Source organism: Geotrypetes seraphini, chromosome 3 (genome assembly GCF_902459505.1).
Source record: "Geotrypetes seraphini chromosome 3, aGeoSer1.1, whole genome shotgun sequence".
Classification (NCBI taxonomy): domain Eukaryota; kingdom Metazoa; phylum Chordata; class Amphibia; order Gymnophiona; family Dermophiidae; genus Geotrypetes; species Geotrypetes seraphini.
In genome coordinates, this window is record NC_047086.1 from 183,512,435 (window position 1) to 183,584,523 (window position 72,089).

At 41.2% G+C, this 72,089-nt stretch overlaps 3 protein-coding genes across 3 annotated transcripts; all 3 read right to left on the reverse strand.

Moving 5' to 3' along the window:
• Positions 1-8,639: 8,639 nt before the first annotated feature.
• On the reverse strand, positions 8,640-9,590 carry LOC117357215 (olfactory receptor 5V1-like). Its single transcript, XM_033937587.1, has one exon. It carries the CDS (start codon positions 9,576-9,578, stop codon positions 8,640-8,642), a length of 939 nt encoding a protein of 312 aa, XP_033793478.1. The 5' UTR covers positions 9,579-9,590.
• Positions 9,591-21,749: 12,159 nt separating this feature from the next.
• Positions 21,750-32,140, reverse strand: LOC117357217 (olfactory receptor 1G1-like). Its single transcript, XM_033937588.1, has 2 exons — positions 31,504-32,140; positions 21,750-21,817 (listed from the first exon to the last, which is right to left on the reverse strand). Exons 1-2 carry the CDS (start codon positions 32,066-32,068, stop codon positions 21,750-21,752), a joined length of 633 nt encoding a protein of 210 aa, XP_033793479.1. The 5' UTR covers positions 32,069-32,140.
• A 15,294-nt stretch (positions 32,141-47,434) lies between these two features.
• LOC117357218 (olfactory receptor 1019-like) lies at positions 47,435-48,379 on the reverse strand. Its single transcript, XM_033937589.1, has one exon. It carries the CDS (start codon positions 48,377-48,379, stop codon positions 47,435-47,437), a length of 945 nt encoding a protein of 314 aa, XP_033793480.1.
• Between the last annotated feature and the right edge of the window lie 23,710 nt (positions 48,380-72,089).

The following is a 72,089-nucleotide window of genomic DNA, read 5'->3' on the forward strand; positions in this document are numbered from 1 at the left end:
CCACTGATCATTTATAGTATACTTTAAGGGGAGAGATGTCAGAAATTAATTTTTTTTTTAAAGGAAATATCTAACATTGTAGTCTGCTGTCATGTACTATCAATGTCAAATCTCTAAAAGCAAATAGTATTGGTATAATCAATACATGAAAAGATTAGAGAAACTCGGCCTCTTCTCACTCGAACAGATGAGATTGAGAGGGGACATGATCGAAACATTCAAGGTACTGAAGGGAATAGACTTAGTAGATAAAGACAGGTTATTCACCCTCTCCAAGGTAGGGAGAACAAGAGGGAACTCTAAAATTGAAAGGGGATAGATTCCGTACGAACGTAAGGAAGTTCTTCTTCACCCAGAGAGTGGTAGAAAACTGGAACGCTCTTCCGGAGTCTGTCATAGGAGAAAACACCCTCCAGGGATTCAAGACAAAGTTAGACAAGTTCCTGCTGAACCGGAACGCAGTCAGGTAGGGCTAGTCATAGGTCGCTGGTCTTTGACCAGAGGGCCGCCGCATGAGTGGACTGCTGGGCATGATGGACAACTGGTCTGACCCAGCAGCGGCAATTCTTATGTTCAAGAAAATCCCTTATCTGTCAGTAAAGACTGCAAAAGTAACAGATCCTTAAAGGTAAACTTGTTCTTTGAAAGTGGCTCTTGTTGGGATATTGCCCCTGATGACCCCAATAAAGCTGAAATTCCCCAATTATCAGCTACTATAATATTCGTAGATCCTTCTTCCTAGGACTACCAGAGGTCCTGATTTACCCAGACGTGTACGGGTTTTGAAAAGTTTCCATCTTGGGATCTGTGTATGCGCAGATGCAACATGGTGATGTCATGTGTATACATGTGACATCATTGTGTCACACCTACGCATACGCAGATGCCCTCTCGACATGACTCAGAGAATGAAAACAGGTTGAAGGGCTGGGGCTGGAATGGAACGGGGCGTGACTTGGGTGGAATAAGATGGGGCTGGGTAGAACTGGGCGGGCCTCGGGGCAGGGCCATAGGTCTGGATTTTACAATCCGAACAGTTGAGTGGCAGGGGAAGCTCCAAATCAGCCTCTCAGATGTTGATGCTATTTTTTTTTTTTTAATGGCACAGATGAAACCATATTTAAAATAGAATTAATTACCTGGGAGCCGGGGTTGAGAGGCTCTAGGTCCTCTGTGGGACCCAGCTGCTGTGGTACTGCTGTGAGCCTGTGAGAGCGCTGGGGTCTGGTTTGGAGGGCTGGCTGCTGGGAGCAGGACGCGGTGGTTCGCGTCAGGCCAAAGCAGAGCTCGTTGGATTCCTAGACCACGGAGAGGCACTCCAAGGACTACAAGGACCTGACAGACTCCACCTGACTAGGAGAGGTAAAAGCGTATTCGGACATCGACTAGCCTGCCTACTTCGTAGGGCTTTAAACTAAGTAAGTTGGGGGAGGGTACATATTCACATTCCATAGCAGTAAGGAACCACCCTGAGGAGGCGAGTCGCACCCACACTTCTGAGTCTAAGATAAGTACCCATACTACACACAATAATTTAGGAGCCACACTAACTCGAAAGGAAATCTCTTCACAGGTATGGAGGGCTATGTATGTCAATGCACACAGCTTGGGAAACAAAATTCTGGAATTGGAGACTGAGATAATGAACGCCAACCTAGACGTGGAAGCGATATCCGAGACATGATTCACGGACTCGCATGGGTGGGATATGGTTATACCAGGCTACAACCTACTTCGGCCTGACAGAGAGGGCAAGTTAGGAGGAGGGGTAGCACTATATATTAAGGAAAACATCAAAACTACCAGAATCACAGATGTTAGATACACCGGGGAATCCCTCTGGGTGAACCTGGCCAGAGGGAATGAAAAATGCCTATACCTTGGTGTGGTATATAGACCTCCAAGACAACAGGAAGACAAAGATATAGAACTGATCGAAGATATAGAGAACATCACTTTGCATGGGGACACAGTACTGCTAGGGGACTTCAACATACCCGATGCAGATTGGAACACACTCTCCGCAACTACATGTGGCAGCAGAAGAATATTAACCTCCATAAAGGGTGCACGACTCAAACAAATGGTATTAGAGCCCACCAGGGACCAGGCAATACTGGACCTGGTACTCACCAACGGAGACAGCGTCTTGGAGGTTTCAGTAGGAGATACGCTGGCCTCCAACGACCATAACATGCTATGGCTCAACCTCAAGAAAGGTTTCTTTAGATCAAACACAGCGACGAGGGTCCTCAACTTTAGAGGCACAGACTTCAACCGCATGTGAGATTTTGTCCATCGGGAGCTGCACAACCAAGCAGAAACTGACAATGTGGAGACTATGTGGTCAACTCTGAAATCCACCCTGCATGAAGCTACAAACCGCTACATAAAAACAGCTAGCAAGCGCCAGAGAAATAAAAGACCCCTAGTGGTTCAACACTGAAATTTCGAACCTCATTAAAGAGAAAAAAGAAGCATTTATTGCCTACAAACATTTCGGAAAGCGGGAGGCGAAAGAAGACTATCTGGTCAGATCTAGAGCAGTCAAAAAGGCAGTCAGAGAGGCCAAACTCCGAATGGAAGAAGATCTAGCACGGAACATTAAGAAAGGGGATAAATCTTTCTTCAGGTATATTAGTGACAGGAAAAGAAACAAAGATGGGATAGAACGCCTTAGGCAATCGGACGGAAACTATGCAGAATCAGATTCTACCAAGGCAGAACTACTAAACGAATACTTCTGCTCAGTCTTCACCTGTGAAGCGCCGAGAGCCGGTCCACAGTTAAGGTCAAGAGACAACCAGAATGACCCGTTTCAAGATTTCGAGTTTATGCCCAGCAGCGTCTACTGCGAACTTTCAAGACTCCAAGTAAACAAAGCCATGGTGCTCAGAGAGTGAGCGAAGTCCTGGAGGAACCTTTAGCCGTACTTTTCAATCTTTCCCTATGCACCGGAAGAGTCCCCTTGGACTGGAAAACAGCTAACGTTATTAGACTTCGCAAAAAAGGCTGCAGGACAGAGATGGCAAATTACAGACCAGTGAGTCTCACATCCATAGTGAGCAAGCTCATGGAAACACTGATCATACAGAAACTTGACACATTCCTGGATGAAGAAAACCTACGTGATCCCCACCAACACGGATTTACTAAGGGCAGGTCCTGCCAATCTAATCTGATTGGCTTCTTTGACTGGGTAACTAGACAACTGGATGCCGGGGAGTCTCTGGACGTAATATATTTGGACTTCAGCAAAGCTTTTGATAGCGTCCCACACCGCAGGTTATTGAACAAGCTGAAATTGCTGGGATTAGGGGACACACTAACTGCATGGGTTAGGGATTGGCTAAGCGGTAGACTTCAAAAGGTAGTGGTAAACGGTACCCCCTCCAAAACGTCAGACGTGACCAGTGGAGTGCCACAGGGCTCGGTCTTGGGCCCGATTCTATTTAACTTATTCATAGGAGATATGACCCAAGGGCTTAAGAAGAAAAGTATCTTTGTTTGCCGACGATGCCAAACTATGCAACATAGTAGGCAAAAGCATTTTGCCTGATAGTATGACGCAGGACCTACTACTACTGGAACAGTGGTCATCGACTTGGCAGCTCAGCTTCAATGCTAAAAAGTGTAAAGTAATGCATCTGGGTAAGAGAAATCCATGCAGAACTTACACACTAAATGGTGAGACCTTGGCTAGGACCACGGCGGAACGTGATTTAGGGGTGATCATTAGCGATGACATGAAGGCTGCCAATCAAGTGGAGAAGGCTTCCTCCAAGGCAAGGCAAATGATGGGTTGTATCCTTAGGGGTTTTGTCAGCAGGAGACCTGAGGTGATAATGCCGCTGTACAGATCCATGGTGAGACCTCATTTGGAGTATTGTATTCAATTCTGGAGACCATACTACCAGAAAGATGTGTTGCGAATTGAGTCGGTTCAGTGAATGGCCACCAAGATGGTCTCGGGGCTAAGGGATCTCACGTATGAAGAAAGGCTAAATAAATTGCAGCTGTACTCACTTGAAGAACGAAGAGAGAGGGGAGACATGATTGAGACGTTTAAGTATGTTACGGGCCATATCGAGGTGGAAGATGATATCTTCTGTCCTATAGGACCCTCGACCACCAGAGGGCATCCACTGAAAATCAGGGGAGGGAAATTTCATGTTGATTCCAGGAAGAACTTCTTCACAGAAAGGGTGGTCGATCATTGGAACACTCTACCTCTGCAGGTGATTGAGGCCAATAGCGTGTCAGATTTTAAGAGAAAATGGGATATTCACGTGGGATCTCTAGGGGAGTAAAGTCAGGGGGGTAAGTCATTGGAATGGGCAGACTTGATGGGCTATGGCCCTTTTCTGGCGTCATATTCTATGTTTCTATATTTCTATGTTGTCTAGGGAGTGTCAGGAGTGGGCTCGGGTGTAGATGTGGCTGATGGAGGAGCTACGTGTGCTGGTCACATCTATGCTTATCGTCGTGTCTGGCGGCTGCGGCACATGCTGATGATTTCATTGCATATGCACGGCAATATCACTTGGATGCATCCGTGCATGCATGGTGGACCTGTTGCTGGCTGGGCCGAATGGCCTAAAGATTAAGTTATTTTATAATGCAGGCAAGCGTTGGAAGGACGGCGAGAGACTGGAAGAAGTGGAGAAAGGCTCCGGTGAGCCTTTCTTGAAGATTGGCATCACGTTTTGTTGTTGGGTTTTATTTTTTTTAGTGGTACGAGTTTGTGCTGGCTTATGCCATAGCCAGCAGCATCGGTGGGAGTCATAGCAATGGCTGAACCGATGCTGCTGGCTATGGCACAAGCCAGCACAAACTCGTACCACTAAAAACAAACAAAACTAAACTAAACATCTCATCCTCTAAGACCAAATCCGTGGCCATTGAGTAGCAGAAATGGGCTGCTTTATTTCAATGCTCCAAATGTCTTTTAGACTAGTTTTAGATTTTTTATTCAAATATTCAGATATTAATTTATACCACTTGGCAGTCTGATGCCCTAGCAAATCTGTCTATGTGGAAAAGGCTAGTGTTGTGAAAATGAATTGTTATCTGTTGACTGCTGTCAAATTATTTGTGACAAGCAGTGTCATTTAGATTCTTAAAAAAAACAAACCAAAAACCAACTGTAATGTGTCAACTGTTTTTTTCAAAGCTGTGCGGTGGTGACAGCTGGTTCAAGGCTTCAGTCTATTTGACTAAATTGGTTTGGTGGCACTTTTCAGTGGCTCACCTGAAATTGTTGAGAACTGTTGAAAATTAGAGAGTAATTTTCAGTTTTAACCAAAACTCTTGAGTAAAAAAATTTCTTAGAAGCGCTGTTCATCTTTATCCTTGGATTTGATAACTGATCTGTTAATTGAAATAAGATTTTACCTAAAGCTAATTAAGCTTTTATTATTATTATCATTTGAGTTGTGGCTGGGTAAGCTTAGGGAAACTTCAATTATTCATTTTTTTCTCTGGGGTAGCTAGAAAAGTAAATCCTGTATCTGTAGCAATTGTTAATTTAACGTTTCAAACTGGTATTCAGCCATTCCAATCATACTTTCATGGTTTCTCAGCATAACTACTGTTTGTTTGGTAAACTCAGAGGTTGAAATAAGAAATTAATGGAGAATTGCTTCAGTTGTTGTAATTCTCCCCCCCAGATGTCTTCCAAGATGCCCAGACACCACCATAGAGTAGGGAGGAAAACCAAAAACTTTAAGAAGATATTTAGCACCATTCTGCCCCACTGCTATCCTGGGTTTAGTCTTAGAGATTCCCACTTTGAGCTGCAGTCTTCTCAGTTCTATGTTGCTCCACACTAGTGCCCCGTCTACCTGATAAATCCCTCAGCAATTAACTAATTCTGCCTTAGATAACTTGTCCTCCAGGAACATCTAATCTCACAAGGACAAAAGTACAAAACACACAATAACCTAAAGTCTCTAGATTAGAGACAATACCCTCTATACACAGACTCTATAATAACCTTCTTCATGTAAGCAATTGAATAGCTGTTCTAAATTTAGGATCCTAGGACCTGATCGTCAAAATGATTTAAGCAGCCAGGAGAGATTCCTGCCCACTTAAATCATGCTCAGTGGGTTAGCAAGTGATATTCAGTGATACTCAATTGGGCAGTCCCACTGAATATCGGCACTAACCAGCCAAACTAAAACTGGCAAGTGAGGATCATTATGGGGGCAAAGTCAGGGAGAAGCCAGCAGTTATGTACTAGACTGTTAGTGATATTCAATGCCAGTCCCCACATGGCTAATCAGACAGATATGTCATATCTATGCATGGTTAACTATGCTTGAACCAGGACTGAATGTTGGCCTCAATAATTTCTGTATGGTGGCCAGAAATGTTCTTCTTTATCCCAATGAGCAAAGTCCCTCTGGTGTGATCCCCATTCCTCCTTCTTTGCCACTCCTAAGAGCAAAGTTATATATCCCTTCGTGAACCAATTTCAAGATCATATACTGCATAAAAAATTGTACAGGGAGCCAGTAGAGCTTCTTTAAAATAGGCAAAATATGATCAATCCGTGATGCTCTCATCAACATTGTACCCGGGCAGCTGCAATACCCAAACACAGGGCATTGCAATAATACTTCCCAAAAATCCCATCTTGTAAATCTATGCGGGCCCTGGCACTGAATATTGGCTATACCCAAATAACTAATTTTGCATTTCTAAGTTCCCTCGACTCCTACCCAACCTGCCCCAGGAATGTACACTTCAACTGCAACACCCCCTACTTCAGTCTAGATAGATCCCCAGGCCTATCTTGCTCTCTAGTGATCCAGTGGGGGTGTTGGGGTAGGGGCAAAGATCCCTTGCTCCTGCCCCTTGAGGCTGCCTGTGGAAAATGCTTGCTACAATCTCTCATTGCAGCCTCATGGTACTACACAAGTAACATGAGTCATAATTATTTTAATAGAGAATTGGTACAGGTTCACAAAGATCTCTTTTTATTGAATAACAAGAAATATAGGTTATTTACAATGACATAATAAAGTATTCCTTTTACTAAGACTATGTTAAGTCTTTTTGATATTAGGGGGCATGGCTTGGGTTGAAAGTGGTGTGAAAGACTTCTAGTAGTTAATAAGCTTCACTACCATGTACTGATTGTTTAACAGACTTAATGAGAGACCATTTACAGCCTCCTAAATAGGAGACACTATGGGGCTTATAATAGAAATGTAAACGCGTCTAAAAACCCACCCAAGTTGGCACTTGGATGACCTAAAAGACAGGTCATCCAAGTGCCGAAAATCAAACCTATTTTTTGGACGTATCCAGGGACTTTTTAGGCCTCTGAATTCTGCTGTGCGTCCAGAGCTAAAAGGGGCATATCAGGAGGAGTGGTTATGATGGAATGTGGGCGGGATGTTGGCCGACCTAAACTTAGTTGTCCTGCAGGGATAATCAAAGGTTTTACGAGACTTCCTGGATGGAACTTATACGTTGTGACTTAGACAATGTAAAAACAGGTATAAGTGCCAAAAAGGTATCCAAAGTGACCAGATAACCACTGCAGAGACAAAGTAAAGACCCTCACTGACCCCCCTCACACCCCCACCATGATCAGAATAAAAATGTACATATCTGCCTCCTGAACATCAGCACCTAGTATAGGAAACGACTGAAAAATATACTTTGGTTCATCACTAGAGGGCGCAACTCTCTTCTTGAAGAACTCTATACCTCTGAGTGACTTTCAAACGTGACGGTTGCAATCCTGAAGTTTGGTTACCAATTTGAATGAGAAGACAGTTCTTTTATTTGAACCCTAGTATAGGAAAGCCTAGTAGAGCTGCACACTGGTCTCATAAATAGTCTGGGGGGTGGGTTAGTGAACCATAAAAATGAGGACCCAGGCCCAAAAGCCATTATAACCACTACATTTATGGTGGAACATGTGCGTCCCCCAAACCCTACTCTACTGCCCTATAGGGGCCATCTGCAGGCATAAGGACTATTGGGGTTATAAACAGGTGGGTTTTGGGGATGTTCTAGGGGGCTCACCATAACCTATAAGGGAGTTCTGGTGAGATGTTTATCTGGCACCCTTTTTGTGAAGTTCACAGCAGTGCCCTGTAAGATGCCCCATTGTTCTGTTGCCATATCTGAGTGGCCAGTCCATCACAATGCTGGGCCCTCCCACGTACTAAAGGTCTTCTGGGTGTTTGGGACTTGGATGAATTTTTGGTCGAAAATGTGGTATAAAAATAGACTTAGTGGTGGTCTGAATGATCAAACGCTTGGATGTCCAAATAGACAATTTAAAAAATATATATATATATTTTAGATGTACTTTTCGAGAATGGACATTTTCCTGCTGCAGATTTTGGGCAACTAGCGCCCTACATTCCAGATCAGACATAGACATATTTTTTTTTATTATGTCCCTCCATACTTTTAGCATTAATCAGAAGAAAATACCATAAATTAATCTGAATTATAATGGATAACCTAAAATAAAAAATATATAATGGGAACACCCTAATAGGTGCCGTACTAAATATGCAGCTACTGTGAGGTAAAATTCTATGTTAGACCGTAATGACTGCAAACGATACTGTGGTTTAGTAAAAGGGCCACATAGTTTTAATAACTAATACTCATACTTTAGTTTCTGTAGTACCTATTAGTTTACTCAAGGATTGTTTAACTTCTTTGTTTTTTAAGCTATAAATAATAGGGTTTAACATTGGAATCAGAGATGTGTATAAGAGAGAAAACAGTTTGTCTTGCTTTGGTGAATACATTGAAGGTGGTCTCATATACATACATGTGATAGACCCATAGAATAGAATTACAATGATGAGGTGGGAGGAACAAGTGGAGAAGGCTTTGTGCCTCCCTGTGGCAGAATTCATTTTCAGGATACTGGAAATGATGAAGATGTAGGATGTCAGAATTAATCCAAAGGGAGTAATTCCCACAAACACCCCTTCAATTAATATCCAAATAACCAAATTCAATAAATCACTGCAGGAGCGTTTCATTAGCACTGTGAGATCACAGAAAAAATGATTAATCTCATTACTCCTACAGAATGAGAACTGAGATGTCATAATGGCTTGGGGCATTACTTCAATTAAGCCAAGTATCCAAGAAACAGATGCCAGAAGGACACAGACTCTCCTGTTCATGATGAGCACATAATGTAAAGGGTTACAGATTGCAACGTAACGATCGTAGGCCATGGCAGCAAGGAGTAAGACTTCTGTAGCTGTGAGAGATAGGAAAACGTACATCTGTACTATACACACAGAAAAAGAAATGAGCATGTTCCCTGTCAATAGACTTTTCAGCAGTGTAGGGAGAGTGACAGAGATGTTACAGATATCCAAGAAGGATAAGTTACTCAGGAAGAAGTACATGGGTTTTTGCAGGTGAGGGTCAGCACACACTGTAATTAAAAACATCAAGTTTCCCAGCAAAGAGATCAGGAAGATCAGGAAAACTGTGAGAAAAATGGGGAGTTGGAGGTGAGGATAGTCAGAGAATCCCAGGAGAATGAATTCTGTAACTGAGGTTCTGTTTTCTTTCCCCATTCATTCAATGTTCTTAATCTGCATTTGAAAGAAAATAAATATTGACTCTGTAACAAAAATAATAATTGTTATATAATATATACTGGTACTTCTGGAGACATGGTATAACAGGGCACCATCTGGGTACCACATTCAGTGGGTAGTAAGCCAGTTCACTTACATGTTTATGTGTCCTTAGAGAATACTAGCATAAATCAGCATCAAAGTGCCAAAATTTAAGCACACATATTAAATACCCAGTCTACGATTGGCATAAGTATTAGCACCTATATGCAGCATGATAGTTGCTTGTACTATGAGGTTTCCACTAGAAGTCACGTCAGCCATTTTGAATCAGCTGCTGAAACAGGTAAGAAACTCCTGCCCTTAAGACCCCACTAGACCACTAGATATTTAGCATTTTATGTAATCCTAACTATAGAAACATAGAAACCTGATGGCAGATAAAGGCCAAATTACCCATCTAGTCTGCCCATCCATAGCATCCACTATCTCCCTAAGAAATCCCACGTGCCTGTTCTTGAATTCAGACACAGTCTTTGTCTCTACCACCTCTGCTAGGAGACTATTCCACACATCTATCACTCTTTCAATAATAAAGTACCGTATTTTTCGGACCATAAGACACACCCACCTGTAGAGGAGGAAAACCCAAGAAAAAAAAAATTTGTTTCAGAATTTTTTTCTTCTTGGTTTTTCCTCCTCTACACGTAGGTGCATCTGGTGGTCTGGTGTTGGGAAGCCCGAAGCCAACCACAGCCACCCAAAGCCAGTAGCTGTCTGGAGCCGCCCAAAGCTCTAAGCTGCTAGAAGCCGCCTGCAGCCACCCAAAGCCGTACAGTGAGAGAGATTAGAAAACTGGACCTCTTCTCCCTTGAAAAGAGGAGACTGAGAGGGGACATGATTGAAACATTCAAGATAATGAAGGGAATAGATAAAGACAGGTTGTTCACCAAGGTAGAGAGAATGAGAGGGCACTCTCTAAAGTTAAAATGGATAGATTCCGTACAAACGTAAGGAAGTTCTTTTTCACCCAGAGAGTGGTAGAAAACTGGAACGCTCTTCCGGAGGCTGTTATAGGGGAAAGCACCTTCCAGAGATTCAAGACAAAGTTAGACAAGTTCCTGCTGAACCAGAACATACACAGATAAGGCTAGACTCAGGGCACCTACCGGGTGAGCAGATTGCTGGGCACGATGGACCACTGGTCTGATCCAGCATCGGCAATTCTTATGTTCTTAAGCCACCCACAGCCCCCTGGTACCTTTTTTAGTGGTGGTGGACCAGCACGGTCTCCTGGATGGCTGCCTTGTCTTAGAAGAGTGATGCACAATGCAGGAGCGCAAAGGTCACGCTCCTGCATTGTGCGTTGCTCTTCTAAGACAAGGCAGCCATCCAGGAGACCATGCTGGACCACCACCACTAAAAAAGGTACCGGGCGGGGGGCGCACAGTTTATTCGGTCCATATGATGCACCCCCTTTTTGTGGGTGGAAAAAGTGCATCTTATGGTCCAAAAAATACGGTATTTACTTAGGTTATTCCTGAGCCTATAACCTCTTAACTTCATCCTAGGCCCCCTCATTCTGGAGTTTTCCTTCATTTGCAAAAGGCTTATGTTTTGTATATTAATGCCACAGAGATATTTAAATGTCTCTATCATATCCCCTCTCTACCACCTTTCTTCCAGAGTATTCATATTGAGGTCTATACGTGTTCCCCCTCTTTTACTTCCCAACAGCCCACTTTATTCCTCAATAAATCCGTTTGTCTATAAAGTGACCCCCCCCAGAGCGTCCCCATAATAGTTGGCTTCAGCATGACCACTAACTGGGAATTTACAATGCTTGTTCTTTTACCTGAAGAAAGAGTAGATAAGGTTAGAGAAGAAGGCAGGGCACATATTTTTAAACTACACTTGTTATGTCAAAGGAGAAAAGAAGAGCAGTATCACTCTGTGAAAAAAAAACAGAGGCAAAACCAAACAGCAGAGTTGAAAGAAACAAAGTAGGCACAGATGTGGAAAATCAATCAAGCTTTATTGGACACTATTTCATAACATAAGAATTTTCCCATTGACTCAACCGACCTGCATCAGGAGTCAAACTAATAAAAAACTATAAATACACGAGGTTTAAAATATGAATACTAGAACCATAATATGAAATGTATTAAGAATGTATACAAAAGTTAAAAAATTATTGAGGATCAAATTAAAGACAATAAATAGAAAATACATATGTAGATGCTACTGGTGCCTAATTTCAGTGGAAAACACCATTTAAAAATGAATAATAGTGTTAAAAATATTGCAGGCAACTATTGGTGCCTGTGATGGGGTGTATGTCCCATCACATGTGAGAGTACTTTCCTGAGGGAGGGCTACACCAGAGCCTACTCCTCCTCAGCGTTCCCATGGGAAATAGGTAACCAGGGTTATACAGGGAATAGCTAGGTTCAACTAGTTCCTAATTGGGCTGGTTCTAGTCATAGAGAAAACTAGGTGGGTGGTGTTAGGAACCAGCTACCCCTATTTCTCCGGAGTATTGTGTTGCCCAATAGCAAAGATTGAATGACCTTGCCAATGGACTTGAATAACTAATTTACATCCTAATTTGCATAAGACAGTAAATTGGAGAGAAAAGAGGTGATTTATAAAGAAAAGAGACTTCTAAAGCCTTAAACTGGACTCCTGATAGGGAGAGGAGCTTTGGCTTGGACCCCCCTCAATCCTCAGGGGATATTTTGAGGGGAGTCAAGAGGGACCTCACCATGAACTGAAAGGGGGGGGGGTGAGTTGTTTAATGTACTCCTAGCAGAAAGGAGCTTAGTTTGAGTTCTTGGAAACAAGAACTCCAGGGTAACTCTCGAGAGGAGGAATGCTGGCTTCAGCCTAATTCTCACTAAGCCCGAAACCTGATCAGAGCATCTGAGCTCCAGCTAGCTAGAACACTTGGCCTACATCCCTGGTAGGCGGTGTATGGATCCTTGGCCTATACCCCAGTAGGCGGTGCACAGACACTCGGCCTATACCATCGGGTAGGCAGGGCCAGGGGCATGACAGCGCCTAAAAACAAGGTGCCAACATCACAGCTACCTGGGTTGGCCACTGTTGAAAACAGGATACTGGGCTTGATTGACCTTCAGTCTGTCTCAGTATGGCAATTCTTATGTTCCTATGTTACAGAGTCTAACACCATGTAGGTGTGGCTAATGCTGGAAGTAGTGTTAGGCTTCATAAAGTACCTCCATAGTCATGATTCACTTGAAAGGTAGGCGCTGGAAATGTCAGCCTTGAAAACCTTGGTCTACATTTTTGGCGCCTATCTTTCACAAAGCTGCAATTCTATAAATAGCGCCGTTGTGTGACTGACATGCGATGAGCAGCCATTTTTTAGGTTGCCAATCACAACAGCACCATTTATAGAATCCATACTTATATTTATTTATTTCAAAAATTTATTACCTGACTATTAACCAGGCTGTTCATAATAAAAACATTCACAATTACTTAAAATAAATAAATACAATTACAATCTCCAAAAAACTACATAGTTCAATGGAAGCATCCAATAACTCTTCCCTCAGTATGTTATAAATCTTGTCTAGACCACAGTTTAACTCCTTTAGCAGAATGCTTGCACAAAAAATAGATTTTTAACATTTCCTTAAACATCATGATAAACATAGTAACATAGTAGATGATACTATGTTACTGTGTTTATCATACTCCATATGACTGCACCAGTCACTGAAAGGTAGATCGCCTATCTTCCAACTTTAGCAAATGATTACACAAAAAAGTAAGTTTTTAACAATTTCTTAAACTTCATATCATTGCTGCATACTTGCATATTGTCTGGTAAGTTATTCCATATGACCAGACCAGTCACTGAAAAGGTAAATTGTGCTGTACTAGCAAACTACAGCCAAACAAACAGTGGAGATGTCCAATCAAGACAGGTGAGCTTTGTATATTTCACAATTCTCTTTTATTCACTTCAATGAATAAAACAAAACAAACATTGAAATGGCAGATAATCACTAGGGTTTTTTTTTTAAATTAGAAAAGTCTTTGCTCTTGTATTGTCCTTTTTAGTCACATCTGGCTCAGTTCGTTTGTCAAGATAAACAAGATCAGCAATTTTTTCAGAATGATTATGGATATATTCTGCTATTAATAATTACGCCTTGTGTCATTCTCTATAATTCCTTTCCTCATTCTTATTTCTATTTTATTTTATTTTTTGCTTATAGCACAGCATTGGCAATTCAAAGAGGTCTAGCACATGTGGGTATCTTAAGTCACCATTGTCTTTACAATATTTAAGGTATGGGAATTTATCATTATCTCTTTATATGTACAAACAGGAAAAAGACAAGGTGGATGTCTCAATCAACCAATGTGGGTCTTTATCAAATTGTACAAATGTTAATAGAGTCCCAACAAGGATCCCTGTTTCGGCGCTGCTAAATAGCACTTTCTTCAGGGGACACAAGCGCCAAAACAGGGATCCTTGTTGGGACTCTTTTAACGTTTGTACAATTTGATAAAGACCCACATTGGTTGATTGAGACATCCACCTTGTCTTTTTCCTGTTTGTGCATCTTTATCCTGAGACAAGAGGTTCTTCTTTTGTGTGTTCTTTATATATACAATATATATCCTGCTGATTATCTGCCATTTCATTGTTTGCTCTTCCCCATTGTGTTCATTGTAAAACATTGTATTCATCATCAAATATTTGTTTTCATGGCATTCTTAACGTGATAATGTTGCCTTTTTGTATATCTTCTCGTCTTGGTGGTTTACTTGTTTGTTTTATTTATTGCTATATTTGGTTTTTGCATTTAATATTGCAGTTAGTATGATTAACTAATGTGGCAACGTTGCCTTTTTGTATGATTCATGAATGAAGCAACATTGCCATTTTGTATATCTTCTCTTCTTTGTGTTTTATTTATTTGCTACATTCGTTAGTTGCATTTAATTTTGCTGCTAGCATGATTTAACTGTTTTATCTATGTATCATAATCATGCATTGTTTTAGATATCGCATATACTTTGTTGATTACAAAATTTTAAAGATTTTAATATGCAGATGGCATTACAATTATCATCCCCATAACCTCACTGACACAAGAGACTGAACAACTCACCTCATCTGTTCTCACAATGGTAGAACAATGGACTACAAACTATAATTAAATCCAGAAAAAACTAAGCTTTTTCTCGCAAGTCCCAATCACAAACTAACGAATACCTCTCTGAAATTAAACAGGCTAACTTAACCTATCAATTCCACATTAAAATCCTTGGAGTCATCCTGGACTGATGCCTGACTTTTGAAGACCATACCAATGCTCAGGTTAAAAAATGTTTTTGCACCCTCGGGAAACTCCGTACCATCAAACACTACTTTGACTTCCTCTCCTTTTGATTGCTGGTTCAGTCTCTAATCTTAAGCACCTTAGATTACTGCAATATTATATATTTGGGATCTTTCAAGAAAACCATCAAACGTCTGAGAATCATTCAGAACACTGCCGTCCGTCTCATTTATGGTCTCAAAAAGTCAGATCATGTAAGCCCGTTCTACAGAAAACTTCACTGGCTGCCAATGGAGGCAAGGGTCATCTTCAAGTTCGCCTGCCTTTGCTTCAAAACCTTAATGGGTTCATCCCCAATTTACCTGCCGCACCATTTTGTGTTTCCAGGCACCACTTGCACACATAGTACCTATCTGTTTGCCTTCCCCTCCCTGAAGGGCTGTGTCTACAAGAGATTCCTTGATAGAACACTGTCATTCCAAGCTGGCAAATGGAATAAATGCCTAACCACCCTCATTTCAATTGCACCCTCCTACCAATCCTTCAGGAAATCAATTAAAACCTATCTCTTTGATAAATTTCTCTGACTCCTTCCTACCTTGATATATCACTAAAATACCTGCTGTATCTCTGACATATTTCCGGCTAACCTCTCTCGGCTTACTAATGTATTTGAAATTTGTTACCAATGGACTTGACAATATTTTCTGTAACATCACTGTATATGTACAGTCTCTTCCTCTGTAAACCGCTCTGAACTGCTTATGGTACTGCAGTATATAAAATAAAAGTTATTATTATTATTAATGTTTTAATGGTTATAATCTATTTATGATTTCTTTTAATTTTAATATATAATTTTATTTATTTCTGTTTGTCTATGACTATAAATTCTTGATGCAGGCCAGTGTGGCCAAAACATGTACATGTCGAGTAAAGGAGCTATTGAAGTGAATAAAAGAGATTTGTGAACTATACAAAGCTCACCTGTCTTGATTGGACATCTCCACTGTTTGGCTGTGTATGATTTGTGGAAGTGACTCTCCTGTTCTGTACTAGGAAAAGGCACCATATTTCACCTTTTCACATCCAACATTTCATTTTCAGTCCGCAATGAATATCCTGGCCAATGGAAATACAAAACGTTATTATAGTACCAAGGAAATTGTCCATATATCCAATGGTGCAACTACATAATTATTTTGTATTTTATAAGAAATTGGATTGGGAGCCAATGAAGTTTTTTTAAGGCCGGTGAAATTTGCTAAAAGGTGGATATTCCCATCCGTACTCATGCAGCAGAATTCTGTTCTACCTGCAATGTCCACATTCAAGTACTGGTACGTGACACCTTCCTATCGACTCTTACACTGGCTGCCGATGGAGGCACGTGTGAAATTCAAGTTTGGTTGTTTTTGCTTCAAGGTACTCTATGGCTTAGCCCCTAAATATATAACAGACCTTTACTCTTTCACAACCAACAGCTCACACCCGAACTTTGTTTCTCCACCGGTTAGAGGCTGCAAATTTAAAAGTCATCACCAACATCTTCTCGCACATCAAGCAGTATTATGGGGTAAAGACCTTGAACAATTACTCGTGCCTACTACCTATGGAGAATTCAGGAAACGCCTAAAAACACATCTGTTCCTGAAATACTTAGGAAACCAACCTAATCAATCTTAATCCTCAACAAACGATCGCAAGAATTATCAATCACTAAGTCTGTACTTGTTGTAGTCACTCAATCTGTAACATTTCTAATCATTGTAAACCGCATAGAACTTCACGGTCCTGCGGTATATAAACTGTTATTATTATTATTACACTGCACAACAAAGTTTTTGCTTCCTGAACACTGCTGGGTGTTTCTTATAGAATTTTGGGTGCTGATCATGAATATTACATCAAAAATTACCCATCACGTACCATTTCAGAGAAATCTTCAATTTTGTCGTGATTTTTTCTTATATTTGGATGCAAACAATTTTTTCTCCCATAAGTGTCTTATCAACAACGGTTTGTGCCGCCTGGGTATGTCCATGCATAAAATCTAGCCAGGTTGGAAGCTGTTTTATGGAAGATGACATCCTGGGCATGTCTGGGCAGGTCTGAACGAGCTTGCGCTGTCTCACCATGCTATAATGGTGGCTTCCATACACCGATCCTGCTCATTTGGTTAATATAGATAGTCCGTGTGTGTATATAGTATCAGTATAGTAAAGTATAGTAGTATAGTAGCTGTAGCAATATAACAGTAAGTAAGCTTGATGCTATAGACGTTTTGGTGTCGGGCAATATGTCTCGTCGGTGTCGTAACAGCCGCGACACATTCTGCTATATCTGTGGGGAATATACACTTACGCCTCAGAGACGTTCGATGACTGCCCTTGTAAAGAAAGCCTATCATCTGTATTTTGGCTGCAAAATAGGTGATCAAGACAAGCAATGGGCGCCTCACATTTGCTGTGCGACATGTGCTGTTAGTCTGAGAGCCTGGCTCAGAGGTACTCGAAAGACGATGCCATTTGCTGTTCCGATGATATGGCGAGAACAGAAAGACCATGTGACGGACTGTTATTTCTGTTTGACTAATGTGTCTGGTTTCTCTGCCAAAAACAAGAAGTCAATTGAATATCCTAATCTGCCTTCAGCAATGAGACCCATGCCACATGATGACAGTCTTCCAGTTCCGAAACCACCAGAGGATTGGACCTTAGACGAACCAGATGAAGAAACTGCAGTGCAGGGTTCTAACAGTGACATTGACCCGGATTTTGAACCATCCTCATCAGGCGATCCACATCTGATAACACAGTCCGAATTGAACGATTTGGTCAGAGATTTGGGTCTGTCAAAAGCAAAAGCTGAGCTGCTAGGTTCGAGACTGCAGGAATGGTGTTTGCTATCACCAGGTACGAAAATTTCTGTGTTTCGAGACCGGCATCATGATATAACCAAATTTTTTGCACAAGTCGACAGTCTCTGTTTCTGTTGTGACATTGAAGGATTGTTCTCGGTCTTTGGTTGTGATCACAACCCGGAAGAGTGGCGTCTTTTCATTGATTCGTCAATGTTAAGCCTGAAAGCTGTTCTGTTGCACAATGGCAACGTTTATCCTTCAGTACCTGTTGGCTATGCAGCACATATGAAAGAAACATATGAGAATATGGAAATGTTACTAAAGTATGTCCAGTATACCAGGTATAACTGGAATATCTGTGGAGACCTCAAAGTCGTTGCTCTGTTACTAGGACTGCAGCTTGGCTATACAAAGTACTGCTGTTTCATCTGCGAATGGGACAGCCGAGACAGAGAGTCGCACTATTCTAGAAAGAACTGGCCACTCCGTAAAAAGTTAGTTCCAGGACAGAAAAATGTAGCACATGAATCGCTTGTTGACCCGACAAAGATATTTTTGCCTCCTCTTCACATTAAACTGGGACTCATGAAGAATTTTGTGAAAGCAATGAACAAGGAAGGGGAAGGTTTTCGTTATTTAAGACAGATGTTCCCAAGAATAACTGATGCCAAGATCAAAGAGGGTATTTTTGTTGGCCCCCAGATCAGACATGTTATGAGTGACAAGCGATTTGAAGATCTGTTAGTTGGGCCGGAAAAAATTGGCTGGAAAGCCTTGAAAGACGTTGTTGACAATTTTCTGGGCAATTACAGAGCCCCAAACTACATTCAGCTGGTAGACAAACTTCTCAAAGCATACAAGAGAATGAAGTGCAATATGTCACTCAAGATTCATTTCCTCCATTCACACTTGGACTTCTTCCCCGCAAATCTCGGTGCTGTGAGTGACGAGCACGGTGAAAGGTTTCATCAAGACATAGCTACGATGGAGAAACGATACCAGGGCAATTGGAATCCGTCAATGCTTGCCGACTATTGTTGGATGCTACAACGTGATGCACCAGACACTGAATATAAAAGAAACTCGGGAGCAAAACACTTTTAATTCTGTTTCATTTAGTCGCTTGTGCGAAACGTAAACTTGACTATATATTTTATTGTCAGTAAACATAAAAATGTCTATTTCTCATAGTTCTTACGTGATGCAGTAAAACCAAAACCATATTTGAGCATACCAAGTTGGTACCTGTCATAATCACCAAAAACTTTTCAGGAATCAAGACTTAACCAAAAAATTGTTGTGCAGTGTTATTAATACCCAAGTACACGGAATTGCAGTAGTCCAACCTTGACAAAACCAAACTTTGTAATATCTATTGAAAATCCCACCCAGACAGCACAGACATATCAGACACACAGTACCAAATATACATAAAGAATGAAAACATATATATATATATATATATATATAAAATGTAAGGCTTGCTCCACTGATGATAATTAAGTGGAATCGAAGGCTTGTGAAAACTATGCAAAGGAAATATTTTCAATTGGAGAATAATCCTATTCAAAAATTAAAAATATTACCAATATTAAAAAGTATGAAACAAGATGACCCAGGTGTGAAAACAAACATATATGGAAGGTTATGGGATTTGAAATGGTCTTCTCTGGTTTTCAACCTGGTACTCTAACTTCTAGACTATTTCTTCACTTTGAATAGCGTAACACCATTCTATGAATTTCAGCTGCAGCTCTTTTCCATCTTCAGAGCAAGATACTGTGCTAGGTTTTAACATTTAACTTTGCAGAACATGGTAGCGAGATTAATTTACTCTACCAGAACATTTGAGAGGGGAACACTTTGCTAATAAAGGCACATTAGCACCTATACAAGCCTGAATCATTTGAAATGTTTGAAATTTCATATGGAGATGCTCTACGATATATGTCCTAGCTTGTATCTCTTCCAACTTTTAAAAAATGCACTTCGGTTGAGAGATCAAATAACACTACATTTTCTGATTGGAAAAGGGATCAAATATATGAGGATTTTAAAGTCTTCTTTCCCCTTTTCTGCTGCAAAGATATGGAATGATCTTCCTGTAGATCTTAGACAATCTTCTGGTTATGTACAGTTTTGAAAATATCTTAAAACTTGGCTGTTTCAAAAACATATTGTATAATAAGAATTTTGAATAGCACATGATTACACTCTGCACATTCTCTAATTACGCCTAAATTATTTTATAGTTATTATCTGCATCGAACTTGTTAAGACATATGCAATCTATAAGTACTGTATTGGTATTGATAATACCAATACATTGAGGGCACCTAAGTTAATTGAGAAATACCGTTTGAAACAGTGAATGTAAAGTACCTAAATAAAAGGCACTGGAATCACACCTCCAGATGCACCTACCAGTGTCTAACATCACTATGGGTCTGGCAAATGCTGGAAGTGACGTTACGCATTATAAAGTGCCTACATAGATATGAGTCATGGCAAAGATAGGCACCAGAAACGTAGGCCTACATTTCTGGTGCCTATCTTTCAAAGAAGTGTGATTCTCTATATGGTGCCATTGCTTGAATGATTTATGATCGGCAGTCACTTTTTAGGTGGCTACCGATATCTGTACCGCTAAGAACCCTTAAGGACTTAGTAGCCAATAAAGTCCAAACTAAATCTCAAAAAAGAAAAAAAAGAGTTGGCTCGCAGTCAAAATTTTCCCAAAAGAAAAAGATTGAAAGGAAAAGTTTCAATAATAATGAAACTCAGCTTTAGTTGGTTTGTTAAGCAAACCTCTAATCTAAACACCGTTACTCCAGTGGACATCAGTATGAGCCATTTAAAAGGCGCCCAGTATGTGTTAAAGGCTCAGGCAGTGACTTTACGATGACTTGCATCACCTAGACAAAGTCTAGATAAAGGCTGCCTCATACATCATGTTGTCCTTAGTAAAAAAAGGGAAAACCTCAAATATGTGAAAATGAGTAAATAAGCAAATCCCTTTCAACCGATATCTGTGCCATATAGAGAATCCGAGCCTGATTGCATATCCCTTCCTTGAAACTATTTGTGAGGTGCTTATGTGAAATATCCAAAGTAACACCCACTTTCTGTACTAATGGTTTGAAAGACAATTCTACAACTTGGCACCTACAAATATTAGCCACCTATGTGTATAAGGGACACCAAATTTGTCAATTACACATGTAAGGTGAACTAAAATATATTCTATAAGTTAGCACCTAAATGCAAAGGGCTAGACCAGACATAGGCAATTCCGGTCCTTGAGGGCCGGAATCCAATCAGGTTTTCAGGATTTCCCCAATGAATATGCATGAGAACTATTTGCATGCACTGCTTTCAATGCATATTCATGGGGAAAATCCTGAAAACCCAATTGGATTCTGGCCCTCGAGGACCGGAGTTGCCCATGTCTGGGCTAGACACATGTTGACTGCAGATGGCAACATCCTTCCCCTCCCTGTAGTTTTTTCTTTAATTGATCTCTGTTTTTCAAATTATTGTAGTTCCTCCTCTTTTTCCATTTGTTCCTGTCCATCTTTGTCTGAGTTTATCATGTACAGTAGATCCTAATTGTCAAATGTTCACCCTTATTTTATATGATGAAAGCTGTATTTTTTATTGTACACCGCTCAGAAGTCTGAAATTTTAAATAAACTTGAAACTTGACATATGTGAGCAGAACATGGTTGGACTAATATTCAACTGAAAAAATATGATTCCTTCTCACCTTGCTACAATAGATGGTACAGGTTACCTATTAACACTCACATAACCTTCAAGCTATCATGTGTAATGTTCCACATCCAATTTGCAAACTCCACTGAGCCACTTATGAACCATTTCATCAACTCCTGGTCACTGCCAGTCAGAAACCTAAAACATTTCAATTAATCCTTCCCTCTTCCAAAGGTGTAACAGTACAAGCACATATTTAACTCACTACTCATCTACCTTGGCACCAAGATCTGCAATAATCTTCCAACAATTATCAAGAATAGCTTTTAATTCTGCAAAACACAATTATAGTTATAAATACACATATACACAGATTACATCTTGGACTGACTTACTGCTTGTATGTACAGGGCAGACAGTTGCTTTTCCTCAAGACTCAGACTATGAGTTTGCCTTATTATAAAAGACAGCAAATGCCTCTGAGACCTGATTGCTAAACCAAGGGAGGAAACCCTTACAAGATGACAGATAATTATGTTTGTTTAGTTTTAATACTGTTTTTAATAAATTAGAATTGACAATGCTATATTTGATAGACTAGTATTACATATCTTTATTAGTAGTTCTGTTGCCCTAAGGTAATTGATTCTGTTAATACAAGGGCTACATGTAAACATGATGGCAGATAAAAGCCAAATGGCCCATCCAGTCTGGCAATCTGCAGCATCCGCTATCTTCTCCTCTCCTTAAGAGATCCCACGTGCCTGACTCACGTTTTCTTACATTCAGACATAGGCCAGATGCACTAAAGTCAGCGATCGTCTAACCATCATCGCTAAACCGGTTTAACGACGATTGGATGTGCTGACCCAAAGCACAAAATGACTCACTCATTCTCCAATCCAGTCATGCAAATAAGGTCATTAATATTGAAATACCAAGTATACTAGCAGAGCGATTGATATTCTAACATGGCTCCGTGGGGGTGGGGGGTTGTTAATGGGGCAGATATCTGTGCCCATTTTTTAAAAAGGTCTGGTATGTTATAAATATATTAATGTCTATCGGTGGGACAGGTAAGCGACTGGTCTTAACCAGTCCCTTTTTTTCAATCACTAAAAGTGATCACCTTTCTTAAGAACATAAGAACATAAGCAGTGCCTCCGCCGGGTCAGACCATAGGTCCATCCTGCCCGGCAGTCCGCTCCCGCGGCGGCCCGAACAGGTCACGGCCTGTCTGAGTCACCAGAAGGGGCCCCCTTGCCACCTTGGTTTCCCATTGAGTTCTATCTTCCCATCGAAGTCCTATGGGAAACCAAGGTGGCAAGGGGGCCCCTTCTGGTGACTCAGACAGGCCGTGACCTGTTCGGGCCGCCGCGGGAGCGGACTGCCGGGCAGGATGGACCTATGGTCTGACCCGGCGGAGGCACTGCTTATGTTCTTATGTTCTTAAGAAAGGTGATCACTTTTAGTGATCGAAAAAAAGGGACTGGTTAAGACCAGTCGCTTACCTGTCCCACCGATAGACATTAATATATTTATAACATACCAGACCTTTTTAAAAAATGGGCACAGCTATCTGCCCCATTAACAACCCCCCACCCCCAACAACAACCGCAGTCCCCGAACCCCACACTCCCTCCTGCCACTGCAAAAAAAATCCCAACTGGATGCCTAGTCTTACAATTTCTTAAGATTTTCCTGTAATTTTCCACAGTCCTCATGTAAATATGTTAAAAAGCATTAGTCCCAATACAGATCCCTGTGGCACTCCACTGTTCACTCTCCTCCATTGAGAAAATTGGCCATTTAATCCTATTCTCTGTTTTCTGTCCAATAACCAATTCCTATTCCACAACAGAACGGTGCCTCCTTTCTCATGACTCATTAATTGTATCAGAAGTCGCTCATGAGAAACTTTGACAAAAGTTTTCTAAAAACCTGGATATACTATATCAACTGGCTGAACTTTATTCACATATTTATTCACACCTTCAAAGAAATGCAGCAAATTGGTGATGCAAGATCTCCCTTGGCTGAACCAATGCTGACTGTCCCATTAAACCATGTTTGTCTGCGTATTCGGTAATTTTATTTTTTATAATTGTTTTCACTAGGTTGCCCAGCTCAGATGTCAGGCTTCCTGGTTTGTAATATCCTTGATGATCCCTGGAACCCTTTTAAAAATTGAAGCAAAACTGGCCACCTTCCAATCTTCAGGTACTATATACAATTTTAGTGACAGGTTACAGAACACTATCAGTAGATCAGCAAAAAAACGTCTAAGTCCCCTTTTGGCCTAAGTCCTTAAACGTTCAAAGCAGAAGCATGGAAAGTGTCCATAACCAAAACAAACGTCCTTGTTTTGATTATGGCCTGCCTCTACTAAATGCCCAGATCACCACTATGTCTACAAGTGCACCCCCACGACGTCTACACTTTTTGGCCATAATGAACCAAAAAAACGCCTAAGCCCCAAATGTCCAACAGAAGGGCTTTTAGGCGAAAGAGGAGCCAGTCCTTCACCTAAAAGCTGGATTCTGTAACCGGTGTCTGTCAAAAACAACACCGGTTACAGAATCCCCCCCCCAAGCCCTCCTGCTATGTCAAACTGTAAACCCCCCCCCCCCCCGACAACATCGGAGCAAGAGGGAGCCCAAGCTCTCTTGCCACGGCGATCGTGCCCCCCCACCGAGTATGAGCAGGCCAGGAGGGAGCCCAAGCCCTCCTGGCCCCGGCGACCCCCCCTCCGACACAATGGGCCAGGAGAGAACCCAAGCTCTCCTGGCCCCAGCGACCCCCCCCCTCCAATACAACAGGCCAGGAGTGAGCCCAAGCTCTTCTGACCCCGGCGAGCCCCCCCTTCGATACAACGGGCCAGGAGGGAGCCCAAGCCCCCCTGGCCCCAACGACCCCCCTCTGATACAACGGGCCAGGAGAGAGACCAAGCTCTCCTGGCCCCGGCAACCCCCCCGCCTAACACAACGGGCCATGAGAGAGCCCAAGCTCTCCTGGCCCCGGCGATCCCTCCTCCGATACAACGGGCCAGGAGAGAGCCCAAGCTCTCCTGGCCCCAGCAACCCCCGTCTCCAATACAATGGGCCAGGAGGGATCCCAAGCCCCCTGGACCCAGCGACCCCCTATCCCCATCCCCCACTGCAATACGGGCAGGAGGGATCCCAGGCCCTCCTGACCTCAAGACAACTCCCCTCCCCCCAACACCCGCCCCCCCGAACCTCTGATCAGACCTCCCCGCCGACCTGTGACCCCCCCGGCCGACCCCACCCCACCACCCCACCCCTTCCACATAGCTGCAAGTTGGCCAGACGGACGAATGCCAAGCTTGCCCTTCTGGCAGGCCAGTCGGGTCCAGAATGCTGAATGTAAGTGTGGGGGAGAGGGGGGACAGACGCTGAATGGAAGTATGGGGAGGAGGCAGACATTGAATGGAAGGGGGCTGAGAGAGGGGAGTAGACGCTGGAAGGAAGTTGCGAGGAGAAAGAAAAAAGGGCACATGCTGGATTGGGAGAAGAGAATAGAGTTAGATACTGGAAGGGATGAGGGAAAGAGGTGGCAAACTATAGGTAGACACATTGAAAGAGGGAAAATGAGGACTGAATAGTAAGAGAGGATTTAGACAGAGGCAGAAAATAAATTGAGAAGGAAGAACAGGAGATAAGGAGCGAAGAGAGAGAAGCCAGAGCAGGGGAGAAGGGGAGGAGACAGATACCACACCTGGGAGGAGGAAGGAGACAGATACCAGATCTGAGTGGAGGAAAGGAGGAGAGAGAAAAGATGCTAAAATCTGCTAGGAGGGAGGGAGAAATAGAAGGGAAGAAGACAGATGCCACACCATGGGGGGAGCGGAGAGAAGTAGATGGATACCACCCCAATGAAGGGGGGGGGAGATGGAAGGGAGAGGCAGATAGTTTCTGGAAGAGGCATAGAAAGAGAGCAGATGCGATATGGAAGAGGCAGAGAGAGGGCAGACAGTGGATGGAAGGAAGAGAATGAGGAGAAGATGAGGAAAGCAGAAACCAGACAACAAAGGTGGAAAAAAAAATCTCAGTTTTATTTATTTTTGCTTTAGGATAAAGTATTATTGTAGCTGTGTTGATAATTGTTTATTAATAGAAAATGGAAATAAGGCGATCCTGTTTATTGAACTAATTTTAATACATTTTTTTTACTAATTCAGAGACCATAACTCCTTTCCTCAGGTCAGGACAGGGATACTGTAACAGCAGTATAATTTACTGACCTGAAGAAAGAGGTTTTAACCTCTGAAAGCTAATTGAGAAATGTATTAGTCCAATAAAATCATGGGTACTAAATTTTCTTCCTGCCATCCGCCATGCCTCCTACCCAAATGCAAAATATAAATTGGTGTCTAGGAAGGAAGGGGGGATTTGTTCAGAGATGTTTAGAGGTTGCATAGAAGAAAAACTGTACACTAGCACTGTTTTGAATTTTAAGATAAAAGAAATAAAGTGGAAATAAAGAATCAAATAAGAAAATGGGTATATAAATGGGGCGGGGCGGGGTAGAGCAGGGGGCCCAGTGAACTTGTGTGTCTAGGGGCCCTTGATGAATTAAACCTGCCCTGCTTGGCTCTCCTTCTAACATACTTCCTTGTCCCACAACCCAAAAGTCCCTGGTCCCACGACCCTGGCCCCACAACCCAGGACAAGCAGGCAGGTTGGACAAACTGCTCATGCTGGCATAGAGCTAGAGGTGCTGGGGGAAGGGAAGACACGTGTGTGTGGTGGGGGAGGGGCAGAAAGGAGTAGGGATACGGAGAGGCTCTCTCAAAAGCTCATCATAAAATGCATTATTATTACAATAAAAAAGGTATTACCTTATTTCCTTTGTTTTATTTCTTTATATTACCTTGAATAATCACCAGTAACAGAGAAATGCCCTCATACAAAGTTATGCCTTGTGTGTGTATATTCTGTGTGAGTGCACACATGTTTTATATGGTGTGTACATACTGCACAACTCTATCTACGCTTTATCTAAACTACTCTCTTAGAAACTGGAGGAGAGGCCCTGGTGCCCCCCTGCAAAAACAGTGCCCGGGGGTGGGCTGCCTCTCCCCCCCCCCACCCGCGTTACTATGTCACTGCTCAGGATAGTACACATTTTAGTGTGTGAAAATTTGCGTGCAATTTGTAGAATCCGGTGGTATATGTAGGCACTTTCTCTGGCACCAGTGACAGCTTGGTGACTGAGCACTAATTTAAATACACAGTACAAGCCCATTCTCCACACCTAACCTGCCCAATTTGTGCCATATTTGCTGAAAGGATATTAAGGGGCCAGTAGATGAATTAGCATGCAAAACTGTCATACCATCTTAGTAATGGTTATCACAGCTATGACAGTTACTAACATTTACTACATTCTAATTCACATGCTAACTTTTCAGTGAACATTAGTAAAAGGGCCCCTTGAATTGTTTACATCAAATTAATTTGAGGAAGATGTTACTTTTCCAAAGAAAAAGGAAGTACGTAAAGTATAACTTAGAATAACCATTATAACTGTGACACCCTCCCCCTGAAAATACCTCTGCTACAGAGTGGAGGGTATAGGATTTTCCGGGAGTCACTGAGTTGTGTGAGAGTATGGATGGTAAAGAGCAGTAGGTTGAGCTTGAGGCCCCTATGCCTGAATTGGAGAGGGGGAGGTATAAAAGGGAAGCAATGAGTGAATTCAAGGCTTTTGGCCGTAGGATTGAGGATTCTCCCACCAATGTCTAGTGTACCTGAAATGCTAATTGCTTGTGGGGAGAAAGTCTATAAATATGTTTGCAGCAGAACAGACACCAGAGAGGAGAAAGAGGGAGCCTAGTAGGTTCATCAAAGAGAGGAGAAAAAGACTTTATTTTTCAAAAGTGATTACCAGGAGAGGACAGAGAGTGTGAATGTCTGAAAGGACTGTAACATCTGTCTACTTTGGACCAAACTAGATTGTATACTCGAAGAAGTAAATAGTTCTGCATTGGCTCTTCAATCAAGTTCAATTAAAAGTTCCAGTTATCAACTGCATCCTGGTCTCAACTTGATTTCTTGGCAAGTAATTAAGTGAAAGACTGAATGAATGTGATTGAAGCCTGGGACTGTGATCCATTGGCCTACCGGAGTAAATTCATCCCTGGCCTACGCCCAGCTTGGTGAATTTTAAGAGCTGTGCCCCACTAAAGAAAATATATATTTTTTTGTGAGTCCTGGTTGTGAGTGCCTGACACAGTGAACTGGCTGGAGTCCACTGACTGGCCGCGAGGTAGAACCAGGATTACATAAATATGAGGGGTCTTCAAAAAGTCTCAGCACTTTCATATTTTCATGGGAAATGGTTGGGGTGGGAGAAATGGTAAGAGAGAGTGTCATAGAATGTGATGTGACTAGTCAGTCAGGTAAAACAGTGTGATTATGTGGAAAAGTGATATAATTTGCTTTTGAGATATTTAATAAAAAGTGTTTAAAAAGTTTAGCACTTTTATTTTTTTTTAAGATCCCTCGTACAGATGTACATATCGTGCTCCAATATTACTTTTCTATTAATACCAATAGTACAGTAAAAACACATATAAAATTATATTTTTGAATATAAGGATTTGTGGGAAATGTGGAGTCTGTTTGAATTAAATAGTACTAGTAGTAATTTTTTTTATTATTATTGGAGTGAATGTATATATCTTCAAAATTATATGGAAGTAATTGTATAACAAATGACAGGTGAAAAATGTGCCTAATATATGTCTATTTTATAACAGGCTCTCTCAAAAGCTCATCATAAAATACACTGAGTTAGTCCAATAAAAAAGGTATTACTTTATTTCCTTTGTTTTTTTGTTTTATTTCTTTATATACCTTGAATAATCACCAAAGTTATGCTTTCTGTGTATATTCTGTGTGAGTGTACACGTTTTATATAGTGTGCACATACTGTATAACTTTATCTCTTCTTTATCTAAACTACACTCTTAAAAATGCCTCTATAGTTCACGCAAGTCAGAATAGGGATGTTCACATCAGAACATCCCAAATGGACATCCACCTTGCATGTATTTTTGAAGAGGAAATACATGAGATGGATGCCTGTGTGCTAGAAACGTCCAGCACGAACTAAAAACTGGCACGGCCAAATAATAAATGGGAAAACAAGGAACGTGGACATCAGTATGGCAGAATTAGAAAATGAATCAAAAAATATATAGGTTCCACATGCAATTGGATTAGTTTAAACAAGAGGAAAAGACCTCAGAAGCCTGCACCATATAAAATATTCAATTCAAACTATGGTTTTTCAGCAGGACAGGTTCTCTATCATTGGTCTCAAAAACCTCTTATGACCGATTAGCAAAACTTTTACATTTGTGTATTAAACACGTAACTTTTAATCGGTAATGAAATGCACTTATCTGAATTAATGATAAGAGCCCGACGGGACCCGTTTCGCCAGGGTATTGGCTTCGTCGGAGGACTTTTTTTGATAGCCAAAAAGCAAAAGAAAAAAGACAAGTGCCCAAATTATATTCTATCGATTAGATAAGTGTAAAATACAATTGACTCAATATTTACACGAAATAGTACTCACTGCATTCAGTCTGAACTTGCTAGCACATCAAAAAAGGGCGCCTATATATTTTTTGATTTGTTATCTACATTGGAGAGGTTCCATTCCATTTCAATTCTGGCCACATATCTGTCCATGAAGAGCACAGGAATAGTCCAAGTTCAAGTTCTACTTTAACTTTTTTTTTTTTTTTTTTAATTGTGAGTCCTCCAGCAACAGACAATTACCTAATTTACCTAAATGTATACCACTTCATTCATCTTCAGGCTCAAAAGGTGGCTTATATACCCCTTTTTAAAAAAAGAGCAGAAGTGGATTTTAGCACAGGCTGGCATGCTGAATGCTCTGCGTTGCCCCCAACTCTCATAGGAACTTTCTGAGTGTCAGGAGCAGCACAGAACATTCAGCATGCCGGCCTGCACTAAAAAACGCTTTTGCGGTTTTGTAAAAAGAGGGGGGTGGGTGGGAGGTGATATTTAGGTCACATAATTGACCAATATTCAAAATGATTTAGCTGGCAATTGACCAGTTAAATCGTTTGGTCATGGCTAGCTGCTAATATTCAGCGGCACTTAACTGTTAGCAATGAATATAAAGTCAACTATCTTGGGGGGATTCTAGGGGTGGAGTCAGCACTTGCCTGTTTGAGTGATGATATTCAATACTTAAGTATCTGGGTTAGCACAAAGATGGGACTACATAAATCACAGTCCTATCTTTATATGATAACCCTTGCCCACTTAAATGATGAATGTTGATTTAAGTGGTTATGTATTAGCTAGTTTAAAAATAACCAGCTATTCAAAGCCAAAGCCTGCACAGGTTCTGTCTTTGAACATCTGGGAATAATGCCCTCAGTGTGAGCAAAATGAATATTGACCCCTATGTATTTTCTGTTTCTGGAGGATGCACAATTAAAAAAAAAATAAATTAAAAAAAAATTAAAAAAGAGGGCTAATGTGGGATTTGAATCTAGTTCCTTTGGTTTACAGCCTACTGTATTGACGATTAGGCTACTCTTCAGATCTATATGCTGCTCTATTCAGAATGCCCATAATACCTGAACTTGTCATAGAGCCTGGTATTCTTTTCCACTTTCAGAGGAGAGGGAGGGGAACAGCAAGCACTGAGGGATTATACATAGAAACCCAGCCCATGTGAGCTTTGAGGCACCTGGGCCAATCAGGCATTAAGGCCCGCCATTCTGAGGTTGGCAGGCCTGCCGGATGGACGGGCTTGGGACCCGTCCGTCTGTCCAATTTTTTTTAAGGTATAGGGAGTGTCGGGGGTGGGGGGTGGTGTCATGGGGTCTCGCAGGTCGGCGGGTGGGGGGTGTTCGGCGGGCCGATCGGGGGTTTGGGGGCAGTCATGGGGGGGGGCTCTGTCATGGCAGGAGGGCCTGGGATCCCTCCTGCCCGTATCTTAGTGGGGATGGGAGGTAGGATGCTCGCTGGGGCAGGAGGGGTTGCGCTCCCTCCTGCCTAGATCGGATTGGTGGGGTGGAGTGGTCGCTGGGGCAGGAGGGCTTGGGTTCCCTCCTGCCCAGATTGTGTTGGGGGGAGGGGTAGATCACAGCAGGAGAGATGGCTTGGGACCCGTCCGTCTGTCCAATTTTTTTTAAGGTAAAGGGAGTGTCGGGGTGGGGGTGGTGTCATGGGGTCAGTGGGGGGGGGGGTCTCGCAGGTCGGTGGGTGGGGGGTGTTCGGCGGGCCGATCAGGGGTTTGGGGGCGGTCATGGGGGGGGGGGGGCTCTGTCATGGAAGGAGGGCCTGGGATCCCTCCTGCCCGTATCTTAGTGGGGATGAGAGGTAGGATGCTCGCTGGGGCAGGAGGGGTTGGGCTCCCTCCTGCCTAGATCGGATTGGTGGGGTGGAGAGGTCGCTGGGGCAGGAGGTCTTCTTCTCCCTCCTGTCCAGATTGTGTTGGGGGGAGGGGTGGATCACAGCAGGAGAGATGGCTCATCTCTCCTGCTGCGATAGCAATCCCAAGTGCCGCATTTGGTGGCACTTGGTGGTATCGCTACCGTGGCAGGGAAGATGAGCCATCTCTCCTGCCGCAATCGGTGCTGGGGACGGGTGGTATGGATTCTGTAACTGGTGTTGTTTTTGGCAGACACCAGATACAGAATCCAGTTTTTAGGCAAAGGACTGGCTCCTCCTTCACCTAAAAGCTCTTGTGTTGGGCGTTTAGAATAGGCTTTTTTTATGTTCATTATATGTGGTAAGTGTAGATATAGTGGTGGTCTGGGTGTTTAAACAGCTGAACGTAGAGGCAGGCCATTATTAGAAAAAACCTCCATTTGGATGTTTTTTTTTTGAGAATGGATATTTTCCCTGGTTCTACTTTCAACGTTTAGAGTCTTAGATCAAAAGGGAACCTATATGACTTTTTTTTATCATGCCCCTCCACGTGAAATCCATACAGTTGTTTCTACTTACAAGTTTAGTCAGAGCTTTTTTCACATCTACATTTCTCAGGCTATACACAATGGGGTTTAACATTGGAATCAGAGCTGTATATAGCAAGGAAAACAGTTTGTCTTGTTTTGGTGAATACATTGAAGGTGGTCTCATGTAAACACACAACAGAGTCCCATAGAATAGAATGACGACTGTGAGATGGGAGGAACAGGTGGAGAAGGCTCTGCACCTCCCTCTTGCAGAATGGATTTTCAGGATGGTGGAGATGATATAAATGTAGGATATCAAAGTTAATGCATTTGGAGCAACTGCCAGAAACACCCCTTCAAGAAATAACACAATTTCTATTGTGTGCAAATCACTGCAAGAGAGTTTTGTGAGCGCTTCAAAATCACAGAAGAAATGGTTAATCTCATTGCCCTCACAGAAAGAAAACTGAGTTGTCAAAACAGTACTAGGTATCACGTCCAGAAAGCCAAGTATCCAAGATGCAGATGCCAGAAGGACACAGACTCTCCGATTCATGATGAGAACATAGCGTAAAGGATTGCAGATTGCAACATAACGATCAAAGGCCATGGCAGTAAGAAGGAAAATTTCTGTACTAATGAAAGACAAGAACAAGTAGAGTTGAGTTATACATAAAGAAAAAGAAATCAGTGTCTCCTTTTTCATAAAGCTGTGCAGCAGTGTACAAAGAGTGACAGAGGTGTTAGAGAAATCTAGAAAGGACAAGTTACAGAGGAAGAAATACATGGGCTTTTGCAAGTGATGGTCAGCACAAACTAACATTATAAACATCAAGTTTCCCAGTACAGAGATCAGAAAGACTGGGGAAACTGTTACAGAGATAAGAAGCTGCAGGTGAGGATGGTCAGAGAATCCCAGGAGAATAAATTCTGCAACTGAGGTCTTGTTTTCCTTTCCCATTTGTTCAGTGTTCTTATTCTATAGAGATTAAGGAATAAAAAAATATAGAAAATAACAGAAGAAAATACTTGTAGTTTCATAGCAGATGACGGGCTATCAATAGCAGTAAATCATGTAAATATTCTGTACATGTCCCAGAAAATAAACTGTCAGGTAGTCTGCAAGTTCTAAAAGAAATGGAGGCGTTGGAGCAGAGAAGGTAATGAGAACATAGAAAACTTTATTATTAAATGAAATTCCAAAAATAATAAAAAAGGCTGATATTGCCATATTCCATCCAGTAGCATTATTTATCACCAGCCGCAGAGTAAAAGTTCATAAACTTGCATTGAATCTTATAGTTCTGCAAGAAGTGAGTAAAAAAAAAAAACCCCTCTAACGCGTCTTCATACAAGGGGGGGGGGGCAGGGGGGTTAAATTTGGCCCCAATATTTAGTGCTGAGCCTAATCTAGCTACCAGCATGGAATGTGGGACTTTTAAGCTGCTGAAAGTTATCTGGATCTGGCTAATATTCAGTACTGGTACCAGGAAAACTGAATAAGTTAGAACTGCTCTTTATCTCAGCATTGCACCCCCATCTCTGCTCCTGGACTCCTGGACCACCTGTCACAAAAGGGCAGTCATTCAACAGAACTTTCTGGTATTGAGCTGAATGAATTTCTGCTCCCAACCTGAACCATATGGCTTATTGTATGTATTTAATTTTTATATATGAGGGTATCCTAAACACTTTACACTGAATGGTTATCAGGTAGTCTATTTCTCTCTCTGTCCTGGTAGGCTCTCAATCTAACTTTGGTACCTGGGGCAATGCAGGGTTAAGTGACTTGCCCAAGGTCATAAGGAGCAGGGCTAGAATTAAACCTGCAACTTCAGGGTGCTGAGGCATCTGTTCTAACCACTAGGCTACTCCTCCACTCAACAGGACATTCTCTTACCAGGTTAAACCACATTGAAGATCTATCATATCATTAATATCATATTCTTCTGAGTTACTTACTGCTTGCATGTATAGGACAGACAACAGCTCCTTCCTAAAATGCTCACAGGTTGTGAATCTGACTTCTTAAAACACTGGAAATGCAACTGGGATCTGATCACCAGAACATGGGGGAATTCACACCTCCAGTGGCTCAGTGGATATATGATTAAGCTTGTTTGTTTTTAAAGATCTATTATTATTATTATAACTTTATAGCCCGACATACTTTATTATTATTATTATTATTTATTTATTTATAACTTTTAAATAAAGTTCACAAGAATACATCTTGCTGCATGAAACACAGAGAAGGAAAATTATTCAGAATGAAAATTCTTATAAAATATCCAAATCTTAATCCCCCTTCTTAGATCACAATAATAATAAGGTTAGTCAACGTATATAATAAGGAGAAATTAAATACATAATCATTATGGGGAAAAGGCTTAGCGTGATTCAACGACTGAATTATTCTAAACAGTCCCCTTTTCCAATCATTCCTTAACGATTTTCTTAATTTCTAGAAACTGCTTCAAGTGTTCTGGAGAATAAAATGTATATTTGACACCGAAGTACCTAACCAGGAACTTACAGGGATACGCAAGAAGAAATGTAGCTCCTAACTTAATTGTCTCTTGACGTAATGAAAGAAAATCCTTTCTTCGCTCCTGAGTAGTGTTAGAAACATCAGGATACAACCATATTTTCTGACCTCCAAATAACTTCTGAGAGTTCTTGACATATAATTCCAAGATCATATTTGCGTCCTGTTCAAAAACAAAAGACACCAAAAGAGTAGCTCTCTCCGTGTCAGCTGTTAAAGTTTGTTCAAGAAGTAAAGACACATTTTCAAAGTCAATCTGAGGCTCTTGACCATTCTTTTTTACTGATTCCTTTTGTGAAACCTTTCTGTTTGGCAAATAGTAAATTTTATTAATTGGAGGAATATTGTTTAGAGGTATTTTTAAATTCTCAGTTAAGTATTTCTTAAGAAAATCAAAAGGTAAAACAACTGGAGCAAGAGGAAAATTCAGGAAGTGAAGATTTAACCGCCGATTATAATTTTCTATCTGTTCAAGTTTCCTGTGAATTAAGGTATTATCCTTAATTGTTGCTACTTTGAACTGCTGCAATTGTAGTATCTCTTCCTGGCCTGGACAAAAAACTCTATTTTCATCGAATACAGTCTCAGTTAAACTATCCAACTTAGTTGCAATATTAAGAACATAAGAACATAAGCAATGCCTCTGCTGGGTCAGACCTGAGGTCCATCATGCCCAGCAGTCTGCTCATGTGGCGGCCCAACAGGTCCAGGACCTGTGCAGTAATCCTCTATCTATACCCCTCTATTCCCTTTTCCAGCAGGAAATTGTCCAATCCTTTCTTGAACCCCAGTACCGTACTCTGCCCTATTACGCTCTCTGGAAGCGCATTCCAGGTGTCCACCACACGTTGGGTAAAGAAGAACTTCCTAGCATTCGTTTTGAATCTGTCCCCTTTCAACTTTTCTGAATGCCCTCTTGTTCTTTTATTATTTGAAAGTTTGAAGAATCTGTCCCTCTCTACTCTCTCTATGCCCTTCATGATCTTATGTCTCTATCATATCCCCTCTAAGTCTCCTCTTCTCCAGGGAAAAGAGACCCAGTTTCTCCAATCTCTCAGCGTATGAAAGGTTTTCCATCCTCTTTATCAGATGTGTCACTCTCCTCTGAACTCTCTCAAGTAACGCCATGTCCTTCTTAAGGTACGGCGACCAATATTGGACGCAGTACTCCAGATGCGGACGCACCATCGCCCGATACAACGGCAGGATAACTTCTTTCGTTCTGGTTGTAATACCCTTCTTGATTATGCCCAGCATTCTGTTTGCCTTCTTAGCGGCTGCTGCGCACTGTGCCATCGGCTTCATTGTCATGTCCACCATTACCCCCAAGTCCCTTTCTTGGGTACTCTCATTTAATAACATCTCTCCTATCGTATAGTTGTACCTCGGGTTTCTGTTTCCCACATGTAATACTTTACATTTCTCAACGTTGAACTTCATCTGCCATCTCGTCGCCCATTCCCCTAGTTTGTTCAAGTCCCTTTGCAATTCTTCGCAATCCTCTTTAGTCCGAGCTCCACTAAATAGTTTGGTGTCATCCGCAAATTTTATTATCTCACACTTCGTCCCTGTTTCTAGATCATTTATGAACATATTAAATAGCAGCGGCCCGAGCACCGAGCCCTGCGGGACCCCACTCGTGACCCTCCTCCAGTCCGAGTAGTGGCCCTTCACTCATACCCTCTGTTTCCTACCCACCAACCAGTTTCTGATCCATCTATGTACATCTCCTTCCACCCCATGGTTCTTCAGTTTCCGAAGTAGGCGTTCATGGGGCACCTTGTCAAAGGCTTTTTGGAAATCTAGATGATGTCTATGGGGTCTCCTTTGTCCATCCGTTTGTTAATTCCTTTGAAGAAGTGCAATAAGTTCGTTAGGCACGATCTCCCCTTGCAGAAACCATGTTGGCTGGTTATCAGAAGTTACCTCTTCTGTGGACTTGGACATTTTAGTCTCCATCCGTTGGAGCAGCTGCCAGATATCATTCAAGGAAGCCTCCATGGGAGCTGGTACTACAACCCTCTTGATTGTAGCCATCAGCTGTTCTGCTGTTAATGCTGTGCCCTCGCTGGGAGACCCCGTGCATCCACTTCCTGGATCACGAGTCTCATGCCCCAGAGCCCCGGTTACAGCTGGACATGGAGGGTTAAGGGAGGGCGGAGGTGATAGAGATGTTTCAAGGCCCGAAAGGGTGATAGGCTCTCCCAAACCTACGTCCAACGCCAGGCTATTCAGATCTCTGGATACTTGTGTCATCGTTGATAGAGCTGCAAAGAAGTGATCGACCGTCTGCTGGACTGGGGTAGACGCAAGAGTCTGTGAGGGCATGGCTCTAATCATCCCCTTCCTCTTCGCATGCGGCATAGCAGCAACGCTGAAAACATACAGTGATCGAAAAGCAGGTAATGAGGACGGGAACTCCAGCAGTTGCCATATCTTAACTGCGTCTTACTCCCAGCTCACACGCCACCACCATCTTGACTCCAAATCTGCCCTCCCGTCATACTTTTTCAGTTCAAGATGGTATACAGTATTACAGCTAACAAAGTGAATACAATTTACAGGTATACAGTATTGCAGCGAACAAAAGTGATTGCAAGGTGCAGGTATGGCTATAAGTACTGGCTTGTAGCTAGTATATGAGTATTGGGTTATGACTGCATAGGTTTGGGTGGGAAAGGAGAGGGGAAGGGAATGGGGAGAAGGAGAAGTTGGGGAGAGTTATTCAGGTTATGGAAGGTAGGTGAATTCAAACAAATTTGTCTAATAGGTAGGTTTTCATTGTTTTTCTGAAAGATTGGTATGTGGGGGAATTCAGGAGGAGGTTACTTAGGGTGTTGTTCAAGATGCCTGCTTGGAAGGATAGTGTCCTATCGAGGAATCTTTTGAATTGGCATCCCTTGGGGTTTGAGAAAGCAAATAGTAATGGTCTGCAGGAGAGGTGGGGTTTGTCCTGTAGGACAAAGTGTCTCAGAAGATAGGTGGGTGAAGTGCCAAAGAGTGTCTTGTAATATAGGCACCCAAATTTGAAGATAATTCTGGCCTCGATCGGTAGCTAATAGAGTTTTTTGAAATATGGGGCGATGTGGTCTGATTTTCTCAGTCCAAAGATCAACCGTACCACCATGTTTTGGATCGTTCTCAGTCTTTTTAAGGTTTTTTGGGGTGGATTCAAGGTAGATTATGTTGCAGTAATCCAGTGACCTAAGGATTAATGATTGTACTAATAGTCTGAATGATGTGAAGTCGAAGTAGGGTTTTAGTGTGCATAGTTTCCATAGAAGGTTGAAGCATTTTTTGATTAAGATATTGGTGTGGCCTTCGAATGTTAGTTGTTACCATGTCATGTCTTCTTTGCTACATTACACTAAGAAATTAGAACACCTCCAAACATGAACTCGAAGATTTCATCTTCCAAAATTCTCTAAACTCAACACATAACTTGCTCCTCGGAGACATTAATCTACACCTAGAAGACCACACCTCAAAACAAGTCAAAGGTTTAATCTCATACCTCAACGCTCTATCCTTCCAAATCCTTAACCCCCAACCCACGCACGAAAAAGGCCACCAACTTGATATTACAGCATACACAACCCAATGCTCCCACATATCAGATATCCATATCTCCAACGGTGCCTGGCACCCCACCCTCTGGTCAGACCATTACAAATATACCTTCAATATCAATTGGGCACAAAGCAACAACAAACCCGAACCCTACAAAACCACCTTCAAAACTCGCCAAAAAATCAAACCCACCACATTCTGGGACAAAATTGACCCCGCAATAGGCTCTACAGATCCTAAAGAATTCATATGCCATTGGCTTACCTTAAGCGAAACAACACTGAACGAACTAGCGTCATTAAAACCAAAAAACAGAATTTGCAGGCCATCCGACAAATGGTTCGACACCGAACTTCTACAACTAAAAAGGCAATGCAGACATCTCGAAAGAGCCTGGCAAAAACAGAACCAAGAACAAACCAAAGTCGCTTGGAGAAGCCTAATCAAACAATACAAGTTCAAACTTAAAGAAAAACGGAAAGCCTACTATTCTAATCTAGTTGGCACCGAAGCCCCTGACACAAAAATGCTCTTCAACCTAGTAAAGAACCTCACTGACACCAAGCCTCTCTTAGCCACTCAAGGAAACCACCCACAAACAGCCTTCCAACTAGCTGACCACTACAAAAGCAAGATCACCACAATCAGATCCACCTTCAATAACTCACCAACCCACCTCGACGAGATAATAACAAAACCTACTATAGAAGAAGCCACAGCGGCCGACGGGACCTGGACCAACTTCCCACTAGTTCAATGGTCTGATATGGACTGTCTCTACAAAAAATACAGCAAAGCATCATGCGACCTGAATAAATGCCCCTCATATCTCCTAACAAACGCTACCACTAAATTCAGAGCCAACCTCATGCAATGGATTCAAACCACACTCACGGAAGGCCAATTCCCACTTGAACTAGGTGAGATTATAATCACCCCACTACTGAAAGATCTCAAAGGCCCAATAGATACCCCCTCCAACTATAGACCCATTGCCTCAATCCCTCTATACGTTAAATTAATAGAAGGTCTAGTAGCACAATACCTCACCAACTACCTAGAAGACCATAACATATTTCACCCATCTCAATCAGGATTCAGAACCAGCTATAGTACAGAGACATTATTAGCAACACTACTAGACACAGCCCGACAGCACCTCAGCAAAGGAAGAAGGATGTTGCTAATTCAACTCGGTCTCTCTGCTGCATTCGACCTGGTAGACCACACCATACTACTTCAGATACTAGATGCCATATGGATCCCAGGAGGGGTATACAACTGGTTCCAAGGATTCCTAAAAACAAGAACGTACAGAGTCAAGTCAAACGACCATAATTCAGACCCCTGGTCTAACCCCTGTGGAGTCCCCTGTGGAGTCACCCATGCTCTTCAACCTCTTCCTATCTACCCTAGGCACCATTCTAGATACCCTAAATGTAACATCTTTCAGCTATGCACATGATATAACCATACTCCTCCCCTTCGACACCCAAGACCTCACCTCGTTAGGCAACCTAAAAACAACACTGGAAGCAGTGGAAGAATGGATGTTAAACCACAAACTGAAGCTGAACTCTGACAAAATAAAATTTCTACTACTTGAAAAGGACAAAACACCATCCATAACAGAATTAGAAATAAACATCACCAAATACCCCTCTCTCAAAATCCTTGGAGTGTCGATAGATAGATGCTGCTCAATGCAGGTCCAAATCAACAAAGTTACTCAAAAAGCATTTTTCACCATGCCCAGCCACTTCAAGAGGGGTTCAGGGGCTGGAGGGAGTGGGCATCACTCCTGCTGGGATACTTTATGGGGGGTTGGGAAGTTCTGGGGGTTCCACTAGGAGGGAGTGGGCATCTCTCCTGCTGACTGACTTCAAAAGGGGTATTCATGGGATTCCGGTAGGAGATAGTGGACATCCCTCCTGCTGGCCGACTTTGAAGGGGGGGGGGGATTTTCTAGTTGCAGCCACTAAGTTGATCATGGTAGAGGATTCCCTTGCCACGATCAGCTCAGTGGCTGCATCTATTGGAAATGTAGGCCAGCATTTTGCTGGCCTACATTTCAGGCAATTTGTGACCTTAGGGCAGCTTAAGCATATCCAAGGTCACTGGGGCAAAACCATGCTCATGCCTAGCCTTGGGTGAGCTTAAGTGTCCCAATGCATCTCTCTGAACTGCAATAGATGCCTACAGCGTAGGTGGCCTGCCTCTGGTTTTAATTTTTGTAAAAACATGTGTCCCAATTGGCTGCTAGACAGTGGTAGGATGCTACCACTGCCTACAATTAGGATGCCCGTTAATAGAATCTGCCCCGACTGTACAACTGAGAAAGAGGCATGGCCATGAAAGGGGTATGGGCGGGTCAAGGGTATTCATTAAAGATGCACGCACTATTATAGAGTTTGAGGGATCTCTACCTAATTTATTTATTTATTTATTTTTTTAATTCTTTATTTAAATTTTTAAAATAAACAACAATTGTGCTTAACAGGCAACATACGATATTAATACATCCAATATTTCTATTAGTAATCTTAATAAGTCAAAAAGGTAATACAGAGTTATCGATAAAGGATGTTGCCCAACAGCCTTTGGTTTATCTTTAGAAGCACCTTGCTGGCGTGAGTGATCAAGGCAATTGTTCTATAGTTGGTACACTTCTTGCTATTGCCTGTCTTCAGCAGTGGGATAAAAACTAATCTTTTCTAGTCCTTTGGCCATGTGCAGGTCCTCCAGATCTTCTGGCATAGTGTTTGCAGTGTGGCTCTTGGGACTGGTTTGAGCAGCTCTGAAGGGATTCCATCAATGCCAGGTGCTTTGTTATTTGGCAGCTGCCTCTGCACCCAATTCACTTCACTTTCCAATAGGTCTAGTTCTGCTTCCTTTTGACCCCCAAGCTCTTCAGGGTAGTCAGTTCTGGTGCTAATGTATAATTTCTCTGTATAATCCATCTCTGCTTGATGTCTTGCTGGTTGTTAATTTCATTCTCATCACAGTCTTTAATAGTTGATTATCATGCTGAGAAAGGATTGGCTTCTTTGAGGTTCATCATTGAGCATTCAGGAAGTTGTTCTTGTCTTTCCTGGATGCTCATTGGAAATCAGTATTGAGTTACTTCGCCTCATTCAACCTGCCCTTAGCCTATGCCTCTCTCCTCTTTTTAGTGATTTGGAGGGTGGTTTCAGTTAATAATAATAATAAAGGTTGTTCACCTGAAGCATCTTTAATGCCTACTGTTTTTCCACCTACTCCATTGTTGCTTTTTCAGATTGACATTTGGGGTCTGATTCTATAATCAGCATCTAAAGGTTAGGCACTGATTAGTGCAACACTGAGTATGATTCTATAAAAGTTATATGACCATTACAGAATTATGCCTAGCACTGCCTAAGCATGCTTAGGTGTTGCTAGGCATCCTAACTTTAGGTGAACCCTATTTATTCTAGGGCTTCTTCACATAAATACCTGTGCCTGTTAGGCACCTAAGGGTGCCTAATTCATAAAAAGGCACCTACATTGAAAACACAACCATTGTTTGACCCCCCTAACCATACCCACTTTTAGTGTATGTGCTTTGGGCTAGGCAACTAATTTTTATAGAATTGTGTTTTCCAAGATGGACCCTAGCATCTGGTAACTGATTTGAGTTATTCTTACCATTGTGCATCACTTTGCATTTGTCCACATTAAATTTATCTGCCATTTGGACACCAAGTCTTCAAATTTCCTAAGATCTGCCTGCAATCTTTCACAATCTACATGCATTTTGACATCTCTGAACAGTTTAGTGTCATCTGCAAATTTAATCACCTCACTCATTCCAATTTCCCGATAATTTATAAATAAGTTAAATAGCACCAAATCCCAGTTCAAATCTCTGTGGTACTCCATTATTTATCCTCCTCCACTGAGAAAAAAGCAATTTAACCCTATCCTCTGTTTTCTATCTGATAACCAATTCCTAAACCACAATGAACATTGCCTCCTATTCCATGACTCTTTAATATTCTCAGGAGTCTCTCATGAGAAATTTTGTCAAAAGCTTTATGAAAATCTAGATACGTTACATCAACTGGCTTACCTTTATCCACATGTTTATTCATACCTTCAAAGAAGTCAAGCCTTAGAAAAGAATTGTTCCCTCATCTGATTATACCTTTGAATCTGCTAGCTTTGAATCTGCTAGTCTAAATACAGCTTAGCTGGAGCACAATATTATCCTTCACAAAGAGTGAAATACACTCCTGGCTTCTCCTATCTCTGGGATGTGCTGGTAGAGTGTGGACTTTGTAGAAGACAAAAATCCTTAAGATCAACTGAACTGTGAGTTTATTTATTTCTTTGTTTTATATTTTGTATTTAAAGAAGTTTTGGAGACACACAAGAATGGAAACTCGATCCAAGATGACTGCAGGGACGGTTAGCTGAGCGTCCTGGCTGAGACTTTCGGGCGATTAAAAGATTTACCTGCTCCTTTAACGAACTTTTTCTTTGCTTTAAAATGCCAAAACGAAGGGGCCGAAGCGCCGCTGCAGCCTCGCGGCGTCCAGACCCCATCAGAGTCGGCTGTATCGACGAACTTCTTCGCCGGATGCAGGTGGTATCCGTAGCGGCGTCGGCTCACCCGATGGAGGCACTTGGAGGCGAGCTGAAGGCGATCTCCCCGGGACTAGAAATCTCCCTTAGCCCCCACGCCAGAGCACCTCCCCCACTACCTCGGACTGCCAGCTCCCCACAAGAGGAGGAGTTACTGGAAGGCGGTGAGCTCCCCTCCTGTGAGGCCAGAGAGGGGAGCTTGGATTTAGAGCAGGACTCCTGTTTGGAGAGCCCTGTGGTATCTGAGGATATCATCAACAATAGCGTTCAGGAGGGACACCTACAAGAGGCAAGGTCAGTTGAATTGTGTAAAACTGTGCCTAAAAAATATACCACAATAGATAAGCCCCAAGAAATAACCCTAGAAGCAATTTGGGATCTAGTGGCAGATCTGGCTAATTCTATCAAGCCTCAACTGTGCCAAGTTGAACAAAAATTAAAAACCCATGATACAAATATAACAAATATACAGACTGATATGCAAGAATTAAAAAATTCAAACACGGTCACCAAACAGCTAACAGAAACATTAATGCGAGACAACACAAACTTGAGAAGGAAATTGGAAGCATTGGATAATATTTCTCGCAATAATAATCTTAGACTAATTAACTTTCCTAGAGTGGCAACAATACCTCCGCGAGATATGTTGAAATGATATATGGTAGAGATATTGGGAATTTCAGAAGAACTGCTGCCACCGTTTACCCAGATCTATTATTTGCCTATACGAAGGGAAGAAGGACAACATTCAAAATTACAGGAATTACCAATGGATCAAAAGTCATTAGACATTTCAAAAATTTTGGAACAGTCGGACAGGGAAACCGTGACACCAGCAAATTTACTTCTCACAGTTGCCTTGGCACCAGATAAACAATGGTTATTAAGACTTTTCTTTAAAAATAAATTAAAAGAATTCTTGGGACATAAAATACAAATGTTTCCTGACCTGGCACGAAAAACCCAAAAACGACGTCGAGAATTTCTGATCCTAAAACCGGGAGTTATTGCGCTTGGAGCTTCTTTCTTTCTAAGACACCCATGTAAATGTGTGATAATATATCAAAAGCAAAAATACGTTTTCTTTGACCCTACACAACTGATTACCTTCTTGTCGGCTGCGCGCCTGAATGTAGGGACATCATGAGAGCTCATTGAATTAATTTGGATATTTTTCAGCTGACTGGATTTCCTGAATTTCCTGGTTTTTTTTTTTCTTTTTCTTTTCTTATATTAATGCTCGCTGTTATTACTTCTTGGATCCATGATTTGTGGACTTGAGCTGGAGTTAAGCTATTTTTCTTTTTGATAGTGTTAAATATAACAAAATTTTGTATTTTGTATTCTTTAGATAACTCTATCTTTCTGTACAAGTGGATACTTGATATTTTTATGGAAAATGTGATAAATAAATAATTAAAAAAAAAAAAAAAAAAAAGTTTTGTTTAAGGAACCACAGAGTCCAGTCTAATAATATTATAGACCAGGGGTGTCCAATGTCGGTCCTCGAGGACCGCAGTACAGTCGGGTTTTCAGGATTTCCCCAATGAATATGCATTGAAAGCAGTGCATGCAAATAGATCTCATGCATATTCATTGGGGAAATCCTGAAAACCCAACTGGACTGCGGCCCTCGAGGACCGACATTGGACACCCCTGTTATAGACTATGGATTCAATGAGCTTAAGATGCTAACAATCCTCGGATTCAAAGTGAGAGGTCAAGACAGAGTAAGGGCTCCTTTTATCAAGGTATGCTACGGGGGTTAGCGCGTAGGACATTTCATCACGCGCTAACCCCCGTGGCACACCAAAAAACTAACGCCTCGTCAATGGAGGCGTTAGCGACTAGCACGGCAGGCGGTTGAACGCATGGTATTCCGCATGTTAACCGCCTACCGCAGCTTGATAAAAGGAGCCCTAAGTCTCTCATATACACTGAAATCAAAATCTTAAGGGTAGGCTTGTATGGCTCACTTTGATTTATTTTCTGTCTTCATTATTCTCTGTTTTGGAATCCCAGATTTGTGGATTTTAATAATCCCATTGCTAATGTTTAATTTATGAGGAATTTTGTTTTCTTTGTGTATCAGGTTTACCTTAAATTTGGAGATCCATTTTTGTACACATCTTTTTTCTTGGTTTATTGTGCAGATGTTGCAAAAAATAAAAAAATATATATTTTTAAAAGTGTTCTAAACCTTTGATCATACTGCATAAGTGCCCAGTTACTGTGCAAGGATGTTCCTAGCATGTTCCCATAGAGTCACCAAACAAAAAAGTATTTACTTTGTGGTAGAGTATAACTTAGAATACCATTATAACTGTGACCCCCCCCACCACCCCATCCCTTCCCCCCCACACCCCCGAAAATAACTCTGCTAAAGAGTGGAGGGCATGGGGTTTTTCAGGGAGTCACTGAGTTGTGTGAGAGTATGGATGGTAAAGAGCAGTGGGTGGAGCTGGAAGTCCCTGTGCCTGAGTTGGAGGGGTGACGTATAAAAGGGGAGGAAGGAGTGAATTCAAGGCTTTTGGCTAACCTGATCTACCACCAGAGCCTTAAGATTGAGGAGGAGATCAAGGTTTTGGTTATCCTGATTCTCCAACCAATTCCAAGTTCAGATGCTTGTGGGTAGAAAGCCTAAAAAAATGTTTGCAGCAGAGCAGACACCAGATAGGAGAAAGAGGGAGCCTAGTAGGTTCACCAAAAAGAGGAGAAAAAGACTATTTTTCAGAAGTGATTGCCAGGAGAGGACAGAGAGTATGAATGCCTGAAAGGACAGTAACATCTGTCTTTGTTGGACCAAACTAGATTGCATACTCAAAGATGTAAATAGTTCTGCATTGATTCTTCAATCAAGTTCGATTAAAAGTTCCAGTTATCAATTGCATCCTGGTCTCAACTTGATTTCTTGGCAAGTAATTAAGTGAAGGACTGAATGAGTGTGATTGAAGCCTGGGACTGTGATCCATTGGCCTACTGGAGTAAGTTCGGCTCTGGCCTACACCCAGCTTGGGGAGCTTTAAGAGCTGTGCTTTACTAAAGAAAATATATATATTTTTTGTGAGGCCTAGTTGTGAGTGCCTGACACAGTGAACTGGCTGGAGTCCACTGACTGGCCGCGAGGTGGAACCAGGTTTACATAAATATGAGGGGTCTTCAAAAAGTCTCATCACTTTCATATTTTCATGGGAAATGGTTGGGGTGGGAGAAATGGTACGAGAAAGTGTCTTAGAATGTCATGTGACTAGTCAGTCAGGTAAAATAGGGTGATTATGTGGAAAATTGATGTAATTTGCTTTTGAGATATTTAGTAAAGTGTGTTTAAAAGGTTTTAGCACTTTTATTTTTTTAAAGATCCCTCGTACAGATGTGAATATAGTGCCTCAATATTACTTTTCTATTAATACCAATAGTACAGTAAAGACACATATAAAATTATATTTTTGAATATAAGGGTGTGTGATGTTATAAATAGAGCTGTAAAGATTTGTGGGAAATTTGAATTCTACGGTTTTGAATTAAATAGTACTAGTAGTAATTTTTTTAATTATTTTATTAATGTAGTGAATATATATATCTTCAAAATCATATGGAAGTAATTGTATAACAAATGACAGGTGAAAAATGTGTAGATATTGCACAACTCTATCTAAACTACACTCTTAGAAATGCCTCTATAGTTCACACAGAGAGGCATTTTCAAAAAGACTTCCAAGTCAGAATAGGGATTTTCACATCAGAACATCCCAAATGGACATCCACCTTGCATATAGTTTTGAACAGGAAATACATGAGATGGATGCCTGTGTGCTGGAAACATTCAGCACGAGCAGCCATTTTAAAAACTGGTACGGCCAAATAAGAAATGGGAAAACAAGGAACGTGGACATCAGTATGGCAGAATTAGAAAATGGCCACATAGCTGTTCATGAAGAGCACAGGAATAGTTCAGTGGTTCATGATGTGGACTATAAGTGAATCAGGTTCAAGTTCTACTTTAACTTTTTTTTTTTTTTTTTACATTGTAAGTCCTCCAGCAACAGACAATTACCTAATTTACCTGAATGTATACCACTTCATTCATCTTCAGGCTTGGAGGTGGCTTATATACCCTCTTTTAAAAAACCACAGAAGCGGATTTTAGCACAGGCCAGCACGCTGAATGCTTTGCATTGTCCCTGATACTCATAGGAATTCTATGAATGTCAGGAGTAGCACAGAACATACAGGGTGCCAGCCTGCATGAAAAACGCTTTTGCGTTTTTATAAAAGAGGGGGGAAGGATACTTAGGTAAAACAATTGACCAATATTCAAAATGCACTTGCCTGTTTGAGTGATGATATTCAATATTTAAGTAGCTGGGTTAGCAAAAACTACATCACAGTCCTATCTTTATACGCTAACCCTTGGCCACTTAAGTGGTGAATATTGATTTAAGTGGCTATGTATTAGCTAGTTTAAAAATAACCAGCTATTCAAAGCTAAAGCCTGCACATGTTCTAGCTTTGAATATCTGGGAATAATGCCTTAAGTGTGAGCAAAATGCTCACTGCTGCCAGCTGAATATTGACCCCCCTATGTATTTTTCTGTTTCTGGAAGGTGCACAATTAAAAAAAATATATATATATATATATAAAAGGGGGCTACATTCTATTGCATTGATCAATAGGCTACTCTTCAGATCTATATGCTGCACTATTCAGAATGCATATAATACCTGAAGTTGTCACAGAGCCTGGTACTCTTTTCCACTTTAGAGGAGTAGGAGGGGAACAGCAAGCACTGAGGGATTATACAGTGGCCACTGTTCATTCAGAGCACTTTTTTATGCCCTAGACGTGATTAAAACACATAACAGGACATCCTATTTGGATGTCTCTTTCCCTTGTGTAATCACAGTTGGATATCCTGATTTTGGACCATCCCTAGTCCCACCCAAACCACACCCACAACTTGCTCCCTTGTTATTTGGATATATAACAGTGTTAGATGTCCAAATCATGCCTTTGTAAAATCAAGATTGGACATTTCAATCACATGGACACCCATTTCAGCATTTTGGGATATCAATATGCTTTGAAAATAAGCACCGTACTATATTTGCATAGTTGCATGGAAGTATTCGCCAGCACAATTTTATAAACCATTTTTCATGGGTAAAGTTATTTATGCATGGAAAAACTTTATAAATTTGCTTCCTATGTCAAAAGGAAGGTTATTATTCCCCCAAACACAAAATAAAATGCTAAGTGAAATCTATACAGTTGTTTCTACTTACAAGTTTAGTCAGAGCTTTTTTCACGTCTACATTTCTTAGGCTATACACAATGGGGTTTAACATTGGAATTAGAGCTGTATATAACAAGGAAAACAGTTTGTCTTGGTTTGGTGAATACATTGAAGGTGGTCTCATGTAAATACACAACAGAGTCCCATAGAATAGAATGACGACTGTGAGATGGGAGGAACAGGTGGAGAAGGCTTTGCACCTCCCTCTTGCAGAATGGATTTTCAGGATAGTGGAGATGATATAGATGTAAGATATCAGAGTTAATGCAGTAGGAGTAACTGCCAGAAACACCCCTTCAGGAAATAACACAATTTCTATTGTGTGCAAATCACTGCAAGAGAGTTTAATGAGTGCTTCAAAATCACAGAAGAAATGGTTAATTTCATTGCCCTCACAGAAAGATAACTGAGATGTCAAAACTGTATGAGGTATAATGTCCAGAAAGCCAAGTATCCAAAATGCAGATGCCAGAAGGACACAGGATCTCCGATTCATGATGAGCACATAGCGTAAAGGATTGCAGATTGCAACATAACGATCAAAGGCCATGGCACTAAGAAGGAAAATTTCTGTACTAATGAAAGACAAGAACAAGTAGAGTTGAGTTATACATAAAGAAAAAGAAATCAGTGTCTCCTTCTTCCTAAGGCTGTGCAGCAGTGTACAAAGAGTGACAGAGGTGTTACAGATATCTAGAAAGGACAAATTACAGAGGAAGAAATACATGGGCTTTTGCAAGTGATGGTCAGCACAAACTAACATTATAAACATCAAGTTTCCCAGTACAGAGATCAGAAAGACTGGGAAAACTGTTACAGAGATAAGAAGCTGCAGGTGAGGATGGTCAGAGAATCCCAGGAGAATAAATTCTGCAACTGAGGTATTGTTTTCCTTTCCCATTCGTTTAGTGTTCTTATTCTATTGAGATTAAGGAATAAAAAATATTCATAATTACTTAATAGATAATGAGCTATCAATAGCAATAAATCATTTAAACATTCTGTACATGTTCCTGAAAATAAACTACAATACTAAACAACATTAAATCCCACTTACAGTTGAAGGATCATTCTATAGTTGTCATTTCATATTTACCATATTTCAAGTTTCTTTATTTTTGATATACTGTTTATCATACAGGTATCTAAATGGTTAACAATAAAATAGAATATAAAAATGAAAAAAATAAAAACATGGTCAAGCTAAAAGGAGGGAAGCACTTACGCATTGACGTACATGATACGGCAGGGAAACAATGGGGAGAGGAGAATTATTAAATACATCGAAATGGAAAATAAAAATAAAAGGAGGAAAATGGAAAGGGAAGTACATTTTGGTAGGGGGGGTCACTTCAAAAGAAGCGTTTTGATTGTCAAAGAAGTTCTACAAAAGAGAAATAATAGTTGTGGAAATCAGGGTTTATAAGGTATAGGCATCTTTAAAAAATAAAGTTTTGAGTTTGATTTTAAATTTGTCTAAAGAGCTTTCTAAACGAAGGGCGGTAAGAAGGGCATTCCACAGGGTGGGAGCTGTAACAGAGAAGATGGATTTGCGAGTTGTGTCGTAGGATAGTTCTTTTATTGAAGGGATGGTGAATAGATTTTGATTACTAGATCGAAGAGTCCTACAAGTTGCATTCTCATTCACTGGGGGGAAAAAAGCCTCAGAGCTAAGAGTAATATGCACAATGTGTAGCTTTCACCAACCATACTTGAATCAATGTCCACCATATATATATATGACTGAGATATTTACTTATTAAGTGTACAATGTGTAGTTTTAGCATATTTCAATCACTTTTTCGCTCCTCGGTACAGTCATTGGCAAAAAAAAAACCTTTAATAGTATTACTTTTTTTCTTTTAACTTTTTTCTAATATTCTTTTAAATTTTTGAAACTTTTCATGACTATTCTAAGAAACACCAACCAACTTTTTTCAAATCTAAAAGTTCACAGCACTTATATCATTTAGGCTGTTCAATCTTAATCATCTCGTGCCATTCACAGCAAAGCCAATGCAGACACGACCAGCGTTTCACGGATCTTCTTTTTCTGTCCGCTGCTTCAGGTCCACAGGTCTAGGCATGCTCTTAACAGGAATTCTATACTGCTAAGTTGAGGGAGATTTTGATAAAATGAACAGTGAAATGACAGTAAATAAAAGAATAGTCAAGAGAAGTTTCCAAAATTTAAAAGAATATTAGAAAAAAAGTTAAAAGAAAAAAAGTAATACTATTAAAGGGGTTTTTGCTGATGACTGTACCAAGGAGTGGAAAAGTGATTAAAATACGCTAAAGCTACACATTGTGCGTATTGCTCCTAGTTTTGAGGCTTTTTTTTCCCTGTGAATGAAAATGGTAAATGTGAAATGACAACTATTAAATGATCCTTCAACTGTAAGTGGGATTTAACGTTGCTTAATATTGTATTTTTGGACCACTTGGTCAGACATTTTTTTGTTTAGTGCTTTTTGCACCTGAAAATAAAGTGTCAGGTGGTCTGCAAGTTCCAAAAGAAATGGAGGCGTTGGAGCAGAGAAGGTAATAAGAACATAGAAAACTTTATTATTAAATTAAATTCTAAAAAAATAAAAAAGGCTGACATCGCCATGTTTTATCCGGTAGGGGGCACTTCAGGGGCTAAACATTGCTGTCAAAACAAATAAAACCACTATGTGAGAACAGTAAAAGTATAATCCTAAAATCATAAATGCATGAGCTACTAAACTGTAATCCAATAAGTAATTTTAAAAATATCACCGCGAAGCAACAAGTAATGTTGGATTTCTTAAGTATTTGGGTTGGTGCCCTATAGGCATCTAAGGGCTAGATTCACTAAGCCCACCGATCGTGTTTGCGATCGTGTACCGACCCGATGTTCCTCCGACCCAATTCACTAACCTTGGTGCCGATCAACCTCCGATTTGATCCGATCCACGCATACAAATGAGGGGAAATGACATGCAAATGTTGGAAGGCAGCAATTCACCAAACATTTTCAGGAACACCAACTTGGCTGGCCGATCAATAAAGAAGTGACTGCTGAGGACTAGTTACTCACGTCCCTGCTGACTCTCCTGCAAGCAGTTTCAGCAGTTCCCACAGACCAAAGCCTCCAAGCTCTCAAAGCACATCTCTGTTCACAATAAAAAGCCTTTTTACCAGCTGCCCCGAGGACGTCTCTGCACTGCAGCTCCCGCAGGAGAACCAGGAAATCCTATATTCCTCCTATCATTCTGCTACCGCTGTTCATCCCCGTGCTAGCTCCGCACACTGCACTCATCGATTACAGCCTTCGGGAGGCTATTCCTTGATAGCTAAGCTTCTCTGGGACCTGTTTCTCTGCCATTTCTTTGATACTTCTCCTGCTCTGCTGCCCTTCCCTGCAGTGCGAGCACATGGTTTTAACCCATGGGTTTAAAGCATGGCTGCACTACGGTATATTCTGTTCTGTTCCAGAACATGCCGCATTGCAGCCCCGCTTTAAACCCACGGGTTCGCGAAAAAAATAAAACGTTTTCAGCTCTGAAAACTGCAGGAGGAAAAATGCAACCTCGGCTTTGCTGGCTCCGATCCTGTCTTTTTCCGCCTCAGGAAGTGTGGGGAGAACAGCCAACGAGCAGTCCTACGGAGGGTCAGCGCATGCACAGACCATCTACAGGCAAAGAAGATGGTCTGCACATGCATCGGGATTCCTATTCAGCGATCCCTGTGGTTGGTTTGGGGGGCGTGCTTCTGATCTGCATAATTTGCATGCACGCGTGTTGTGAATCAGATTGGATCCGTGAGGTTAGAGAATTTAGCGCCTTGATGAACTTCCCCCCTAGGTGCTATTCTCTAAATGGCACAAGGTTTCCTACTGTTTTCTGTTCTCGTTGCTTTGAATTGGCCACCATTTAGAACTAGGGCTTAGAACTGGAATCCATGCCCAATTTTGGGTGTGAGGATTTACACCAGCAGAAACTTGGTGCAAATCCTTGCATATAAATTAGGCATGGATCCCTCAAATTCCATAATACTGTGTGCATCTTTAGTGAATTCCCTGAACCTGCTAATGCTCTTTAAGCATCACTTAAAACTTGGCTGGATAAATTTTTTTTTTCTCCCTTGAGATGGCTAAAACTGCACATTGTTTTATAAATCACAATTAGTTAGGTGTGTGTAGGTGAGAAATAATGTAAATGGTTTGTGATTCAAAGTCTGTGGGTACTTTACCTAAAGTGTGCTCACCAATTTAGCATGCGCTAAATGCTGAGTTTACTATTATATTTCTATGAGTGTTTTAGCATTTCATGCATGCTAATTGTTAGTGCACACTAATATCTCAACTCCCCATAGTAGAGGTTTCTACTGTGGTCGGAGCGCTAAATGCACCGATGCTGTTTCAACTCTCATAGAATTCCTATGAGCATCGGAGCACTTAGCATCCTGGGCCGTAGTAGAAACCTCTACCATGGCTTAGTAAAAGAAGGTCTACATCAGTTAGTGCACCTTAGTGACAGGATCCTTCTATCCACTATTTTCTGTAGAAAAATTACACAAAAATGAAATGACAAATTCTGCAGGTACTTTGTTACATAAGAACATAAGAAGTTGCCTCCGCTGAGGCAGACCAGAGGTCCATCTCGCCCAGTGGTCCGCTCCCGCGGTGGCCCATCAGGCCCATTGCCTGAGCAATGGTCCCAGACTATCCCTATAACCTACCGCTACTCCTATCTGTACCCCTCAATTCCTTTATCCTCTAGGAAACTATCCAAACCTTCTTTGAAGCCTTGTAACGTGCTCCGGCCTATCACAGCCTCCGGAAGCGCGTTCCATGTATCCACCACCCTCTGGGTGAAAAAGAACTTTCTGGCATTTGTTCTAAACCTGTCCCCTTTTAATTTCTCTGAGTGCCCCCTTGTACTTGTGTTTCCCATAATCTGAAAAATCTGTCCCTGTCTACCTTTTCTATACCCTTCAGGATCTTGAAGGTTTCTATCATGTCTCCTCTAAGTCTCCGCTTTTCCAGGGAGAACAGCCCCAGCTTTTTCAGTCTGTCAGTATATGAGAGGTTTCCCATACCCCTTATCAGTTTAGTTGCTCTTCTCTGGACTCCCTCAAGTACCGCCATGTCCTTCTTGAGGTACGTCGACCAGTACTGGACACAGTACTCCAGATGCGGTCGCACCATTGCACGATACAGTGGCAGGATGACCTCCTTTGTCCTGGTCGTGATACCCTTCTTAATGATACTCAACATTTTGTTTTAAGAAAATGACATGACTACCTCCTCATTAAAACATGCTGCAGTCTGGGGATAAAACAAACTTGAAATGTGTTTTCTTACTCTATCCAAAGTATAAGATAAACTTGATTTTCAATCTGGATATCCATCAAAGATGCCAATGTTCTATCCAGCTTCATATGTGAAAACAGGGCCACAGTAATTACCGTATTTTTCACGCCATAAGACACACTTCCCCCCCCCCCCAAAAGTGGGTGGAAATAAGGGTGCATCTTATGAAGCGAATATACCCCCCCGACCGGTTCATAGTCAGTCGCGCGTGAGACACCGGCGCGCCGACAATCGAGCGCTGACAATTCAGCGCAAAACACAAGCGCGCCACAAGAAAACTTAGTTTTAAAAAGCTCCGAAGCGGGGTGTGAGTCCCCCCACTTTACTACATAGTGTTCTCGCTGCTGTTGGGGGGGGGGTTGGGGGAGTTGGAACCCTCCATTATAGAGAAAATGGAACTTTTTCTGATTTTTTCCGGGAAAAGTTCCGTTTTCTTTATAATGTGGGGGTTGCTCCCCCCCACCCCCCCCAAAAGCAGTGCGAACAGTATGCAGTAAAGTGCGGGGATTCCCCCCCACACCCCTCGTTGGGGCTCTTTAAAACTAAGTTTTCCTGCGGTGCGCTTATGTCTTATGCCAAATTGTCAGCACTCGATTGTCGGCGTGCTGGTGTCTGGCACGCGATTGTCCCATCAACACCCGGGTGATATCTTTAAAATGTGGAAGTAGGTGGACGCTGCCTGCTGATTGTCGGGGCCCACGGCACACAAGCGCGCTAATGCCTGGGCCCATGACACTTCCTAATTGTGCCGGTCGCTGGTGCTTCGCTGGACGGCTGCCTGCTGTTTACCGGCATGTCGGGGCCAGCAGTTCTGAATGGCTGCCTCACTAGCTCCTCACGAGAACTGAGGCAACCATTCAGAAGTGGCATGCGCCCATGCAGCAGCGTTCTTGTGTGCTGCTGGCCTCGACATGCCAGTAATCATCAGGCAGCCGTCCAGAGAAGCACCAATGACCGGCACAATTAAGAAGTGACACGGGCCCAGGCACTAGCATGTTGTGTGCCGCAGGCCCCAACAATCAGCAGGCAGCCTTCCACCGACCTCCACAATTTAAAGGTACCACTGGGGGGGGGGTAGGGCTGGGACAGATTTGAAAGGTTCTGGGGGGATGTAAAAGTGATGATTGATTATTGGGAGGGGGGGGGGGGGGGCTGGGATGGAATTTAAAGGTGCTGGGGGGCTGGGACAGAATTTAAAGTTGTCGGGTATATATTAGTATACAATTTGGTTCAGAACGGGTTTTTGTCTTGTTTTCCTTTTCTAAATCTGGGGTGTGTCTTATGGTGAGGTGCATCTTATGGAGCGAAAAATAATGTAAATGCTTGGCATCGACACCTCTATTATCAGGTTACCTAATCAAGTCTGAAGACACACTAGTGTGCCATTGTGTATTGGTTGGAATTAAAAAAAAAAAAATCACTAATTCTTTCAAATGAATATATCCCCAATATTTAACCTGTGGTGGTCATGTTTTTTCAAAATGCTGACCACTGCGAGTTAAGCTCCTCCACCCACAACACCTTTTATGATGCTGCATTAGCATTTTATATTACCGATCGCAGAGTAAAAGCTCCAACGCTTATAAACTTGTATTTGAATTTCTATTGCTACAGCCAGTGATAAAAGAACACTAACACGGTTCATAAAATGATTGTGTGTGTATAAAATTTGGCTCCCAAATTTAGTGCTGAGCCTAATCTAGGTACCAGCATGAAATGTGGGACTTTTAAGATGCTGAAAGTTATCTGGATCTGGCTAATATTCAATACTGGCACAGGAAAACTGAGCAAGTTAGAACTGATCTTTATCTTAGCATTGCTCCCCATCTCTGCTCCTCGACTCCTGGACCACCTGGCACAAATGGGAGAGCATCATGGCAGTCATTCAACAGAACTTTCTGGCAATGAGCTACATGAATATCTGCTTCCAACCTGCACTGTGTGGTTTATTTTATGAATTTATTTTTTATATACCCCAAGAGGATCCTAAGAAATTTATATTGAATAGCAATCAGGATCTCTGTTTCCCTCTATGTCCTGCAACAAACCAAAACAATGGAAAAAACCAAGGTCCAACTGTCTGTAGTGAAAAACAATCCAGAACAAACAAACCAAAAAAAAAAACTGCAGACTTGGTACACGATGCAGGCAGACTTTATTATGACAAATGAATTTTTGATTAAAAACCTTTTACCAGGTAAGGGACCCAACACGGTCCGTGTTTCGGACAAACCTTCGTCAGGGGTCCACTTTTGATAAAAAGGAAAATTATCAAAAGAAAAAAGCCAGAGGAAAACTCTGGCGGTTTTTTCAGCGTGTCACCTATCGATAGCTATTTATCCAAGGCTTTTTTCTTTTGATAATTTTCCTTTTTATCAAAAGTGGACCCCTGACGAAGGTTTGTCCGAAACACGGACCGTGTTGGGTCCCTTACCTGGTAAAAGGTTTTTAATCAAAAATTCATTTGTCATAATAAAGTCTGCCTGCATCATGTACCAAGTCTGCAGTTTTTTTTTGGTTTGTTTGTTCCCTCTATGTCCTTGCAGGTTCACAATCTAACTTTGGTACATGGAGCAATGGAGGGTTAAGTGACTTGCCCAGGATCACAAGGAGCAGCTCTGGGATTAAACCTGCAACTTCAGGGTGCTGAGGCAGCTGTTCTAACCACTAGGCTACTCCTCCACTCAACAGGACCCTCTCTTACCAGGTTAAACCACATTGAAGATCTAGCATATAATTAATATCATATTCTTGTGAGTTACTTACTGTTTACATGTATAGGACAGACAACAGCTCCTTCCTAAAATGCTCACAAGTTGTGAATCTGACTTCTTAAAACACTGGAAATGCAACTGGGATCTGATCACCAGAACATGGGGGAATTCACACCTCCAGTGGCTCAGTGGATATATGATTAAGCTTGCTTGTCTTTTAAAATATACTTTTAATGTTAAAGATAATAGCTGAATTTGAAGGTTCTGTTGCACTTGTGTGTTTGATCCTATGAATGTATTAGTTTTAAATTATTAGTACTTAATCTCTGCAGTATAATTTATTGTACTTTGATCCTTTTGCAAATTAGATGGCACTGGCTTGGCAGCTATGGAGCCCTTTTACTAAAACTTAGCATACACAAACGGACATTAGTATGCGCTAAGTAACATATGACCCATAGGTATAAAATAGGATGTGAAGCATTTACAGGGGAATTTTATGAATGGCTCTTAAAATTACAATTGTGGTTTGAGTAACAAGACTGTTAGAACCGATAATTGGGTGCTAAAAATCAATTATTTGCATTAATTGCCAACAATTTAGGTTTACGTATGCATCAAGCTAAGTGCTATTATATATGGATTCCTTTAGGAGGAAATTCTGTTTAGGACGCCAGTCTCAGCAGCCACCTATGAAGCATCAGACAATCACAGACTGGTGTCCTATACAGAAGCACATCCCACCCTAAATGACAGATACCTAACCCCCTCCTATCTGCTCACGATTCTCTAACCGGTGCCTATGTCATGGGCGCCAGTTAGAGAATCTCGCTTGAGTGATCCCATGCTATCAGCTGATCAAGGCAAGGAAATTCCCCTACTGCGATTAGCTGAGCAGCTCTGGCTGGCAGAAGAGATGCCAACTTCCTCCTGCTTGAACTCCCCAGTACTTCCCAACCCCCCCCAAAGTACCCTGACAGGAGGGATGCCCATTTCCTCCTATCCCCAAACCCCTCCTGAAGAAGCCAGACAGGAGGGATGCCCACTCTCTCCTTCCTCTGAACCCCCCCTAAAGTATCCCAACAGAAAGGATGCCCACTCCCTTCTGCTGCCAGACCCCTGGAACTTCCCAACCCCCTATCTGGTGACAACCCCCTCCAGACTCCCCACACACCTGTAGACCCCTCCAGCACCCCTAACTCTCCACACCCCATACCTGTCCAGAAGAAAATCTAGCTGGAAGGATACCTATACTCCCCAGATGGCATGGACATCATTCCAAAATGGTGGGCCTTCCCTGTGCATTCTGGGATTCACTAGGGAGGGGGGCTTAAGGCTCAGAGCCTTAGGCCTCTTTCCCAGTGTATCCTGGCCAGATACCTAAGGCCCCTCCTGTGGGACATCTCTCCAGCTGAACTTTCTTCTGAACATATATGGGGGTATGTGTGTGTGTGTGGGGGGGGGAAGGCTTAGAAGATTTGGGGGTCTACAGGTATGTGTGAGAGTCTGAAGTGGGTTGTAGCTGGTTTGTAGGGGTTGAGAAGTTCCAGGGGCTGGGGGATGGCGACAGGAGTGAGTGGGAATCCCTCATGCTGGGGTACTTTGGAGATGATCAGGGGCAGGAAGGAGTGGGTATCCCTCCTGTGTGGCCACTTCAGTAAGGGTTCAGGGGTTTGGGGGCAGGAGGGAGTGGGCATCCCTTCTGCCTGGCAGCTTCGAGAGGGGTTCATGAACATAAATTTGCCCACCAGAAGGTAAAACTAAGCCGATCCCAATTTTTTTTTTTTTTTTATGTTTAAATCTGTTTATTAATTTTTGAACACAGCAAGGAAACAAACATATTAGAAACAGTGCACAGGAACAATCATCTCTCATGCCCACCCTCCCTACCCCCCTCCCACCCACCCATGGGAACAGTCAATGCCTCAGCTAACTTTCAAAGAATTAATTAAGTAACCTGCTACGTACAGCGGGTTGTAACGTAGAACAAAATGGCAACCAGCAGGTAAGGTAAGAGGAACCTGCTTTGGTGTCCATATTAGAGATAGCCAAGCGTTCAAATCCTGCCAACTTAATCAATTGAGTCCTCCAATGGGATACAGTCGGAGTGTTAGAGGACAACCAGCATTGTAGAATTGTCTTGATGCCCAGAACTACAGCTTTCCGAGCAAACGCTGCCATACCCGGACGGACCGGGTGCAAGGACAGCTTCAGTGTGAAGAGGAAAGTGTCAGTAGGAGTCCAAGTGCAATTCCAAAAAGATGCAAGGTGGTGACATACACGTGTCCAAAAAGCCCGTATACCCGGACAAAGCCAGAACATATGACCCAGAGATGCTCTAGGCGTTCCACACTTAGGACATTGATCAGTCGTGCAAAGACGAGCATGATAGGCTCTAATTGGAGCAAAATATGTCCGGATCAGGAATTTGTAGTAACGTTCTCTTTCAGCTACAGACACCAAGTATTTCGGTCCCAAGGCAACACTCCGCTTTAGCATATCAGCAGAAATAGAAATATGTAAGTCCTGAGTCCATTTAACAGCTAGTGCAGCATAGTCCAATTCACCAGCCAGGTCTTGCAGGGTACGATGATAAAATCTTAGGGGGATAGGCAATTGTGCAGTAAGACACAGAGCTTCTGAAAGTTGCTCTTGCACAGTCTCAGTCAGCGCAGATCCAGGAAGGGAATGGACATAGTGGTGTAGTTGAATGTAAGGGAACCAGTCACCAGCACCAAAGGCAGAAGATTCACATAACTGCTGAAAGGGCCGGATAGAACCATCAGTGTGTAATACATGGTATAAATAATAAAGACCCTTTCCAACCCATCGAGGATGTGACTCCAGTCCCATACCAGGAAGAAAATCCCCATTACCAGCAATCGGGAGACAAGGAGTCACATCGGGTCTGAGAGCTAATTGAGTACAAAGATATTTCCATGCTTTTCAAATGGGGAAAAGCAAAAAATCCCCATAGTGAAGTTCTCTAGGAGGCAGACAGCGTACATGAATCAGATAGCTAAAATGATATGGAGCAAAAGCTAAACATTCTGGCTGGGTAGCAGAAAAGCAATTAGTCTCACAAAACCAATCATGCACATGACGAAGTTGACAGGCTACATTAAGGCGACCAATGTGCAATAACCCTAAGCCTCCCTGTGTAAGAGGAAGAGATAATGCATGAAAAGAAATGCGGGATCGTTTACCACCCCATAGAAATAAAAGCAAGGAACGTCGGTGTGCCCGAAAATGGGCGTGCTGAAGAAAAAGAGGCAACGTTTGAAAAAGATAGAGCCATCGAGGAATGATCATCATGTTATATAGGGCTATCCTACCCATCAATGTCAATGGATAATGACGCCAAGCCTTCAAATATTGATCAGTCCTCGACAGCATTGGGAGAATATTAATAGTGTATAGTGTGGACAGATCCCTAAGTATCAGGACACCGAGATATCGAATAGAAGAGGAGGCCCATACCAAAGGAAAAACTCCCGGCCATGAGTCTCGGACGGTAAGTTGCAGGGGGAGCACCAGGGATTTTTGAGTATTTAGGGTGAGGCCAGAAAAAAGATGGAACTCGTCCAAAATCTCTAACGCACGCGGTAATGACCTATAAGGTTGTGCTAAAGTAAGCAACAAATCGTCAGCAAAAGCTAACACACGGAGTTGAGATGAACCTTCCGGTAACCCCACTAATACATCATCTTGTTGAATAGTGCGAAGCAAGGGCTCTAAATAGAGGAGAAAAAGTAAGGGGGATAATGGGCAGCCCTGACGCGTCCCTCGTCCTACCGAAAAGGGACGAGTGAGGCAGCCATTTACTAGTATGGAAGCGGTCGGGGCACAATACAACGCTTGCAAAGAAGACCAAAACCAGCCCCCTATCCCCACATAATCCAGAACCCGAAAAAGGTAATGCCAATTAACCTGGTCAAACGCTTTGGCGGCATCCAAACTCGCCAAAATGCCCAACGTAGATGTAGCTTGAGCTTTGGACGACGCCAACAATACCCTCCGAACATTCACTACCGAATGCCTTCCCTGAACAAACCCGACCTGCGCGATCCCAATTTTTCCAATTGCGAGTAACCATTTGCATGACAATCCCAGTCATAATAATGAAAAGCCGGCATTTATACCGGTCCAATGGGGGTTTAATATGCAATAGTGTCCCACAGATGACTACATCATAGGTTAATGGAATCAATAATTCCATTATGTTATTAATATGTCCCTATATCGATTGCCAAAAATTGAGTATCAAAGGACAATAGAACAACAACAAATGATCCAGTGTCCCTATTTCAAGATTAGATTTAGAACTATCTAACTTCTTCAACCGAACTGGGTTCCAAAAAGTTCTGTGTAATAAAAAAAAACAGGTTTGTCTCATAGATGCTGACACTGTACATTTCATCCTCCAAGACCAAATCCATGGCCATTGAGTAACAGAAATCTGCTGCTTTATCTCAGTGCTCCAAATGTCTTTTAGACAAGTTTTAGGTTTCTTTTTCAAAAATTCAGATAGTAATTTATACCACTTGGCTGCCTGATGCCCTAGCAAATCTGTCTGGAAGCATAGGCCCGGCAAGCTATACTGATTATTTAAATTTCGCCAAACAGGGAACCCCTTCTGAATTCTGCTTCAACCACAACCACTTATATGCTTGAGACTTTGTAATGCCAAATGACTGTTGCAGTCGTGAAAAATCAAGCATTTTCCCATTTGATAACACGTCATCTAGAGTACGTATACCTGCCTGCAGCTAATGCTTCCAGAGGATCTTAGGGCTCCTTTTACTAAGCTGCGGTAGCGTTTTTAGCGTACGCTTAGCGCGTGCTACAATGCCGTGCATGCTAGATGCTAACACCTCCATTGAGCTGGCATTAGTCTTGGAGATCAACCATAAGGAATGGCACATGGATTGTTGTACTGGTATAGATGTTAAATTGTTGATGAATTTTAATGTTTTCCAGGTGGCACAAAGAATACTATTGTTCTTGTAGATTCGGGGTAACTTGATACTCAAATATGGCTTAACTGTAATGGGAGGGAGAAAGCTGGGCAATACATAATACCCGAGCTATGTATTATACAGCATTACTGCATATCAAGAATAAACAAGTTGGTTTAATAATAAAATAATTAATGCAAATAATGCTTATGTAGTGGAGAAGACTTTTATCAATGATAGCCGGTATGTAGATCAAGTAACTGAGATTAGTTCTGGTAACTGGCCATGGGCACTTGAGATTTATAGTCTTCATCCCTGACACTAGTAAGCTGGGATCTTTTCGATCTTAAGTTGGCCTTTTTTCAAGGATTATGAGTAGATTAACTGTAATGGGGACATAAGTTGCATTCTAGAATAAACTTGAGACTTTGCTATGCCAAATGATTGTTGCAGTTGTGAAAAATCAAGCATTCTCCCTTTTGATATCACATCATCTAAAGTACGTATACCTGTCTGCATCCAATGTTTCTAGATTATCTTAAACCCACCAATTTGAATCTTGGAATTCAACCTTAGAGACTGACACATGGATTGTTGTATTGGTATAGTTGTTAGATTATCAATTAATTTTAATGTTTTCCATGTATCACTAGTCTGTTTTCAAACGATTATGAATGTCTACTTGTAACCCGTTATGAGCTTCTGGGAGAACGGGATAGAAATCTAAATAAATAAATAAATATATAAAATTATATTTTTGAACACAAAGCTATTAAGATTTGTGGGAAACTTGGATTCTACCGCTTTGAATTAAATAGTACTATTAATAAATATATTTATAATAGTTTATTATTGCAGCAAATGTATATATCTTCATAACTATAAGAAGGTAATTTTATAACAGATGACAGGTGATAATGTGCCTAATATATGTCTATTTTATAGCAGGCTTTCTGAATAATCACCAGTAAGAGAAATGTCCTCATGCAAAGTTTTGCCTTGTGTGTGTATTCTGTGCGAGAGCACACATGTTTTATATAGTGTGCACAACTCTCTCCCTGTTTTATCTAAACTACACTCTTAGAAATGTCTGTACAGTTCACGTAGAGAGGCATTTTCAAAAGGATGTCCAAGTCAAAATAGGGATGTTCACATCAGAACATCCCAAATGGACATCTTTCTTATATGTTTTTTGACACAGGAAATACTTCAACATTTTCTACTCAAAAATACATGAGATGGATGCACGTGTGCTGGAAACGTCGTCCACAAGCAGCCATTTTAAAAACTGTCACATGTAGATAAGAAATGGGGAAAACATGGACCATGAAAACAAGGACCAAGGAAAATGTCACATCCATGAAGAGTACATGAATAGTCCAGTGGCTCATGCCATGGACTATAAGGCCCAAATTCTCAAACTGGCGCTGATTTTTTAGACCCTAGTGTTTTTAACTCAGTTTTAAGGTACCTATTGATGCCTAAAAAATTGGTGCCAGAATTGTGCCTACAGAGGCGCTTTAGGCCATTGAATGCCACTGTGGATGTGGTTAATGCCGGAAGTGGCATTGGGCAGCCTTCAGTGCCTCCATAGGCACAATTCACATCATGGGAGATGCGATTCTGTACCCGGTACACTAAAACAGGGGAAACAAATCCACAAAAATCAAACAAGCAAGAGCAAAAGTGGAAATGTCCAATCAGAATGGTGCACAAAAAGTGTCTTTCAACTCATCTGATAAATCCAAATGTCTTTATTCATCCAAAATAACTCATTCATCCAAAGTAACTCAATGACTCGACATGATCATGTTTCGGCCACACGGCCTGCATCAGGAGTCTTAGGAGTCTTTGGGTATCAATTGGATAAGTATGCTCTAAAACACAACGATCAAACCGTTGCTCCGAATCATGTGACGCTACAAACCAACACGACCTTGCAGATTCAGAGCAATGATTTGACTCCTGATGCAGGCCGTGTGGCCGAAACATGATCATGTTGAGTCATTGAGTTACTTTGGATGAATGAGTTATTTTGGATGAATAAAGACATTTGGATTTATCAGATGAGTTGAAAGACACTTTTTGTGCACCATTCTGATTGGACATTTCCACTTTTGCTCTTGCTTGTTTGATTTTTGTGGATTTGTTTCCCCTGTTTTAGTGTGAGTCCTTCAGAAACAGAAAATTACTGAATGTACCTGAATGTATACCACTTCATTCAACTTCAGGCTTGCAGGTGGCTTATATACTTAGGTAAAATAACTGCCCAATATTCAAAATGATTTATCTGTCCGCTTACCAATTAAATCGCTTGGTTGGGGCTAGCTGCTAACTGTTAGCACCGAATATAAAGTCAGATATCTTGGGGGAATTCCAGGGGTGGAGTTAGCACTTGCCTGCTTAAGTGTTGGTTTCAGTACTTAAGTGGCTGGGATAGCACAAAATGGAACCCCAAAAGTCACAGTCCTATCTTTTTATGTGCTATACCTTGGCTGCTTAATTGATGAATATTGATTTAAGTTTTTATGTATTAGCCGGCTTAAAAATAACCAGCTATTCAAAGCCAAAGCTTGCACGGGTCCTAGCTTTGAATATCTGGGAATAACATTACATTACATTACTGATTTCTATTCCACCTCAACCTTGCAGTTCTGGGCGGATTACAAAAAGAGACAACTGGACATTTCCAGGATAATTACAGAGAGAATTCTGGTCATTTCCAGGAGAAGTTACAAGAATTCTGGTCATTTCCAGGAGAAGTTACAAGAATAATGGAGCTATATATTTCAAGAGCTACAAGATGCTGTACAAATAGGAAATAGTGCAGATCCAGTATAAATACCGTTAGGGAAGCAGTTGACATGCTTGAGGCTTTGAAGAGAAGGGAACTGGTGAAGGGGGAGGAGGGGGGAGTTGTGTTGAGGGGGGTCCGGTTGGGGTTAAGCCATTTGTATAAATTTTTTGAATAGGTGGGGTTTGATTTCTTTGCGAAAATATTTGTAGTCGTTTGTTGTTATCAGCAGGTTGGAGATGGTGTGGTCCAGTTTCACTGCATGCGTCGCCAGCAGACTGTCAAATATCTTCTTGCGCTGGGTGTCTTTGAGTGGGGGATAGGTAAAAGGGGTCTTAGTTCTTCTTTGCCTAGTGGTGACGTTTTGGTACAGGCGGTTGTTTAGGTAATTGGGGGCTGTGCCATTTGTTGCTTTGAATAATAGACAGTATAGTTTGAATTGAATTCGTGCTTGTATTGGTAACCAGTGTGAGTCTAGGTAGGCCGTGGTGACGTGGTCTAATAACACCATCAGTGTGAGCGAAACGCTCAATGCCGACTGCTGAATATTGACCAATAGGTATTTTGCTGTTTCTGGATGGCACACAATTTTAAAAAATAACAAAAGGGTTAAAGTAGGATTTGAACCTAGGCCCCTTGGTTTACAATTCACTGTACTAACCTCTAGGCTACTCTTCAGATCTACATGGTGTTCAATTCAGAAGCTGTCACAGAGCCTGGCCTTCTTTTCCAGTTTCACTTTCAATGAGAGGGAGGGGAACAGCAAGCATTGAGAGCCAGATTCTATAAATGGTGCCTAAATTGGCAGCCAGCTATAAAAATGACACCAGCCACTTTTCAATCACACTTAGGGTCTGTTTAAAGAATTGTGGCTATCAACACCTACCACAAAACTTAGATGTCTGCAATGTAGGTCAGGGTTTTATTGGTCTACATTGCAGATGCCTAAGTTCTTTTTAGATTTGTATCTAATGGAGTTTAAGGTCATTGCTGCCCCCTAACTACGCCTACCTTGACCTTAGAAACTGTTAGGCAGCCACCTACTTTTTGAAAATGAGTTTTTAATTGGTTTTTAATGACACAGTCAATTACTATGACAATTAAAGCCAATTAAAACAATTAAGCGGGGGTAGGGCACCCAACTACCTAACTTTTACAGTGCTGTTTATAGAATCAGGCCCTGAGGGATTATCCAGTGGCCAGCTGTGCAATTAGAGCACGTTTTTGTACAATAGATGTGACTGAAACACATCTAAGGATGTCCTACTTGGATGTTTCCTTCCTTTCAGTAATCGCTGTTGGGTGTCCTGATTTTAGACCCTCTCTAGTCCCATCCAAAACACATCTACAATATATCCCCTTGTTATTTGGAAACATAGCACTGTCAAATGTCCAAATCCTGACTTTGTAAAGTCAGGATTTGGAAATTTTAAGCACTTGGACATCCATTTCAGCATTTTGGGATATCCATATGCTTTGAAAATAAGCACCGTAATATACAGTATTTGCACAGTTGGATGAAAGTATTCACCAGCACAATTTCAAGTTTCAAGTTTATTATGAAATTTGATTAATCGCCTATTCCAAATTCTAAGCGATATACAATTGATAAAAAATTACAGAGTTAGGGGAAACAGACATAACTAACAAGAGATAAATCTACTAAACTGTGTTTCTTACATTAACTCGTAGTACCGGAGTATGTCAAGGTACATTCTTATATTCCTCAGCATAACATTTATGTATAGCGGAGATTTGCATCCTGAGTTGTATTGTATTATATTGTTTGCTTTATTTCCTCTTATGTAATTTGGAAATTTAATAAACAGTTTTGAACTAAAAAAAAATCAACATATACATACAATGTTAAACATAAGGAAAGACTAGAGAAGAAATACAATCTGAATATAAAAGAAACAATTAAGGTAAAAAACAATAGGAAAGGGAAGGGACAACTGTCAAGGGATATATAGATAAATTAAGAGGCATAAGCATTTCATTTAATCATTGAATGCATCTTTAAAAAGAAAACCCTTAAGTTTGCTCTTAAATTTTCATAGATTTTTCATGTGGGAAATAAATTTACACATGAAAAATGCTCTATAAAATTGCTTCCTATATAATAATGAAGGTTACAATTCCTCAAAACACAAAATAACATGCTAAGTGTGATCCATACGGTTGTTTGTATTCACAAATTTTGTCAGAGCTTTTTTCACGTCTTTATTTCTCAAGCTATACACAATGGGGTTTAACATTGGAATCAGAGCTGTATATAGCAAAGAAAAGAGTTTATCTTGGTTTGGTGAATACATTGAAGGTGGTCTCAAGTAGACACAGAATAGAGTCCCATAGAATAGAATGACGACTATGAGATGGGAGGAACAGGTGGAGAAAGCTTTGCGTCTCCCTCTTGCAGAATGGATTTTCAGGATGGTGGAGATGATATAGATGTAAGATATCAGAGTTAAGGCAGTAGGAATACATCCCAAAAGCCCCCCTTCAGAAAATAACACAATTTCTATTGTGTACAAATCACTGCAGGAAAGTTTTATGAGTGCTTCCAAATCACAGAAGAAATGGTTAATCTCATAGCCCTCACAGAAAGATAACTGAGATATCAAAACTGTATGAGGTATCACATCCAGAAAGCCAAGTATCCAAGAAGCAGATGCCAGAAGGGCACAGGCTTTCCTGTTCATGATGAGCACATAATGTAAAGGATTGCAGATTGCAACATAACGATCATAAGCCATGGCAGTGAGAAGGAAAATTTCTATACCCATGAAAGAAATGAAAAAGTATAGTTGAGTTATACATAATGAAAAAGAAACCAGAGTCTTCTTTTTCGTAAAGCTGTGCAACAGTGTACAAAGAGTGACAGAGGTGTTACAGAGATCTAGTAAGGACAGGTTACTGAGGAAGAAATACATCGGCTTTTGCAAGTGATGGTTAGCACAAACTAACATGATAAACATCAAGTTTCCCAGCACAGAGATCAGGAAGGTCATAGAAACTATTACAGAAATGAAGAGCTGCAGGTGAGGATTGTCAGAGAATCCCAGAAGAATAAATTCTGCAACTGAGGTCTTGTTTTCCTTTCCCATTTATTCAGTGTTCTTATTCTATAGAGATTAAGGTATACAAAATATAGAAAATAGAAGAAAATTCTAGTAGTTACATAGCAGATGATGGGCTTTCAATAGCAGTAAATCATGTAAACATTCTGTACATGTCCCAGAAAATAAACTGGAGTACAACATCAAAGGAGACGAAAACCAATGGATTGAAATCAGAACAATTTATTGGATGATACAAAAAGATTCAACACGATTTGTGTTTCAGCCAAGGGCCTGCATCAGGAGTTATTAGTGTGGAATCAATTGTTGGTCTTCCAAACTGATTTAATTGCATTTATGAACTGATGCAAAGTCTCAACGTCACACAATATCAAGAGTCAAAACACTGTGAACAGGATTGGCCCCAGCACCGAACCCTGAGGGACTCCACTACTCACCTTTCCTTCCTTCGAGCGACTTCCATTAACCACCACCCTCTGGTGTCTGTCCGACAGCCAGTTTCTGACCCAGTTCACCACTTTGGATCCTAACTTCAGCCCTTCAAGTTTGTTCAACAGCCTCCTATGAGGAACTGTATCAAAGGCTTTGTTGAAATCCAAGTAAATTACATCTAGCATATGTCCTCGATCCAGCTCTCTGGTCACCCAATCAAAAAATTCAATCAGGTTCATTTGGCACGATTTACCTTTTGTAAAGCCATGTTGCCTCGGATCCTGTAACCCATTAAATTCAAGGAAGTACACTATCCTTTCTTTCAGCAACACTTCCATTATTTTTCCAACAACTGAAGTAAGGCTCACCGGCCTGTAGTTTCCTGATGGATCAGGCTTAGATCTTTTAGCTGATCCAGTTGCTACAAATGTAGTTTCCAATCTGGTTTGCCTTCCTGCTGCCATAGTAAACCATTTCTCAGTTTTTGGGGAAGAAACAGATCTTGAAATTACTGATAGTGGAGCTGTAAGTGCCTCAAAGGGGAGAGCAAAGCAATTACACAGCCATTCCCTTAGCAGCCAAGTTCTGGAATCAAAAATCTCAAATCATAACTATCAGCAATAAACATAGCTCTTCCAGGGAGATGAATCAACAAAACACACCTCCCTCTAGATTAGCAAAGCAAATATAGCAGTGCTGCAGCAAATCTCCATGGTCTTTTGCCTCTGACACAGCCTTGGGTGAAATGTGGCATATTTAATAAAAGTTCTTCAGATTTTATGTTTGTCTGGACTTGCTTTAATATGTGGTTGTGTGGAACTGAAGCAGAAATATGTTATACATGTGCAAATCAAAATATTTGCACATATTTGTGTAAATGTGTGGCCATTTGCATCTGACTCAGAGTTCATGAAAATATCGGTTCCTATTTTTTGTGGGTTACTTTATATAATGTATATAAAATAGATGTAATATATGTGTTTATGTGCCCTAGGAGCCTAGATGTGTTATAAAATCTACATGTACGGTACAGAATATTATGCAGGCATCAAAGCAGACACAGTGAAAAGAACACAGAAGACATTATTAAGAAATAGAAACGTACAAGGGACGTTCAATAATTTTTCTACCTCAGTAGGAACGAAGAGTTTTCAAAAAAATGTTGTATTTTTCAATATTGTTTCCTGATACACTTCATCCACCTTTCCTGCAATGACTTTAACCCCTTTGAAAATAATTCTTCTGTTTGACCTTCATACCAAAACGTCACAGCTTCCTTGATGTTTTCATTACTTGAAAACCACTGTCCATGGAGAGATTTCTTCAAAATTCAGGACAGGAAATAATCCGAGGGAGCCAAGTCAGGACTAAAGGGTGGATGGTTCAGCTGCTGAAACCCACATTCTCGGATGGCAGCCTGTGATTGTTGTGGAACACGTAGACAAGTATTATGTAATGAGATGGAGTCAGCATGGGTTCAGCCGAGGGAGATCTTGCATCACAAGTTTGCTTGACTTCTTTGAAGGTGTGAATAAACATGTGGATAAAGATGAGCCAGTAGATATAGTATATCTAGATTTTCAGAAAGCTTTTTTTTTATTTTTTATAAATCTTTATTGATATTTCAAACTTTATAATGTATACAATTGAAGAATCAGAAAAACTGTATGAAAATACATTATTATCATCGGAATTATTACATTCAACAATTTTTATCCCCTTCTTATTCTAATTATAAACAGTAATATTATATATTATACTATCAATATAATAACAAAAAATAAATAAATAAATAAATTTATTCTTCCAAATAAATATTCCACCCCCCACCCTCCAACCCACCCTGGATGTGCAAAGGAATCTAACATAAAGAAAAAAGAGTCACACTTTAATTATAATGTAACAAAATTAGTTAATGGCCCCCATACCCCATTAAAAGATTTGCTAAACTCTAAACGTTCTGCCATAATCTTTTCATATTTATATGTTGCATATACAGTTGCCCACCAAAAACTAAAATTAATCCTATCATGATGTTTCCAATTAGATGTGATCATTTGAACCCTATTCCTGTTAAAATCATGAAAAGGCGACTATTATTTTTATACAAAGTGGGTTTAACATGAAGAATCGTTCCAGATATTATTGCTTCATATGTCAAAGGGATAGAAGTTTGAAGAATATTGTTAATTTGCCCCATATAGACTTCCAAAAGCCAAGTATCAATGGACAAAAAAACAGAAGATGATCCAAAGTCCCTATATCAATATGACAATGCCAACATCTGTTAGATTTAGAACTATCTACTTTGTTTAACCGAACTAGGGTCCAAAAAATCCTATGTAATAAAAATAACCATGTTTGTCTCATAGATGCTGACATTGTACATTTTAATCTCCAAGTCCAAATTTGTGGCCAACGAGAAACAGAAATATACTGTTTTATCTTGATACTCCAAATGTCTCTAAGACTATTTTTTGGTTTTTTATTTAAAAATCCAGAAATCAATTTATACCACTGGGCAGCCTGATATCCTATTAAATCTGTTTGGTAGCAAAGGATTTGCAAGCTAAAATAAGTTTTTAAATTTTTCCATTCAGGGAACCCAGTCTGAATAACCTGCTTCAACTGTAAGCACCTATATTGTTGAGTCTTTGAAATACCAAATGAATGCTGCAGTTGTGAAAACTCAAGCAGATTACCATTAGAAATAAGATCATCTAATGTCCTAATATTTGCTTGCATCCAATTCTTCCAAGCGATCCCAGCACCGCCTATTTGAATCTTGGAGTTTAACCATAAGGACTGTAAGGTAGAATTCATTATTGGAACCTCTGTTAATTTATCAATAAATTTAATTGTTTTCCAAGTATTCAATAAAATTATGTTGTCCTTAGCATATTTATGTAATCTGATACTTAGTACATGTGGAAGTCTTATAGGGGACACCAATTTCCGTTCCAAATATAACCAATCCGGTTGATGATCTATAAGCTCAGGGAGTATCCAATACATACCTTGATGCAATATATAGGCTTGATGGTACCTATAAAAGTTTGGAAAATTTACCCCACCCTCCACAATTGGTTTTTGCAACGATACTAAAGCAATTCTTGGTTTTTTCCCAAGCCAAACAAATTTTGTCAGAATATTATTTAATTTTTTGTAAAAGGCCCTTGAAAATAAACTGGCAACATACTCATTTGGTAATAAATCACAGGTAAAATCATCATCTTTACTGTTTGAATTCTCCCCCACCAGGATAAATGCAAAGGATTCCATTGCTCACACAATTCTGTAACCTTTAGCAATAAGGATTTTTCATTTACCTTCATTGTTTCTTCCAACGTACTTTTTATACAAATACCTAAATATTTTATTCCATTTTTCTTCCAACTAAACTGAAACAAATCAAATAATCCTTTTACACAATGTACATTTAGTAGAAGAATTTCTGATTTATTCCAATTTATTTTATAACCCGAGAATTTTCCAAATCTATCTATCAAATCCAGTAAATGTGGAATAGTTGATTCAGGATTTCTCAAATAAATCAATATATAATCTGCATATGCAGAAATTTTATATTCCTGACCTGCATAAGGAATACCCTCTATCTCCTTTGATTGTTGAATAGCTAAAAGTAGAGGTTCCAAAACAATATCAAATAACAAAGGAGATAATGGATAACCCTGTCTAACTCCCCTTTCTAAACAGAACCTTTCTGAAAAAGTATTATTTATATATAATCTAGTAGATGGGGAGCTATACAGTGATTGAATCATTTGTATAAATCGAGAACCAATACCAAACCAATCCATTGCCTGATACATGAAAGTCCATTCTACCCGATCAAATGCCTTCTCTGCATCTAAGGATACAGAGAAAGCCGGATCCTTCATATCCTTTGTTAAATGTAAAATATGAAAAGCTAATCTGGTATTATTTGAAGAATGTCTTTGAGCAACAAATCCTGTTTGATGCATACCAATAAAAAAAAGGGAGAGCCTTATTCAAACGTAAAGCCAAAATCTTAGCTAACAATTTCCCATCCACATTAATCAAAGAAATAGGCCTATAGTTTGAAACCAACATAGGATCTTTGTTTGGCTTTGGCAAAACTATTGTTAAAGCTTCTTCCATAGTACCTGAAATACAACCTTTATTTAGTTGAAACTGATATAATTCGAATAGATGGGGTAACAAGATAGTTTGAAAATAATTTAAAAAACCTCTACCGTATATCCATCACTTCCTGGAGCGGATCCAACTATAAGGGACTTTAAAGCATTCTGAATTTCTTTTTGTGTTAAAGGTGCTTCAAGATTTTCTTTCATATGATCAGGAACTTTAGGCCCATCAATCAACTTTAAAAATTCAAAACCATCTTTCTCTTTAGTTGAATAATACTCAGAATAGAGAATGACACGGTGGCGGTTTACCCGCGGCCACCGCATTTTAGCCGCGGGTCACCGCCGAAAACGGGGAAGAAAACTAGCAGTTGCTGCGGCGACGGGGACAAGGCCATTCACCGCCCGCGGGGCGGTGAATGGGTCTTGTCCCCGCAGTGAGGCATGAAGGATCGCACGGTCCCCGCAGCTCACACCCGCCTGCCCAATCGATTCTAGTGTTTAGCCAGCTCTCTCCCTTCTCCTCACCTTAGTTTGTAGATTTTCTTTTTCGGCGACCCGCACGCTATCAGAGAGCCGCGCACCCGCTGCTGCTCAGTTTCGATCTTCTGCTCTGACGCAACCGGAAACAGGAAGTTGCAGCAGAGCAGAAGATTCAACACTGAGCAGTCGCGCGTGTGCGGCTCTTTGGGAAAGCGTGCAGGTCGCTGAAAAAGAAAGCCTGCAAATTAAGGTGAGGAGAAGGGAGAGAGCTGGCTAAACACTAGGATCGATTGGGCAGGCGGGTGGGGGCTGCGAGGACCGTGCGATCGCTAGTGTTCCCGGCTCAGACTGTAAGGAGGGAGTGAAAGGGAAAAGGATTCTGGGCCAAGGTGATGAAAACGGAAAGAAAAACCCACAGCAGGAAAGAAAGGGAAGGACAGGCAGGTGAGCCAGATGCTAGAAGCAGGGGGGGGGGGGGAAGAAAGAGGGAAAAAAGCTAGATGGGGTTGAAAAGAAGAGACACACTGGTATGGAAGAGGAAGATAGGGGAAATTTGGACACAGGAAGGTAACAGAAAGAGGGGAAATTATGTGCATTGGGGCATAGGGACAGAGACAAAAAGGGGACATGCCATGTGGATGGAATATGGACACAGGGGGGGGGCAATGGCAGATACATAGGG

Excerpts from the sequence above, each read along its gene's own strand:
- LOC117357215 (XM_033937587.1), bottom strand. The coding sequence starts at position 9,578 with ATGGGGAAAGAAAACAGAACCTCAGTTACAGAATTCATTCTCCTGGGA.
- LOC117357217 (XM_033937588.1), bottom strand. The coding sequence starts at position 32,068 with ATGGCCTTTGATCGTTATGTTGCAATCTGCAATCCTTTACGCTATGTT. Across the intron at positions 21,818-31,503 it reads AGCTCTGACTAAACTTGTAA|AATTAAAAGCTATTCTTGAT; the intron begins GTAGAAACAACT and ends TGTGTTTTGCAG.
- LOC117357218 (XM_033937589.1), bottom strand. The coding sequence starts at position 48,379 with ATGGGAAAGGAAAACAATACCTCAGTTGCAGAATTTATTCTCCTGGGA.